Below are 72,089 nucleotides of genomic sequence, written 5' to 3'. Positions count from 1 at the left end.
GAAAATTAAGAGATGGACAGAAGCCTGAAAGCAACCTCAGAGCTCCTGGGTCCAGCTGGTCTTTTTAGTTATAAGCAATTTATAAGCAACTTTCTTTCTTTCCTTCCTTCTTCCCTTCCTCCCTCCTTCCTTCCTTCCCTCCCTCCCTCCCTTTCTTCCTGTCTTCTTTCCTTCCTTCCTTTTCTATTGAATGAAATTTATAGGAGGTCATTGATTTGGGCTGAGCTCCTGCAGGAGGCCTCAGTGGACCAAACCAAGATGGAGTCACTCATGCTAAGTTCAATATCACCAAACTGAAACTAAGCCATCAGACCTTCCCAGAACTCAAGACAGAGAGAGATAATATGCAAATCCCCACACAGGCCAGTTGTAACCAGCAGGATAAGGAAGTCCCCTCTACTTTAATCTTCCTAAGGAAAGTAACCTGAAGTAACCCGAGCTTACCAATCTGCTTTTTGTTCCCTGTGTCTGCTTTCTTCACCATTTTCTGCCTAAAAAGCCAAGCTTCTCTGTTCAGCTCACCAGAACACTTTTCCTAAAGTTTTAGAGGAGATGCTGCCCCAATTCATGAATTACAAATAAAAACTAATTCAATCATTTAACTAAATTTGTTGTAATTTTGCCTTTTAACATTTCTCCCTTTTTCTTTCCTTTTCTTTTTCTTTCTTCCCCCCGTCCCCACTTCTCTCTTTCCTACTTATTTTGGCTCAGGTCAGTTTGAATTTGGCTTTTGTGTCTTGCACTAACATTTTTCCAAAAAATACCCTAATGGCATTGTCACCTCACATGCCTGTCTGTCCTCCAACATTGGTTGAGAAAGGCTTAAGGTCTCCATTTTTGAGTTGTCACAAGGAGACTGAACCGTCCAACCCACAACTTCTTTTGTCCCATAAAGTGTAAAATAAGAATATCTTTTTAAGATTGAATACATGTATTTTTCTATTATACAAGTCATACAAATATTTAATTTTAAATGACAGAAAGGGGAAAAATCAGTCACAGTCCAGCAACTGTGATTTTAGTTTATTTTATTAATTGCTTATTTCCTTACAAATATTTCCCTACACGTTTATATAGCCACAGGTTTCATGCATACAAAATGTACACTGCTATGATCATCAGAACCATCAGCAAGCAGGCATTGTCATCAGCACTTCTTTCTTTCTGTGGTTTCTCAGTCTCTTTTCTTTCTTTTTCTTAAAATAAAAAAACAAACAAACTTTTTTTTTTCCTGGTCAACAGGGCCTGGGCAACATGGTGACACTCTGTCTCTTTAAAACAAAGAAGAAAAAAATTAGCCAGGTGTGGTGGTGCATGCCTGTGCTCCCAGATACTTGAGAAGTTGAGATAGGAGGATTGCTTGAGCGTGGGAGGTCAAGGCCGCGGTGAGCTGTGTAAAATAAAAATAAAAACTAAAAAAGAGGAAAGAATAAACTTAGTTTTTTGAAGAGACACTATGTTGCTCAGGCTGACCTCAAATTCCTGGCCTGAAGCGATCCTCCCACCTCAGCCTCCCAAAGCACTAATGATTACAGGGATGAGCCACACTCAGCCCAACGTCTCAATTTTCCATGACTTTTGTTAGTGGAGGTAGAGTTGTGAGATGGGAAACTACGTCAGTCACCTACAACAATGTCAACACACCTGTTAGGTGGGAGCTGTTCCGTCACCTGGAGTTTTTATGCTGAGGCCTGGGTCCCGCCCCCAGAGATTCTGCCTCAGTCGGTCCAGGGTGGTTTCCGATGAACCTTTCCGAGTGGCTCTTGGTTGACACCCACGCTGGCAGGCCTCAATGTGTAGGAATGCTTTTGCTATCTAGATGATAAGCATATTCAAGTTTGAGAAGCCAAGATATAGATAAGTCCTGACTTCAGTTTAGTAGTCATTTACTAAACACTGATTCATGCACCTGTGGTTTTCAGAAGCATACATTTCTCTTGGGGACCAAGTTTCCAAAGGGTATGACCTACAGCTTCATGCCTAAAGCCCTTGGGAACTGCCAACTTCACATAACCTAAATGGGGAAAACATTAGAGAAGCGTTTCTTTCACTATTGTCTCATAATCACCCTTCAAATGGGTCAAGGTTAAGGGCAGGCTGTAGGGGAGCTGGAGCCTTTGGTGCAGTGTCATAGTTCTCGAGTGTTGGGGACTATGCCAGGGATGCAGTGATGAATAACCCAAAACATGATCCCTGCCCTCTAAGAGCTGACGACCAATGAGAAGATGACCACAAAACAAATAACTGCTACACAACTGGGAAATAGCTGGGGCAGAGAAAGGCACAGCATGCCCTGGGAGCAAAGAAGAGGCACCTAGCCAGCCCTTGGGGACCTGGGGAGACACCCTGGAAGCAGAGCTGAGGGAGGGTTAGCCACATGAAGGAAGGTGGGAAGGGCATCCCTGGCAAAGGGAAGAGCAAAGGCAAAGCAAGGAGGTACAAAACATCATGGTGCCCTTGGGTGTGGAATAGTGAGCAATGGAGCGGGAAGGCGAGATGGGGCCAGGCCCAGACACCTGCAATTGGACGGGCAGGTGGAGCCTCTGAGGTCTCTAGTCCTCAGCCCAACATGGGGCCAGCTTTGAACCATTTGAGAATTTTCCACCAGTCCGCTAAGTGGAGTGACTCGGCTTCTCTGATTACTTGTGGTTTCACCTCAAAGGCACCACATTTTGTCAATAAATCCCCAAGCCTGGTCTAGGCCTGCACACACCTGCCTGTAACCACACATTTTTCTAAGGACAAGGACAATGTATTGGTTAAGTTGCTAATAGCAAACATATATAGTGGTGGCTTACATGAAATATGGGCATTTTTCCCTGGGAAACAGAACAGGATGCATACAGTGGTCCCATGGTCAAGGTTAAGCATGTCCAGCATTCTAATCCACCACCCTTAACTCCCTTGCTACCAAAAGTGGGACCATAGTCCAGCAGCAAGTGCCTCACTGGGTGCTTGTTAGAAACACAGAATGAACTCTACTCCAGACCTACTGAACCATGGTCTGCCTTTTAACAGATCCCCAAGTGATTTATTTGTGAACTGGTAGTTGAACAAGTTGGCCTTATTACTGGTTGCAACGAGGAAGACACCATGGGAGAACCATTTCAGTAAAAAGGTGTTTGAAAGGACTTACAGGCTTTGGGCTTTGGTTAGGTGAATTTGGGGAGGGTCTAGAAGGGGAGGGCTTGCTCTGCATTGTCTGCTGTCTGGAAGTGGGACAATTCTGTGGCTGGGTATGTTAGTAAATCTTATCTTTAAGGACAGCAGACAAGATCAAGCCTATAGTTGTAGTTGATAAGGAGGCCCTTGTCACTTAATGAGCCAGGAGGGCGTGTGTTTAGTGTTTTCTGGGGTCTTTTGTTTGTGCTTAGACAGAGTTCTGAAGGGGTCTCTTTTGACCTCTTCATCACAGTTGCAGAGTGGCAACTGACAACAGTGTTTGTGAAAATAGCCAGGCAAGCTTTTAATAAGATTAAGCCCTAGTTCAAAGTGTCAGGCCATTTCCCGGATGTCAGGGGATACTTTTTCTTTTCTCAGCATTAAAGGTTGAGAATCAATGTTTTAGTTTGTGGCTTCCTTTTTCAAGGTTGCCTCATGGCCCAGTATGGTTGCTAGAACTCCAGCCATTACATTAGTGTTTTACAGTTAAGAAAGAGGATGGGGAGAGTGAACAGCACATTTCTTAGATCCCTTTAAGAAGCTTTTAAGGCCCGGTGCAGTGGCTCCAGCCTGTAATCCCAACACTTTGGGAGGCTGAGGTGGGAGTGTCAGAGGCATTTGAACCAGAGGGACTCCATCTTGAGTAGGCGCTGGGTCAAATAAGGCTGAGACCCATTAGGCAGCATTCCCAGAAGGTTAGGCATTCTAAGTCATGGGATGAGATAGGAGGTCAGCACAAGACGCAGGTCACAAAGACCTTGCTGATAAAACAGGCTGCTGTAAAGAAGCCAGCTAAAACCCTCGGGATCTGGATCAGGACCCCTTTCCTGTAACAGGAGCATAACTTGAGCCTAGGAATTCAAAACCAGCCTGGGCAACATGGCAAGACCCCATGTCTACCAAAAAAAAAAAAAAAAGGCCAGGCATGGTGGCACGCACCTGTGGTCACAACTACTCAAGAGGCTGAGATGGGAGGATCACTTGAGCCCAGGAGGTGAAGGCTGCACTGAGCCACGTAAGCCAAAAATAAAATCCTAAGTCCCCTCAACCATCTGAATGGACCCTTCCTCTTAGTCAAGGGCATTCCAAAGTTAACCTGAAAAACTTGTTCAGGCCATGATGGGAAGGGGGAGTCAGACATGCCTCATTCTACCCTCCTCCCTTCAAAACCCCTCATCATAACCCCGACATTCTTTTCTATGGATAATAACTCTTTCAACCAATTGCCAATCAGAAAATCTTTGAATCCACCTAAGACTTGGAAGTCCCAGTTTTCAGTTGTCCCACCTTTCCAGACCAAACCAATGTACATCTTATACATATTGATTGATGCCTTAAGCTCCCTAAAATGTATAAAACCAAGTTGGGCACCAACCACCTTGGGTACATGCTGTCAGGATCACCTGAGGTTAAGGGTGTGCCCTTAGCAAATAAGCTTTCTAAATTGATTGAGACCTGTCTTTGACACTTTTGATTTTACAGCCGAGATGCTGCCGCTGCACTCCAGCCTGGATGACAAAGTGAGACTCTGTCTCAAAAAAAAAAGAGAAGCTTTTAGGACCCCAGCCCCAATAATTTTCATTTATACCTCATTGGCTGTCCCTAGTTTCAAGAGATTTGGGAAGTATAGTCTTTTACTTGGATGTATTGCTGCCTGCCACCCCCACCCCCATCCCAAATCAAGTACTTTTGGTAAAGCAGAAAGAGAAATTGGGAATTGGTAGGTGACTGACAGTCTCTATCTCAGACAGGGAAGCCAGGGCTCAGGAATGGGGAAATGCCAGGCCCTGGAGTGTGAAGATTTTATCTTCTCTTCTTTATCAGTGCTTAACATTCCTGCAACCAGAACTGCCCTGAGCTTCCTTGGTAAAAGAGAAACAACCTGTCTGCACTGTGTGTAAGAAATGTTTATAAGGCAGAATTCCCTTCTCAGGTTTTCTCTCCTGCTGGCTGGGAAAGTAGGAGTGATATATAAATGTAAGAGTCAAAGCAGCCCCTAAAGCCATGGCCACGCTGGGAGAACTGTAGGGATAAAGAAGATCGGTCTGCTCTACAGGAAGGCTTTATCCCATCCTTAGGGAAGGTGAAGGATCCTTAAAACAAGGCAGGCAGAGCTAGTAAGAAGGAAGCCTGGCTTCCCTTTTCATTCCACAAACCAGCACAACTCCGAAAAATGAGTTTCAGGCACCATGTGACCGGCTACAGTGACTGAGGCGCCCTCAGAAAGGGTGGTCATGACACCTTCCACTTACCCACCCCATCCTCTGCTCCCGGTTCTGGATCCCCTTTCGTCCCCACGGTAATCCCTTTCTGCAGGAAGGGAAACTGAGGCTTAGCAAGGGTTAAGCAACTTGCTCAAGATCATACAGCTTCTAAACAGCAGAGCCCAGCTTTTCACCCAGTCTGACCTGTCTCAGCCCCTGCTCCTTCCGCTCCCTTTCACAGGAGGCAGGCGCTGGCCTAGACTTTTAGGGCCCAGCTCTGAGCCAGGCAATCACTCCTTTTCCTGCAACCTCAGCTTCATCGCCTTCCAAGCCATCCTCCCACTTTCCAGGTGAGGGTCTTAGGGTGGGGCAGGAAGAGACTAAAGGATGAAATAGAATTGTAAAAAGGTGTCCAGCAGACAAAACGGCCTTTTGCAGCCATTTATACCCATTTCCCCTAATTTGGGCAATCAGAATGTGAGAAAAGCATTCAGCTGTTGCAAGAGTGTTATTTTACTCATTACAGAGAACAATTATTTTGAATCTATGAGAACTGTCTAGAAGTCACATGTCATTTTCACTTTCACCTATTAACGCTGAAGCTTACATTCAGCTGTTTAAAAAGCTTCCCAGTGCAAGGGTTTAAAATTTAAAACATTCAGCTGTTTAAAAAGCTTCCCAGCTAGCAGCCCGCAGGCAGGCTGGGTCTCAGGCCTGTGCCCCAAGTCACACTGCTCTATGGAAACATAGACCCAATCAGCAAGCTGCAGTGCTAGGCTCAAACCTGAATATATTTTGAAAGAAAGAAAGGCCTGCCAAAAGGACACAGTGAACCAATAGGAAAGAATCAACATCTGTCATTATCTGGACTCTCCCCCTGCTTGGGAGCTGCGTTCAGCACGGTCAGGGAGCCTGGAAAGGCAGGAATGCAGCTGAGAGAAAATGGAGTTCCTGGGCCTGGGCAAGACCCCCTCGCCTCTCTGCCTGCCTCACTCCCAGGCTCTGCAGTGGGCCCGGAGCTGGAGCTAGGACTTGCCTACAAGGGACATCTGTGAAGTTCTTTGAGCCAAAGGCCAAGGCTGCTGGCCCTATGATCAGGGATTCCGACAGCAGAGTCCCCAATGTCCTGGCTACTATGTTAGTAGAGTCATGTTTCAGTTTACTGGGTACAGAGGAGACCCACCGCATGGGACCAAGCAGAGGGGACGTGTGTGTGTGTGTGTGTGTGTGTTTGTACACACCTGCAGTTTTGGGGAGTCAGGGTATTTGCATAACACAGATATCTTTGCAGATACCAGACAAACAGGAAGTTTCAGAACCTAGTCCGTTTCCTTTCACTGTGAATCAGTAGCCGCTTTTTTCTCACATAGAAATGATGACAATCACAGGGTAGGCCACGGATGCGGAGTTCAGGCGAACAGCACAAGTGCCTCCGAAGTCTCCTCTGGTCAAGGGACTCCCTATATTCCCCACCCTTGCACTTACTCCTGCGGCCATGGCCCCCCTGCTGTCTTCCTAGAGCGCTTCAAGACACTTCTGAAAATCCCAGTCACACACCAGGAGCACAACAGACTCCCGCACACAACATCTGTTACACTAACGCTTGGAATGGGGTCCAGCCACGAGGCTTGGGGGAGCCCTCACCCCCGAGTTCCCGGCAAGGCTCTTGTCACAGAGAGGGACTGCAGAGTAACAAGCACAGCCTGGACTTGGCCCTGGAATGCCTGAGCCCAGAATCCCATTCTACCCAGCAAGGCCTTGGGCACGCAGCCTCCCGAGACTGAGACTGGGCTTCCCTGTCAGTTAAATGAGGCTGATAATGGCTACCCTGCAGGTTTGGGGTTAACATTACACACAAAAGGGAGGAAGATTAGGCAGCAAATCAAAGCACGGGCTTTGGCCGGGCACAGTGGCTCACACCTGTAATCCCAGCAATTTGGGAGGCTAAGGCAGGAGGATCATTTGAGCCTAGGAGTTCCAGACCAGCCTGAGCAACACAGTAAGACCCTGTCTACAAAAAATTACAAAATTATCCAGGCATAGTAGTGTGTACCTGTAGTCCCAGATACTCAGGAGGCTGAGGAAGGAGGATCACTTGAGCCCAGGAGTTTGAGGTTACAGTGAGTTATGACCACGCCACTGCACTCCAGCCTGGGTGACAGAGTGAGACCCTGTCTCAAAAAAAAAAAAAAAAAAAAAAAAAGAGCGCGCAAGAGAGAGAAAGTGAAAAACACAGGCTTTGGAGTCAGATACTTGAGTTCAAATCTCAGCTTTACCATGTATTGGCTATAAGATTTCGGGTAGATTACCTAAGTTTCCTAAGTCTTAATTTCCCCATCTATAAATGGAAAAAAGTGGAAATAAGAGTGTCTACCTGAGAGTCTATTGGGAGGGCTAAATGATATAATCACTTAGCACCAAGCGGAGTGCCTGGCTCACAGGAAACTCTGAATAATATGAAGCAGACTTCTCACCACCTCCTCCCCTCCTCCTTCTTCCCACCCACTCACTGCCGCAAGAGGCATGGGTTAGGGACCGCAGCAGCTCTCCTTCCCCAGTGTGTGCCCAGAACCTGGGCTGGCCCCTAAAAAGGCTTAATAAATCAGTTAAATAACAAATGGATGCTCCTGGTTCATAGCATGTGCCAAGGAAATATATCTATAAAAACATAAATTTAAACAAAAGCCAAACACCAAATCCCACCCTCTCTGTTTTTGAACTTCCTATGAGGGGACAGTATAGAGGAATGACGACAAACATCACAAGCTTTAACAGCAGTCAGGTCTGGTTTGCATCCTAGCTCTGCCACTCACAAGTGGTGTGCCCTTGAAGTTCTCTCAGCCTCCCTTTCCTCATCTGTAACATGGACATCATATAGTCACTCAGTCACACCGGGTTGCTTTTGGTTTAAATGAGATAATGCACGCAAAGCACTTAACACAATGCTCATCTTGCAATAAGCATGTGGAAGAACGTGTCAGATAAATCCCACCCTCAGGACCTTAGAAGAAGATGATATTCTTTTTTCAGGACAAGCCTTAGGGCCGATCTCGCTTGTGCCTCATTTCTCTTGGTCCTCTCCTTCCCAAAAAACTCCCTCTCCCTCCTGAAGCCTAATGGTCTTCTCTTGTTGAAGAGCTAGTGCTCCTACCCACTGTGGGACTCCTGAAGAAGACAGTGAGCTACAACCCATGCCCTTCTACCCGCCACCTCACCCCAGCCACAGTAGGAAAGTAGGGGTTGCAAGAGGCCCGTCTCTGTGCAAGGAAGACAGCACACTCACCCACGCATTTCTCCAGGGCATGTTTGTTTCACTGGCCAGTGCTCCAGGGGGAAGTCCGGGGTGCCGTGGAGGTGTAGGCCAGCTGTGAAGATCTGGGATCAGACAGCCTGGCTTGGAATCCAAGGCTCAGCCACACACGAGACTGTGTGATCTCAGGCAAGTCGGCTACCCTCTCTTAACCTCAATTTCCTAATCAGTAAAATGGGAACCAATCCTAGGACCCAAGGCCGATGGTGAAAATATTCAATAACCAACTGAGGCACTAACCTATTGAATGGCAGGCAGCCAGTACAAGGGTGCACCTGCTAAATATTAGCCCTGCTCACCTCTCCTGCAGAGGTTGCTGTGGCACCTGATATGTTGCGAACACTCCTAAACATTTGCCACTATTTTTACTATTTTGATGTTGAGTTCATGTCCTGCAGTTCCTAGCACAGCCTCCAGTGGAGGGCAGTTCAGTGAGGGTGGTGACCCTAAACAGACCTGGCTTGGTTCTCCCCAAGGCTAACTAAGGCTTATTTCCCTTCTTGCCTCCCTATGTTCAGTAAAAAGTCACAGAACTGCTGGGGATGGGATGAGATCTTAGTCTTACCTGTCCAAGTAAATCTTGGACAACATTCCTTGCTGCCCATAGATGGGAGCTGTTTTCCCCGTGAATATTCTTTGTAAATTTCATCACAGCAACATAGGAGCCAAATATCGAATGGCCCCATGACTGGGTACATATTTGCAGTACAGACCAAACCAGTGTGTAGCTAACATATCTCACCTGGGGGCCTCTTGCCTTGTCCGGAAGGAATGCCTGGAGATGTTGCTTGTGCACGTACCGCTGGACAGGTTTCCCTATCAGGGGCCAGAGGTGCTGCCCCTCATGTTATCACTCCTTGGACCTGTGTTTTTAAATGGGCTCCCAGGGCTTTCAGGGCAAGCAGGCAGCCCTCCATAGCAGCAGGAGTTTAAGCTCAGCTATCCCCAGCTCTGCATCCTGTGCCCCAACAATGCAGAGCCACAAATATCAAGGACACCAAGCCTAGCTGCCCAGAGATCAAGATCATCTCTGCCCCCAGGGAAAGCCGGCTGGAGTCCAAATCTGGTAGCAGCCAGGACAGCTGGTCACCCAGGGAGGCCTGTGATTCCCTGCCTGGGCTGTGACAGCCCACTGGGCCCTCCTGTTGTGAGGATTAATAGCAACCATCCCTCTCCTGCAGTCCCGGCAGTACCAGCAGCCCAGGCTGCACAGCTATGAAGTCCCCTCCAGTCATCTCATAAAAGATGCTCCCACTGCAGACAGCATGGAAGCCAGCCAGGGAGGGGGATGACTAAGCCTCAGAGCTCTAGCTTGGGAAATGCAACTGACAGGATTGCTGCCCACCAAAGCCAAAGAACAACATGCAAAACCAAACGGGATTTTCTGGTAGCTGTTTTATCCACGGATTTAAAAAAATTAGAATCACAACCTTCGTGAACAGAGCCTAACAGGAATCCATACATGGGTTACGGGAGCGCCTATATCAGTCCTTGGCTATGTCATGACTGTGCACAATACAACATAGCAGCGTGCTCACCAAGCTGCCGCTTCTTGCATGTAAGCTAGGTTTTCGCTCCGTCAGGTTTTTGTATATATTTTCTCACCTATGATTTATCCCTTCCCAAAAACCCATGAGGAAGACATTATATATTAAGAACAATGAATTGGTAACATTTATTAAACTTTTTCAGTGTGCCAGAGACTGTGCTCCAAGAACCTCCAATGAAGTAAGTACTATTGTTGCCCATTTCAAGGATGAGGAAGGAGAGAACTGGGACCCCATCCCAGATCTGCTGCCCCTGGAGCCAGTGAGCTTCCTGGTGACTTCCTCCTGCCTCCTGTGTGAGTCCTGCTTCTCTCTCATTCACCTCCTGCTTATGCAGGCAAAGGCCAGGGGGCTGCAGACCCATGGCCAGAACTTGGGCAGCTGAATTGGTCAAGCTCCAGGACGCAGACCTGCCTGGCTGCTGGCAGGTCAGAATTCTTGGGCCGTGCCCACAACCTCCCTGCCCAGGAGGCATCAATACAGACCATGTCAGCTCTCCTATTCACACAAATAAAATAACTTTCATTTGTGCGTCAGCATGGAACATTATTACTGACTAATGTCCCTGGCTTGCACTAAGGTTCACTCTTGGTATTGTACATTCTATGGGCTTGTAATGACGTGTGTAGGGGCCAAGGAAAACTTCCCCTTCACCCTTTGAAGTTTCGCTGAAAATTAACTGACAAAAAGCAGACGAATAGGAGAAAAGGCACACACATCTATTTGGTCATAGTTTTACACGACAGGGGAGCCTTCAGAATGAAGACCCAGAGATGCAGGGGACACCGCCCACTTCTATGCTTAGGCACAATAAAATATGTAGAAATGTGATTGGACAAAAAAGGGAATGATCTAACCCCCATAGAGGGAGTAGGGCCCCCCACAAGCCCTGTCTAGATTCCTCGTGGCCTCTCTGGGCAGCACTGCTTCCTGCTGGGTACGGGGCAGGGCCCTCTCTGGAATGGGGGTCTTAGGACCTACCACCAAACAAGGCGGGTCAGATGATTTCTTTATGACACATTTGAACACGGATGGGTGGTCGGGGGGGGGAAGTTAGAGTAACATTTTTAGGTTTCATGACTGGCTTTGGGGAAAAGAGGTTTGAAAGTTTCTATGATCCACCTTGGGAAAAAGGACTTCTGATTTCTATGACTGACCTCGGGGGAGAATGAGGTCAGGGATGGGAGGGCAGGAGAAACTTTTGCTTCTGAGGCATTCATTTGGGGGTATTGTTTTCTGAACCCCAGCTCACATAGCCACCATTCTAGTATGATATGGAATTGTTTCACCGACCTTAAAATCCTCTGTCCTCTGCCTTTTCATCCTTCCCTCTTAACCCCTGGCAATCACTGATGTTTTCACTGTTTCTATAGTTTTGCTTTTTCTAGAATATCATACAGTCATGTCGAGATGTAGCTTTGCAGGTGGGCTTCTTTCACTTAACAATATGTATTTAAGGTCTTTCTGTGGCTTCATAGCTCATTAGAAAAAAAAAAGAAATTCAAGATTTTAACTCATTTCTTTTTTTTAATCACCAAATAATATTGCATTGTCTGAATGTACCACAATTTATTTACCCATTCACCTATTGAAGGACATCTTGGTTGCTTCCAGGTTTTGGCAAGTATGAATAAAGCTACCGTGAACATTTGTGTGCAGGTTTTTTGTTGTTGAGACGGAGTCTCGCTCTGTCGCCAGGCTGGAGTGCGGTGGTGCGATCTCGGCTCACCACAACCTCCGATTCTCTGGTTCAAGCGATTCTCCTGTCTCAGCCTCCTGAATAGCTGGTGCGTACCACCACGCCCAGTAAATTTTGTATTTTTAGTAGAGATGGGGTTTCACCATCTTGGCCAAGATGGTCTCGATCTCTCGACCTCGTGATCCACCCCACCCGCCTCGGCCTCCCAAAGTGCTGGGATTACAGGGTGAGCCACCCCGCCTGGCCTGTGTGCAGGTTTATTTTTATTTATTTATTTATTTATTTTATGAGATGGAGTTTCGCTCTTGTTGCCCAGGCTGCAGTGCAATGGCACAATCTCAGCTCACCGCAACCTCTGCCTCCTGGGTTCAAGTGATTCTCCTGCTTCAGCCTCCCAAGTAGCTGGTATTACAGGCCTGTACCACCACGCCCAGTTAATTTTGTATTTTTAGCAGAGATAGGGTTTCTCCATGTTGGTCAGCCTGGTCTCGAACTCCCAACCTCAGGTGATCAGCCCACCTCAGCCTCCCCAAAGTGCTGGGATTACACGTGTGAGCCACCGTGCCTGGCCTGTGTGCAGGTTTTTACATGGAAGTTTCCAACCCATTTCAGTAAATACCAAAGAGTGTGATGCCTGGATCCTATGGTAAGACCATGTTTGACTTTGCAAATAGTATTTTAAACTTAATTTTACTCTGGATGTTTCATGTTTTAACGGGATTACTTGGTTTAGGGATTTGCAACCCTTCCAGCAAGAGCAAGAGCCTTCTTAGTCCCCGAGGTGTGACAGCCCAGGGTCCACTCCCTCTGTTCCTCAGCCTCCCTGTCATTCTCCATTCCGCTGAAGCTGCTCTCAAACCCACCTGGATTCTACATAAGTGGCCTGGTTCATACCTTCTCCAAGGCAGGAAAGTGATTGTTGAGATTTAAAACCAGCTAAGATGCAGCTCCTGCTGAGGGTGCACAAAGATCTCATTTATATCAAGCTAAATAGTTTAGAACGTCAATCAAATTTGAAAGGAATATTTTGGGAAATTTCTGAAATATAGTCAAACTCATTGTAATATACATTATTCTAATATGACCTGAATTTTTATATGTTTTCCTTCTTTCTCTTCCCTGAATGCTGTTTTTCTTATTGAATCACCCCTTCCTTTTCTCGACATGCATACCTCTAACAGGCGGGGCAAGTCTTATTTGTCTTTGTAAAGCCTAAGTAAATATTTATTGAATGAGTATTTTGGAGAAAAGTATCTTGTTTTCCTTCCGGTTTGGCAACGTCTTTCCACTGAGTTCATCTTTGCAGGGGTGACCCCACGAGCAGCATCGGAATGTCATTCACATGCTGACTTCACACGTGTTGAAATGTACTATTGACTTCCCCAGGTCACAGAATCTTGGAGGAGATGATCAGGGTAGGAGTTGAACCTCAGGGGCGAGTCTTGGGATTCCAGGCCTTTCTCATCAGCTCCTAGAGGAGTCTGTTGCTGCCATCAGAGTCCTTGCACACTGTCCCTTGGGGTCTCGCCACTCCCTATACCATGGAGGGTCTCTGCTGTCCCATCACCAGGGGTACCGTCACCTCAGCTTTGCCCCAGCAGTTCCTGCCAGTTTCCAGAGGAGCTCCTGGTGCCTTGGGCCCCTGATACTGTGCTGCTCGGTAAGCGCTGTAAGCCCCTCAGCCCCGGGTTTTCCATTCTTAGCAAGCTCCTCAAAGGACGCCTGTTGATGGCTGGTTTGTCTGATTAACCTGTGCTGCCCTCCACTGAAGAAACAAACTCAAGTTTCCAGACAGCACTTCGAATGACACATCACACTCAGCATCTCTCCTCCTCATGACCCAGGTGTGGCTCAAGAAGAGCCCTGCTCACGGGGACTCTCCTCCCACCTCACAAGAGGATAACTCACCCTCCCTGCTATGTTTAGGGGCCCTAATTTTGGCATCCTGGGTCTTGACTGGCAGCTCCGGTGTCCTCACCTTTTCTCCCCTAGGGTGTGAGCTCTCTGAAAAGCAGAGTTTCGGTGGACCCTGCTCCCATTCCAGAATTGCTGAGTGGGGCGTGCTGAGTGGGCCCTGCTTTAGTTAGGGTAGGCTGAACCACCATTAAAAAAAGATCCCGAGGCATGCTGACTGAAATATGGAAGTGTATTTCTAGACCACCTTCTTGCGTAGAGGCTCCAGGGCAGAAGCTGGCTCTGTGCTGTGTGGTGACTCAGGGACCCAGGCTTTTTCCAGCTATGATTCCATCAACATCCAAGGGCTTTGAGCTACTGCAAGGGGAACAGGAGTGTGGAAGGGGCAGCCTGCTGTCTAAGAAGCCCCTCACTCCACTGGCCAGAATTCAGTTTGTGGCCACCCCAAATGCAAGAGGGGCTGGTAAATACTGCCTAGCTCTTGCCCAGCAAAAAGGGGAGAATGGGTCTTAGTGGAAAGCCAACAGTCCCTGCCACAGATCCCATTACTCTTCCTCCAATTGCTCCTTCTCTTACCTGCCTACTTGCCCCATGTGTCACTCTTGCAATGCAAAGGATTGAGGTTTTTCTAACTCCAGGACTAATACAATCAAGAGGCAGCCACCTACTGCTCCTAAGAAGCAGATAATAGAATCTGCTCACCAAGGAGTAATCATTGCTCTCTTGTAACACACATCATATCCTAGCACTGGTCTACATTAATGTTCTTTGAGTTTTTATTTTGTTTGTTTTAAAATTTATTGTCCATGCTGTTATTCATTATCTCCAGGCCTCACTGACGTGTACAAGTTCCAGGGGAAATAAAAGCCAAACATTAGCAAATATCTTTCCTGAGCACAAATACATTTCAGCGCTTCCAGCTCACTATCAGTCTTGTGATATTAACCTTTGAATAGGTTATGTGAATCCCATTCAGGCACATTCAATGTGTTTACAATTATATTGTTCGCAGAAAACAGGACCAGACTTGGGATTACAACCTTCGATACAAGTGTGTAGCTTCCACCCCAACTCCAGTGAAGGCTGGTCCTCGAATCTGCCAAGGAACAACAGAAGTCAAGTTGATTTAGGGGCAGATAGACATCTGAATAATGTGCACTTTGGGTGTGCAGATGGGGGAGGAGCAAAGGGAGAAGAGGGGATCAAAGGTGGCATCTCCAGAAATTGCATGGTGGTCCATGGAAATTTGTCCAACTGGAGGTAGCCGTCTACCTTGTGATAACAGACTCCCCCAGTTTTGTGTCACCCCAGGTTCCCTTTTCTTTTCCTAATTCTTCTTATTATGAGTGCCCTGCTAAGGGGCTCTGTTCTTGTTTTTCTCCCTCTTTGTGCCTCAGAGAAATTATTCTATTGTGTGATTTCTTGGGATTACTTTTATACCCAAGCCTCTCAAATGAACATCTCCCACCTGAGACTTCACCTGAGGCTCCAGGTGGGCGAAGCCAGCAAGGCACTTCCCTGAGATGTTCCATGTCGCATCAGACTCTGTCAAAGGCAGAACAGAGCTCAGCTGTCACGTGGGATTTCCAGCCCTTTCTGTTGAAGGCATCTATCTCCACATTGCTAGAAAGGGGGTTGTGGCTGGGCCAAGTCTTGCTGTGGGCAGGATCCATGGGTTGATGACACTAACCCAAACATGCTGGAGACATCTTTTCTTCTTATCAGTTTACAGCTGCTCACATGTAGTCACCAAAGTCTGTGTTTTCTGTCACGCTGCCCCCTGAATTCATTTCTTCCTCCTCACTTCCATTCCTACCACTGCATCCCCACACAGAATGCCATCATCTTTGACCCCACACTCCACACTCCAACCTGGCTACACATCACCTTCTTTGCAAGTTTAGTTCCATCCAACCCCATGATGGTTCTTTCTTAAGGAATGTTCCCAGGAAAGAGATGACAGCTTTCTGGCTGAGACATATTGGAGCCCTAGCAGTAGGGATTGCTGAAGGAGGCAGAAAACCAGGAAAAGCTGGGCTCAGGGCTATGGGGACAACCATGTTGACAGGGCCTATATGGAGGAGAAGACCTGGCGATACTCACATTAATCATACTGGTCACAGTGGCCTTGGAAACCCAATCTTAATTCCAGCTGGCATCACTGTCCAAGAGCATCCCATCAGTTGGGAGGACAACAGGAGCTTCTGGGCAGCAGGAACGCTCAGTCAAGTAACAGGCAGCATCATGGTGCAGATGGCTTTTCCATTGGAGCTCCCCTTTCTCTTGGGGTGTGATCCAGTATCCTCAATTTAGCAGACAAAGCCTTTTGCAAACCGCCACATCCATCCTACTTCCCAGCATGAATCTGGTATCCCAGGTACCAATGGAATCATCTCCCACCTGTCACAGCTGTGTGCCCACCTGGTTTCTGAGCTGATCTGAGCACTGTGGTGAGGTAATAGGACTCACTCTCCCCACTTCAAGGTCCAGAGTTCATTTGCTGCCACAGACTCCCTGAGCTGCCTGAGCTGCAGGCTTCCTTTCTCTCATCCTCTGGGGGATGGACTTTAGCTTTGGTCTTCCCCAGTGGAAATTCACTTTGACTCTAAAACCAGGCCCACAGACTGACGGCTGACCTCCTGCCTGCTCTGGATAGCCTCTCAGGAGCTGGATTCAGCAGAGTTACAGCCTTAGAGGCAGAATCTTGGACCTTCAATGGGGACTACTACACCCCGGTAATGCACTGCCCACAAAAAAGCTACAAGCATCCCTAATTCACCTCTGAGTCCTCTTCAAATTCTTCCTAGGTCTTCTGCTGGATTCCCCATCCCAGATGGAGTTTGTGCCATTTGGAGCTGGGTATTCTGCTGCTAACACACTCACTGACCTCAGTTTGTCCTGATGCCATCCATCACTGTTCCAGGGCTTAAGATCTTGCTGATACTCTTCAATGTGTGACTTGGAAAGCTTCCATTTCCAGGTTCAGTCCTCTCCACCTTGATGGCCCCCTGCCTGGGCCTCTGCTCCAAATTCCTTGTGAGAACCCCCTGCTGTCTCCCCTTCTCCCAGTTTTAACTCTCCCAGGTACCAGTGCCTGGACTGCATCCTGCATGCCAAGGCCTGGACACCATTAGGCACTGCCCTCTTCCTCCCTGGCATTGCCTCCATCAGCAGTCTGCAGTGGCTGCTGGTCCTTCCAGCTCAGGACCCCTTCTACTGCTCCTTTCTCTCCCTACCAGAAGGGAAGACTTCTGTGTGCTTCCTGATGCCAGAGCCCACACAGGAACTGAGGGCCACTTCCACCTGCCCCCCTTCCTTCCTGCTGGTTTCCCTGCCTGAAATCCCTGATCCATTGCATTTTGTCTAGGCTTACCTGCACCTTGTTCAAGGTCCATGATCTTCCATGGAGCTTCCTCTGATAAGTCTGCAGCGGATTTAAGTTCTATCTCATTGAGTTAACCCATTCTCACACTGCTAATAAAGAGACATCTGAGACTGGGTAATTTCTAAAGGAAAGAGGTTTAATTGACTCTCAGTTCTGCATGGCTTGGGAGGCCTCAGGAAACTTACAATCATGGCACAAGGGGAAGCAAACATGTCCTTCTTTACATGGTGACAGCAAGAAGTGCCAAGCAAAAGGGGGAAAACCCCTTATAAAACCGTCAGATCTTGTGAGAACTCACTCACTATCATGAGAACAACATGAGGGTAACCACCTCCATGATTCAATTACCTCCCACCAGGTCCCTCCTGCAGCATGTGGGGATTATAGGAACTACAATTCATGATGAGATTTGGAGGTAGGGAGGGGAACAGTCAAACCATATTACTTGTTCAGGACCATTGGTTTGGGGTAGCTTTTACCAGACCCAGGTGGGTAGTACTTAAGCAGAGTCCTCCACTCTGGGATTCAAAGGGAACAAAAACTCCGCTATATTGCTTCATAGGGCTAGAAGTAAATAAACCATCCCTCAATAGAAGCTTTTAACCACAAAGCAATTGTGGGGTAAGGCACACTTTGTCCTTGGACAGAAGACAGTGTAGAAACCCCAGGCGAATCCCATCTCTAGGGACTGTGGCCAAAAGTTACTGCTTCCTTTGTTGGGGGGAATATATTGTGACCTTAGGAGGTTTGGGTGAAATTTTTACCCCAGCTGCCCCTAGAGGTGGAAGTTTCTCCAGGTGTGGTCCTTGGACCACCTGCATCAGAACCATCAGTGGTGCTTGTTAAAATGAAGATTCCTGGCATTCCCCAGACCTACTGAACAAGAACTTTGGAAGGCAGGGCCCAGGCATCTGCATCCTTATCAGGTACTGTCTCTAGTGGCTCAGATGTGGTCAGGTGTTAGGCACAAGACGCTGTCATCAAGGGCCTTGCAGCATACCTTGGGGTCCTGGGGCCTCCCGCCTCAGTTCAGAGACCTGTTGGACCCACTTCATGGCTCCAGGCTGAGTCAACCCTGATTTTGGCAATGTACCCTATGCCATTTTGCCTAAGTGGGCATTCTATGGATATTTGTTGAACTAAACCAGTACCCTTGCAGGCCAGGCATTGTCTGCTCTATTTTGGGGGGCCACCCACTGGGACACAAAAAGTCCACAATCTATTCCTGACAGTAGATTGATGAAGGCGTGGGTCCAGGCTGTATCAACAAAAGTAAAGAGAAGAGGAGACAGACACTTTAGTTATCACCCAGCCACATGGCTCCTCCAGTGGTTTCTGAAGGCAGAAGAAGCTGTTTCATTCATGTTCACTGTTCATAGATTCTCGGCTAGGCAGGGACACCCTTGGCATGACTCAGGAAAGGCAGACATCAGCACAGATGAGTTTTCTGAGAAAGAGCGTACACTGGTAAGCGAATGAAGTCAACCTTGAGGGCCTTTAATAATGACATGGCCAGACAGAACTTCTGTGGGCAGTTTTGGCTATTGTTCTCTAGCATTAGAGTTATATCAGTTGTCCTTGGTGTACTTCTGGTGTGGCTGGTAAACTCCCACAAGGACTCTGGTCCTCATAAATGTCACGGGGAGAGGCTATCCCATGGCAAAGGTCATGGCCAGGTCTTACTCAACAAACAGCCTGTTTGGCAATGCCCTGTGGGCCTGCTTGGAGGCATCATGTATGGCTTCTGTCTACAGCTGTCCCTCAAGTCCTCCCAGTTTCCAGCAGAATGATGTGGGAGTCAGTGACTGGGATGGCCTCTCTCACTTACTCAAGGTGAGGGAGAGGTGCCTAACCAAGGAACTTGCTGGAAATGAGCTGACCTTGCTTCTCTGGACTCCTGGATTTTTGAGCCTCTTGCAGGGTCTGACTGGGGCCTGGGATCGCTCAGTTTAAAAGAAGAGTAGGTATTTGAATGTGGCCTGGAGAAAACTTAAATCCTCTGGATACAATTTTCTCATAAGTCAAAGTCCAAAAGGAAATCAGAAAAGGCTGAAATAGCCCTCGGTCAACGCTCTAACAACCAAAAATGAAGGGTCTCTTGCTGGATCTGGGAAATGCACATAACACAAGCATGGGAAGAAGTGCAAATGATTGGCCCATGAGGATCATGCTCATTCATGCTCATGAAAAGCAAATCACCTTCATTCATGTCTCAATCAATCAACAAGCATTTACCAAGCATTCACATATACAAAAGCTATGCAGAACAGCCGCCGGCCTCAAAGGCTCAGATTCTGAGCCTTACTTTGAATCCTAAATATTCAATTTTTCAGTATCTTCCATACTTCTATAGTTGAAATCTACTTGTCATAGAGTACTCAGTTGCAAGCGACTTTACATGACTTGAAATGAAAAGAAATTTAGTAGTAAATATGTAACTGAAAGGTTGAGGAACTAGGCTCAGAAAAAGGCAGAAACTATGAGAGGCTGTACAGCAGGAAGCACCACTGGGTAACACTGCAGGAATAAGTACATGAATAAGGAATAACCCCACTGTCATCACAGCAAGATCCAGGACTCCAGGGTTTGCACCACCCACACCCTGGCACTGGACTCTGCACACCACAACCGCAGCCTCTGCCCCGGCTGCCACTGAAACTTGAGCAGATTCTCTACAATCCCTGTCTTTTTAATCATTAGTTGTCAACTCTAAGTCTGGGACCAGAGTCCTGAGCCACATGCCCACATCCTAGCTGCAAGGGAAGCTGGAAATAGAGTATCTGGAAGTTTCTGGTTTTTAGGAGGAGGTGGGCACCCATGCATGAGGCACAGAATTTCACAAACATAGGAAGGGGTTCAGATGCAGGGCAGCCAAAATCAATCACAAATGTTCACCACACCTCCCATATCTTGCACAGGAACAGGAAGTATGAATGTGAAAGAATAGCAATTAGTTTTTTTTTTTTTTTTTTTTGAGACAGAGTCTCACTCTGTTGCCCAGACTGGAGTGTAGTAGTACAATCTCGGTTCACTGCAACCTCTGCCTCTCGGATTCAAGCAATTCTCATGTCTCAGCTTCCCAAGTAGCTGAGATTACAGGTGTATGCCACCACACCTGGCTAATTTTTTTGTATTTTTAGTAGAGATGGGGTTTCACCATGTTGGCCAGCTGGTCTTGAACTCCTGGCCTTAAGCTATCCATCCGCCTCGGCTTCCCAAAGTGCTAGAATTACAGGTGTGAGCCACTCCACCTGGCCAATTTATATGTTTTTTTAAAGGAATTATTCAGACTAGGCATTGTGCTGGTTATCAATTCAATAAGCTTCTGCCCAGTGGGAGTTGGGGGATTCTTAATGAAAAGGGAGCCCTTGAAGAGTGTGAAGGTTTGGGAGAGGTGGGGAGGAGTGGAGAGGGACCTCAGCCTGGGGAAACTACACAGTGGTGGGGAGTTAGCTTGACAGTGTCGGGGCAGTGAGGTCACAAGGCCTTCTCTACCTCTGTGGTCAAATCTTCCTCTGCCTCCCTCTTCTAAGGACCCCAGTGATACATGCAGGGCTGCCCAGATAATCCAGGACAAACTCTTACCTCAAAACCCTTAATTCAGTCACATCTGCAATGTTCTGTATGCCGCATATGGTGACATTGATAGGTTCCAGTGATTAGGATGCAGATGTTTTGGAGATTACCACACTCACCAAGCTGGTAACTCCCTATCTGCCTTCCAGGTTCTGCTCAGACTTCATCATTCTCCTCTGAGTGGCCTCCCCAATCCCCAAGGTTGTGTTCGGGGCTGCACCTTTGCTCTCCACAGCCCCCGGCTCCCTGCTGAAGCTCCCTGAAGTGCCCTGGATTGCAACTGCCTTTTCGCCTCTCTTCTCGCAACCATTAGCAGCTTGAGGGCTGGATCTCATCTGCTTTCTTCCTCTCAGTATCGTAAAGATCCGGCACAGCATACATGCTTGAGATATGTTTGCAGGAAGGAAGGGGTCCCTTCTGGCTGACAACCCCAGGATGAAAAGGCCTGATGACGTGGGCACAGAGGTCCCCTATTTAAAGTGATAACGGGGCCCGAAGAAAGCAGGGCTATGGCTGGGAGTGCTGGTGGACCAGGCCACATTATGCCTTGTGGGTGTGCCCCTTACATCTGGACTCCGGAGCTTTGCACAAGGTGTGCAGCAGCCCACCACTAAGAGAGCCCCCAGGTCCCTCTGTTCATATCTGTTGCTCACTGCAACTTTCCTGTCACTCTGACCCCAGGGACATGACCTTCGGGAAAAAGTGCTGGGAGTCCAACCTCACTGTACTTCTGAGGTGGTCTGTGACTGGCTCACTTAGACATTGATTAACTTTTCAAGGAAACACAATCATTAGGCAAATTCCATCCACCTATCAGGTAAGGTAAAAACATTAGCAAACATTAACCCAGACCCATGGGTTTACAGCTCACAGCTGCCCCAGGGCACACTGGCGGTGGCAGCTTGCCTCGGGTCCAGGTAGCTGCTTGGTTAAAGGGGATAAAATTCACAGTCCTGTGCAACAGATACAGGAATGTGACCCTTGGAATGGTGGCCTGCGCATCACCAACGTTTATGAATCAGCAAGAAACACAAAACCCACATGCCCTCCAAGGCTGAATGATAGCTCATGCTGCATCTGTTCATCTCTGACAAGGCTAACCTAGTTTTAATTATTTATGCTAAAACTTATAAGCCACTAAAAATGTCCGGCAGAATGAGGATACGAGGGAAAGAAGTCTGGGTAATCTGAGACCCTGCTGCGCTCTGCTCTTCAGCCTCACTGGCAACAAGCTCGGGCTGTTTCTGGGGAGTCCTTTGCTGTGTGGTCAAGGCAGAAAGGGTGGGAGAGGTTTCTGTGGGTTTCTGTTGGAAGGGTAGGGGTGGAAACAGAGCTAGGGAGTCTAATCTACCCTCAAAAACCATAAACCTCTCTGAGACTGCTAAGGCCAGGGCAATATAGGACGGAGAAACCCCCTCCATGAAGCCCACCAGGCCACTCTGCTATCACAACCCCCTCAAGTGTCTGGATGCTGGTGGCTGGACATTCTGGAACTCACAAAGCACTGGTCGTATTGGCAGCACCAACAGCTTTGCTCCAAGATGATCCCTCAGCTGATGGTCTTTGACCCTTTTTATGCAGTTCAGAGGCCTTCACTCCCTGAATTTCCCCAAGAATCACCCTTCTACCCTCTACATTCCCCTTCCCTTCCCACCACTCTGCATCTTTAAGCTACACCTTCACTCTGTTACCTCCTCCAGCTGGAGTCCTGTGCCCTCCAGCATCCTGGGAAAGGGAGACAGATGACCCCAAGAGAGGGATCTCGGGATGAATAAGAACTATTCATGTGAGCCTCTCATGTCACGTAACTCATATGAGTTATATAAAACTTGGGCTTGTTTTCTCTATCATTAACCCTGACTTGACAGGCACCCTAGGGCCATAATTAAGAACATGAATTTGGGGATCAGACAGACCTGGGTTAGTGGTGGCTCTGTTATTTATAAACTGTGTGCTCTTGAGGAAGCTAACACACCATACTCTTCCTCAGTTTCCCTATCCATTCCCACTAAAATAACAGTGATACCCAGCTCACAGGGCAGTTATGAGAAGGAAATGAGATCTTGCATGAAAAAGGTTTAATGATTCTTTGTATGCATAGTGAGTGTAATTGATGTAATAGGATTGTGGGTAATATAAAAACCATGTAAAGAAACTTTGGTTAGAAAATGCTGGTGAATCAACCACTGTGACCTCTATCTTATATTCAGGGTGGATGAAGTTGAGTGGGAAACTTTCCCAAAAGCACATGGGAGGTAAGTTTCTATAGGGATGTGATTGTGCAAGCCGCTTCCAAATACCACCTGGATCTCCAAGCAAACGAGCGTCATATCCGAATCCTGCATTGCTTTTGTGGAGAATCTGGCCCACAGAAAAGCATCTCAACAGACAGGATCACGCGAAGTTTTTGTGTTGGGGAGGGGCTGGGCCATCCAGCTTCAGAGTGTAGGTCTGAAAAAAAAAGAGCAAATGGTTCAGGGATCGCTTTATCTCACCTAGTCAGCAGCCTGATGGGGCCCAAAACTACTTTATCAGGTCAGAACCTTTAAAGAAGGAGCTGCTCAGGGCTGAAGTAACCACAAACAGATCCAACTGGTTTTTGTGTTGGGTAATATTTGTTTGACATTATGTCCAGATGTCTAGGTTGTGAGACACACATCCTTAGCATCAAAAAGTGTTTGTAAAATTCTTAGTTGAGCTCCATAGTGAGTTAGATCCTGGCATGAATCAAACTGAAACCAAATTAGAGGTGCCATCCGTGTAAGGAACGGGCTGGAGCCAGTCCCTGGTTTCAAAAAAGTGGTAAGAACCAAACTAAAGGAATTATCTGGGAGCAAAAAGGACTTGCTCAATGTTCTCAGCTGTTTTCCAACTCCAGGAAAAATGCTACATCATGGACATGGCAAAATAATCAAGAGCTTTGTTAAGATCTATTTTCCCAGGGGAGTTCGGGACAGGGAGAGGGCCCCCTTCCTGGGAACACTTGGCTGATTTCCATTGCCGGGCATTTCATAAGATGCCCTGCTTAGCAACCTCTTAGAAGTGTGAGAAGTCAGCACTCCACACCACCCCACCCCCACACCTCCACCCCAAAAAAAACCTTCCCCCTGCTGTGCTGGGTTACTCTTTCTTGGCCTTTCTTTGAAACCTAAGCATCCATATCCTCTATTTGGGGATGACTTTCTCTTCTAGCAAACAAGTGGAAATGGTTTTATTGGTTCTTGGTTTTTTTTAATATCCTGGTGCTGGCTATAATTTCAGATTTGTATTTTTAGGTTTGACTTTGGGTAGCAGAAAGGAACACAAGCAGACCAAGTCAAGAACTTCCATACAGAATCAGCTAGGGACAACATTTGCTCCCCTCCTGGGAGACGCTCTCAGCGTAGCATCCTAAGAAGGAAACTGTCCCTAAGTGTCATTCTTGTGAAAAAAGATGGAAGTAAAAATAAGAGCCTTCATCAGCTGACTTAATCTCAACAAAGCCCCGCTTATACCTGGGCCTTAGACAATGACAACAAACTTCTCCACAAACATACTAATATGTTTGTAGCATCTGAAAAATTATTTGTATTCACAGTTAATTTTAAAAGAGCTCTATGACTGAGATGCTGTTATCTTTAAAATAGTCTGAAAATTACATCGTGTATTTGTCCATTTTCACGCTGCTAATAAAGACATAGCAGAGAATGGGCAATTTACAAAGGAAAGACTCTGTGTGGCTGGGGAAGCCTCACCATCATGGCAGAAGGGCAAGGAGGAGCAAGTCACATCTTACATGGATGGCAGCAGGCAAAAAGAGAGCTTGTACAAAGAAACTCCCATTTTTAAAACCATCAGTTCTTGTGAGACCCATTCTCTATCACCAGAACAGTATGGAAAGACCTGCCCCCATGACTCAGTCATCTTCCACCCGGTCCCTCCTACAACACGTGGGAATGATGGGAGTTACAAGATGAGATTTGGGTGGGGATGCAGAGCCAAATCATATCATATCCTTACTTTGATGGATAAGAGGTGAAGGAATCGGAAAATAGAGGAAGAAACACACTTCATCCCCCACGCCACTCCATTTCCCACGAACGTTTAAACTACTCACGCACACTTTTTTTTTTTTTTCTGTTTGAGGCAGGATTTTGCTCTGTCACCCAGGCTGGAGTGCAGTGGTGCAATCACAGCTCACTGCAACCTCAACCTCCTAGGCTCAAGTGATCCTCCTGCTTCCACCTCCCGAGTAGCTGAGACCACAGATTCGTGCCACCCACCGCAGATAATTTTCATTTTTTTGTAGAGGCAGGGTCTCACTATGTTGTTCAGGCTGGTCTCAAACTCCTAGGCTCAAGCAATCCTCCTGCCTCAGCCTCCCAAAGTGCTGGGATTATGGGAATGAGCCACCGTGCCCAGCCGAGGCAAACTTTCTTAAGCAAATTGAAGATCAATTTGAAATATTGGAGTAACTGGTGATAAAGTATTTCCTGCTGACAATTTAAAGCAAATAATGTTGCTGTCAAACCTTTACCACTGAGGTCACTTGGCAATTCAGAGCAACTCTGGCATCAAAGAAATTCTGAAAGTGGATTCAATGTGCTTAGAGCAAGGTTAGAAGACATAGAACATTTGAGCTAAAAACTAAGATGGGAAATTGGGCCTTTGTATTCTGTTGAGTGAGCACACAGAGAATTTTCTAGACATACTTGATTTGATTTTAGTTTTTGAGACATGGTCTCACTATGTTGTCCAGGCTAGTCTCAAACTCCTGGGCTCCAGTGATCCTCCCGCCTCAGCCTTCCAAGCAGCTAGGATTACAGGTGTGAGCCACCACACCCAACTGTGAAGTATTGGTTTTAAAAAGTTGCATTTGTGTGGATGGGGCATGCTAGAGTGTAAGACTAGAGAATAACATCCTAGAAGCAATGACTATTGCCTGGGCTAAGTTATCATCGTGCCTCTAGTAGATGCTGTGAGATTTACAGTAGGAGCTAAATATTTGGGGATGACAATCATCTTTGAGCATTTTCTAGTGTACATAGACACTAGAGGGGCCCCAGAAGCCCTCTGGTCTACCAGTTTCAGAACTCTCGATGGTCAGGTCCACAGGCTCTGGTGTCAGCTGAACTGGATTGGAATCTTGGCTCCACCATTCACTAGTAAGTAATTCAACCTCTCTATGTACCACTTTCTTTATCTGTCAAATGGAAATTATTATATGACTTGTATCTTTCAAGGTCCTTGAAGGATAACCGAGGTGATGCATGCAAAAGCTTCAACATGCTTGTCAACCACAGACTAAAAATGCATTTGATGTGAGACTCTCCACTATCTCCCAAAGGCCACAGCAAGAGGGTGATGTCATCAGGAAGCTTGTATTAAATTTATATAGACATTAAAGACCAGTTTCAAGCAGGCCTAAAACTAAAAATGTCAATATACACCGTTGCCCCCCCCTTTTTTTTTTTTTTTTTGAGACAGAGTCTTGCTCTGTCGTCCAGGCTGGAGTGCAGTGGCCGGATCTCAGCTCACTGCAAGCTCTGCCTCCCAGGTTCACACCATTCTCCTGCCTCAGCCTCCCGAGTAGCTGGGACTACAGGTGCCCGCCACCACGCTCAGCTAGTTTTTTATATTTTTTAGTAGAGACAGGATTTCACCGGGTTAGCCAGGATGGTCTTGATCTCCTGACCTTGTGATCCGCCCGTCTCAGCCTCCCAAAGTGCTGGGATTACAGGCTTGAGCCACTGCGCTCGGCCATGTTGCCCCCTTTTTTAAAAAGAAGAAGGAGAAGGAGAAGACGACGACAAGGTACTTTGCAAATAGTAGAGATTTTGCAGGGCTTTCTAGAATAAAAATGTGTCAAATGCCAATAAATTTTTTTTCAGTGGTGCTAATACAATTTTATTACAGGATTTGGAATATGAATAAATGGTTTCAAGCTCAGGACTTGCCCAGTACAAGCTGCCAACTTCTTTGAACTTCAGACTTCACGTGTCTAAGACTGATATCTTAGTACCTAGTACCTGGCAGGGCTGCTGCCAGGATTAAGTGAGACCATTCAGATGGGAGTGCTTGGTTTACAATGAACTACCAGTCAAGTGCTAGTTATTTCTATTATTTTGTATTCCTCCAGAAAGTATCTTGTTACATCGAAATGGCAGAGCAGCTCACAAACCAACTCTTCTTCTTTTGTCTTATTTTTATTTATTTATTTATTTATTTCTTATACTTTAAGTTCTAGGGTATATGTGCACAATGTGCAGGTTTATTACATATGTATACATGTGCCATGTTGGTGTGCACCCATTAACTGGTCATTTACATTAGGTATATCTCCTAATGCTATCCCTCCCCCCTCCCCCCACCCCACAACAAGCCCCAGTGTGTGATGTTCCCCTTCCTGTGTCCAAGTGTTCTCATTGTTCAATTCCCACCTATGAGTGAGAACATGAGGTGTTTGGTTTTCTATTCTTGCGATAGTTTGCTGAGAATGATGGTTTCCAGCTTCAGTGATGTACCTACAAAGGACATGAACTCATCCTTTTTTATGGCTGCATAGTACTCCATGGGTATATGTGCCACATTTTCTTAATCCAGTCTGTCATTGATGGACATTTGGGTTGGTTCCAAGTCTTTGCTATTGTGAACAGTGCTGCAATAAACATATGTGTGCATGTGTCTTTATAGCAGCATGATTTATAATCCTTTGGGTATATGCCCAGTAATGGGATGGCTGGGTCAAATGGTATTTCTAGTTCTAGATCCTTGAGGAATCGCCACACTGTCTTCCACAATGGTTGAACTAGTTTACAGTCCCACCAACAGTGTAAAAGTGTTCCTGTTTCTCCACATCCTCTCCAGCACCTGTTGTTTCCTGACTTTTTAATGATCACCATTCTAACTGGTGTGAGATGGTATCTCATTGTTATTTTAATTTGCATTTCTCTGATGGCTAGTGATGATGAGCATTTTTTCATGTGTCTGTTGGCTCCATCAATGTCTTCTTTTGAGAAGTGTCTGTTCATTTCCTTTGCCCACTTTTTGATGGGGTTGTTTGTTTTTTCTTGTAAATTTGTTTGACTTCTTTGTAGGTTCTGGATATTAGCCCTTTGTTAGATGAGTAGATTGCAAAAATGTTCTCCCATTCTGTAGATTGCCTGTTCTACTCTTATGGTAGTTTCTTTTGCTGTGCAGAAGCTCTTTAGTTTAATTAGATCCCATCTGTCAATTTTGGCTTTTGTTGCCATTGCTTTTGGTGTTTTAGACATGAAGTCCTTGCCCATGCCTATCTCCTGAATGGTATTGCCTAGGTTTTCTTCTAGGGTTTTTATGGTTTTAGGTCTAACATTTAAGTCTCTAATCCATCTTGAATTTATTTTTGTATAAGGTGTAAAGAAGGGATCCAGTTTCAACTTTCTACATATGGCTAGCCACTTTTCCTAGAACCATTTATTAAATAGGGAACCCTTTTCCCATTTCTTTTTTTGGTCAGGTTTGTCAAATATCAGATGGCTGTAGATGTGTGGTATTATTTCTGAGGGCTCTGTTCTGTTCCATTGGTCTATATATCTGTTTTGGTACCAGTACCATGCTGTTTTGGTTACTGTGGCCTTGTAGTATAGTTTGAAGTCAGGTAGCGTGATGCCTCCAGCTTTGTTCTTTTGGCTTAGGATTGACTTGGCAATGTGGGCTCTTTTTTTAGTTCCATTTGAATTTTAAAGTAATTTTTTCTAATCTGTGAAGAAAGTCATTGGTAGTTTAATGGGGATGGCATTGAATCTATAAATTACCTTGGGCAGTATGGCCATTTTCACGATGTTGATTCTTCCTATCCATGAGCATGGAATGTTCTTCCATTTGTTTGTGTCCTCTTTTATTTCATTGAGCGATGGTTTGTAGTTCTCTTTGAAAAGGTCCTTCACATTCCTTGTAATTTGGATTCCTAGGTATTTTATTCTATTTGAAGCAATTGTGAATGGGAGTTCACTCATGATTTGGCTCTCTGTTTCTCTGTTATTGGTGTATAAGAATGCTTATACACCTGTTTATCTGTTATTGGTATATAAGAATGTGAGTTTTGCACATTGATTTTGTATCCTGAGATTTTGCTAAAGTTGCTTATCAGCTTAAGGAGATTTTGGGCTGAGACGATGGGGTTTTCTAAATATGCAATCATGTCATCTGCAAAGAGGGACAATTTGACTTCCTCTTTTCCTAATTGAATACCCTTTATTTCTTTCTCCCGCCTGATTGCACTAGCCAGAACTTCCAACACTATGTTGAATAGGAGTGGTGAGAGAGGGCATCCCTGTCTTGTGCCGGTTTTCAAAGGGAATGCTTCCAGTTTTTGCTCATTTAGTATGATATTGGCTGTGGGTTTGTCATAAATAGCTCTTATTATTTTGAGATACGTTCCATCAATACCAAATTTATTGGGAGTTTTTAGCATGAAAGGCTGTTGAATTTTGTCAAAGGCCTTTTCTGCATCTATTGAGATAATCATGTGGTTTTTGTCTTTGGTTCTGTTTATATGCTGGATTACGTTTATTGATTTGCATATGTTGAACCAGCCTTGCATCCCAGGGATGAAGTCCTCACTTGATCATGGTGGATAAGTTTTTTGATGTGCTGCTGGATTCGGTTTGCCAGTATTTTGTTGAGGATTTTCGCATCGATGTTCATCAGGGATATTGGTCTAAAATTCTCTTTTTTTGTTGTGTTTCTGCCAGGCTTTGGTATCAGGATGATGTTGGCCTCCTAAAATGAGTTAGGGAGGATTCCCTCTTTTTCTATTGATTGGAAGAGTTTCAGAAAGAATGGTACCAGCTCCTCCTTACACCTCTGGTAGAATTCGGCTATGAATCCATCTGGTCCTGGACTTTTTGTGGTTGGTAGGCTATTAATTATTGCCTCAATTTCAGAGCCTGTTTTTGGTCTATTCGGGGATTCAACTTCTTCCTGGTTTAGTCTTGGGAGAGTGTGTGTGTCCAGGAATTTATCCATTTCTTCTAGGTTTTCTAGTTTATTTGTGTAGAGGGGTTTATAGTATTCTCTGATGGTAGTTTGTATTTCTGTGGGGTCGGTGGTGATATCCCCTTTATCATTTTTTATTGCATCTATTTGATTCTTCTCTCTTTTCTTCTTTATTAGTCTTGCTAGCAGTTTATCAATTTTGTCGATCTTTAAAAAAAAAAAAAAAAAAAAAAAAAAAAAACCAGCTCCTGGATTCATTGGTTTTTAAGGGTTTTTTGTGTCTATCTCCTTCAGTTCTGCTCTGATCTGTTATTTCTTGCCTTCTGCTAGCTTTTGAATGTGTTTGCTCTTGCTTCTCTAGTTCTTTTAATTGTGATGTTAGGGTGTCAATTTTAGATCTTTCCTGCTTTCTCTTGTGGGCATGATTTAGTGCTATAAAATTCCCTCTACACACTGCTTTAAATGTGTCCCAGAGATTCTGGTATGTTGTGTCTTTGTTCTCACTGGTTTCAAAGAACATCTTTATTTCTGCCTTCATTTCGTTATGTACACAGTAGTTATTCAGGAACAGGCTGTTCAGTTTCCATGTAGTTGAGCGGTTTTGATTGAATTTCTTAATCCTGAGTTCTAGTTTGATTGCACTGTGGTCTGAGAGACAGTTTGTTATAATTTCTGTTCTTTTACATTTGCTGAGGAGTGCTTTACTTCCAACTGTGTGGTCAATTTTGGAATAAGTGTGATGTGGTGCTGAGAAGAATGTATATTCTATTGATTTGGGGTGAAGAGTTCTGTAGATGTCTATTAGGTCCACTTGGTGCAGAGCTGAGTTCAAGGCCTGGATATCCTTGTTAACTTTCTGTCTCATTGATCTGTCTAACGTTGACAGTGGAGTGGTAAAGTCTCCCATTATTATTGTGGTGGGAGTCTAAGTCTCTTTGTAAGTCTCTAAGGACTTACTTTATGAATCTGGGTGCTCCTGTATTGGGTGCATATATATTTAGGATAGTTAGCTCTTCTTATTGAATTGATCCCTTTACCATTATGTAATGGCCTTCTTTGTCTCTTTTGAGATTTGTATTTGGTGCTTCAACAGTAAGCCACAAAGGCCAGCTCTGGTAATAAAAAATAAAGGAGTTTATGGAAAGGGAATTGGCTAATGCACAGACTTAGCGGGAGCCTGGAGAAGCAATTTCATAGAACGATGTCCAAATCCATGCTACAGCCCTGTCCTGATGAGGAAGCTGCTGCCACCAGGGCAAGGGCTCCCATCGAGGTAACTCTACTGATGCCATCTTAACCACATTTCTTCGCAAAGAAACCTCTTTTACCTGCCTTGCCAGCAAAGTGGGTTCTGTAAGGTCCTCACTTCCAAGTCCAGGTCCCCCACAGGTAACTTGATTGGGAGAACCCAGCTCATCTTACTTGTGCTCTAATGGCAGAGGAGTTTGTAAACTGAATTTTCTGAGTTGTTCCAGGTGAAAGTAGGACTTACAAAGCAGGACATTTCCCAAGTAGAGCAAAGGTGAGTTTAAAAAGTTGCTGGACAGCCAGGAAACATGGCAGGTGTCTGTTTCATTCAATTGCTTAATGGGCCCCAAGGCCAACATCCACCATCCACCAATGTTAAGCACAACATCAACTACAACAAAATTCTCCTGCCTAACACAGTTCAGCTCTCCCTCATGCAGGCTAAAAAGACTCCTCTTCTGCCTGAAGTAGGGGTAGTTCAAACTCAAATTCAAACAGTAATGGGCCCTCCAAAGTCAAACAAACAAAAGAGAAGCTATCTCATCTTTTATTGGAGAAAACTAGCAAGAGTATTTATTGTATAAAACTTTTGGGGAGCGATTGCTTGATTAAAGAATTATCAAGAACCCAATGGGGCCAGGCGTGGTGGCTCACATCTGTAATCCCAACGTTTTGGGAGGCCAAGGTGGAAGGATCACTCGCACCCAGGAGTTCAAACCAGCCTAGGTAACATAGGGAGACCCCCGCCTCTACAAAAAATTTAAAAATTAGCTCAGCTTGGTGGTGCATGTCCCATCCCAGCCGAGACTACAGGCTACTTGGAAGGCAGGAGGATCGCTTGAGCCCAGAAGTTCAAGGCTGCCATGAGCTATGCTTGTACCACTGCACTCCAGCCTGGGCGACAGAGGACCTGTCTTAAACAAACAAAAACTGATGAGGACCTCTCCTTTTGTTTTTATTTATTTATTTATTTATTTATTTATTTATTTATTTGTTGGAGACAGAGTTTCTCTCGCCCAGGCTGGAGTACTGTGGCACGATCTCGGCTCACTGCAACCTCCACCTCCCGGTTCAAGAGATACTTGTGTCTCAGGCTACCAAAAGTAGCTGGGATTATAGGTGTGCAGCATCATGCCTGGCTAACTTTTGTATTTTTCGTAGAGATGGGGTTTCACCATGTTGGCTAGGCTGGTCTCAAACTCCTGACCTCAAGTGACCCACCCGCCTCGGCTTCCCAAAGTGCTGGGATTACAGGTGTGAGTCACTGCACCTAGCTGGGCACCTTTCCTTTTAAGAGCTCACTTATTCCTTGCCTCACGCAGGAGAGAGGAGCTATTCCAGAATCATCTCTCCAGCTTCCTCTGAAGTGACAGACGCTTTGGACTCTGGGTGACACACATCTGGGAATGGAGCTGCCCCCTCATAAGGGCTCGAGATGTCGCTGTCCAGACCAGCAGCACTGGTGGGCTCTGAGCCGTGAGCACTGCCTTTCCTGTGTTGTGCAGCCCTGAGCCAGGTTCCCAATTACTCTCCACATCCCTTTTCCCCTAAGCTGCTCTCCAGAAAAGGACCACAGTCAAGTGTGAGGGGTCATTCATTCTTCTCTGGTTATGTTAGAATCCTAGCAGCACTGTCAGGTCCCCCAGAGGTAGTGTCCTGTGACCCACAGGCTGTGGCTCCAAGTGTGAGAATGCTGCCCACAGTTACCCAGGAGCCGACAGCAGAATTGGCACTAGCATCCAGTTCTCTACTCTCCCACTATAGCACCTCTTGTTCAGGGATATTTGCATTTTAATAGAGGATGTAGACTGAAGCCAAAGGACTGAGTCTCCTGTTGCGAAACATCAGTCACCTTTGAGCCCTCATGCTAAGGATTGCTGAGGATCAGCTCAGCCTTTTCTAGGAAGCCACCAGCAGGTCACGATAGAGTGAACAGAAATGCAGCCCTGTGACACCAGCACCCAATGGACCCCTGGTGCCCTCCACTCACAGGCAATTCAGACCATCAGCCTAGAGGAAGGGAGCCCGTTTTCCAGGCCATCCCAGCCCACGGCTGTGAAGTCTCAGCACCCCCAGGCCCCAGTGAGCATGTTTCTCTTTCACTCCTAACACCCAGGGAAATGCTAGCCCCTTGGTCTTGCTGGCCAAGTTCAGCTTCTGTTACCATCTCAGTTAGCAAAGCATGTGTTAGAGGAGAATCCACAGGAATTCAAGTGCCCTCCTCTCTCAGACAAAGGAGTTGGGCTATATGACCTTTAAAATCCTTCTGGGCCCAAATTCATGAGAATCCCAGTGGAGGAGAACCTTTCTCCAGGACCTGTGTGCAAGTGGCTCTTGCACACAGGTCCTGGAGAAAGGTTCAGTTAGGGTTTCAACGCCTGTAAACTGTGAACTTATCTGCATTCTAACTAGAACCTGAAATGGGATGACAGTCACGGCTCTGGTGCCAACAGCCAAGATATTCTGATGGCAGCGCTGGTTCACTCATGGCGTTAGGAGGTGAATGCCCGAGACTCTGTGGGATCAGGGATGTCTGTCTCATGCTGTCTGTGCTGGTCTTTGCCTGTTCAATATTCAGAGAGCTAGAAGCAAGGTTGGGGCTGCCACCTCCTCTGGGAACGTGCCAGCTTTTCTCACTGCTCTGCCACACTTGTTGCCGCCGATGGAACCCCTCAATCCTGTCACTCAGCTGAACAAATGCTGTGGTGTTCATTTAATTTCTCAAATAAGGTTTATCATCTGCATATAGGATGGATGAATATCAATCTGTGTAAAAAGTGTTATGACCCTATTTAAGCTGTGGCTTCACAGTCCAGTCTCAGAGTAAGACCACAATACATGAAAGACAGTCTAGCCACCAAAAAGCGATTAGAAATCACATAAGGCCTTTATTTGTACTTCTCGGCCATCCTAAAGAAGATGGATGTCAGGCAATACAGTTCTCAGCCCTCCTTCTCTTTTCCTCTGCTTCCTTCTTAACCCACAAATGCCCTAGCTTCTCTTGCCTCTTAAATCTTGGGGAAACCCTCTCTAATACTAGTCTGGGTGCTTCTTATCCTTCTACTCACTTGACTTTCTGCATTACCAAAGCTCCCAAGATCTGAGCTGGAAACACAGAACCCTGATGGGAGGCAGGGAGGGCAGCGCTGACCCATCAGGACAGCTGTTCCTGAGCAGTACCATATATTTACCAAAGCAGGTAAGCGTTCATCCAGCACATGCTTGGGGCCACTTCCTTGGGATCCACCCTACTTTCTCATTCTGAAAAAAAATACTTATACGTTTCAAATTTGTTGTGGCACCTCAGAATAGAAGGTCAGTGGTGACCATGGGACAGAGCTAGAAGAAACATCAGTACCCGTGAAAGAAAACTGTTGTGCGTTACAGGTGGGAGTTACTGACATGAACAGAAGAAAGGAGGAGAGAAGAGTGGCGACGATGCTGATTGGTTGCAGTCAATCTGCATATCTATTATGCTGAAGCTGGCTCGGTAGTTAAGAGCTATAACAATATTAATATTTACTGTGTTGATTATGTGCCAGGTACTTTACACTCTTTTGTTTATGCTGCATGACAACTCTGCAAGGTACTCTCCCTCTGTTAGGGAGAGAATTTAAAGCTAAGAGAAGTTAAGTCATTTGCTCAAGGCCTCACATGTCCGTAAGTGGTGGAGTCAGGATTTGAACCTAAGCAATCTGATCAGAAACCATGCTTGTAACTTCTGCCCACACTCTACTGCCTTCTCACAAAGCAAAGTTCCATTCGGGAGGGTGGAGAGAGAGGTATACAGAGACTCAAACAAGGCCACAGGGCACGTGGGCGGCACTGGTGCTCTCTGCACAAAGATAGGAGCAGGGGGAAATCCCACTGTTATGAGATGCGCTGCTTAGGAAATGCTGCATGGGCATTATCTTAGTCAACACAGCAAACCGCTGCAAGAAAAAACCCACGATATTAACAGCTGAACACAAAAGTGTATTTCCGACTCGCACAAACTCTAATCAGACAATCCTGGTCAGGCAGCAGTCCTGGGCTCTTCCTCCACCCAGTGACTCAGGGCTCCAGGCCCCTGTCCCTTAGTGATACAGGCTGGGGAAGAGAGTGAGGAAAGTCACACTGGACACTTAACCACCTCAGCCAGAAAGTGACACATCTCTCAGGCTCTTATTTCACCGGCCAGAATGAAGGACACGGAATGGGTTGAGAGGCTGGGAAATGGAGTCCCTGGTTAGTCACCTACTTCTCAACAGCAAGTTCATACTATGCAGATCAAGGAGTCAAGGAGATCATGACTTTTCAGGGGTCAGCTAGCCATATCTATCACACTTGAGAGAGGGGAGGGTGATATGATGATCTGGCAGAGGTTAGTAAATGGCACATGAATTTCAGCATTATTTGGGCTGTGTTAGAAGTGGGACAACCCAGGGATGTAGGCTGGGTGCTTCTCTTAAGGAGTGACTCTGGGGGGTCAAGCTCATTCCCCAGGCATCTGTGGCCCGCTGAATCTTGGCCTAGGCACACTGATTGGCTCTGCCCCAATCTGTATGTCTGCCCCAGACTGTATGTCTGCCCTGGCATACAGTCCAATGTCACTGAATCTGAACCCAAAGGCAGCCTTGCCAGAGATTTGGTTTCTGAGAGCAAGGCCATCCTTCCTGTGGCCTGAGTTAGAATCAGTTCTCTCTGGTCACATGACATACTGAGGTTTTTAATAAGCCTCTGTTGACTGGCGACTCTGAGAGTTCAGGCAAGAAGTATTGAATCCCAGTACCTAAATTTGCAGACTACAGACATGTAGATAAAGAATTTGAATTAATGTGGCTGTCAGAAGGGAAAGGGGCCAAAAAAAAGGGTGGACAGATTCTGAGCAAGAAAAAACACACCAGGCTGTTCTCAGAATCATATTTCAAATTCCAAGGTTTATGTCTTTTTTTCCCCCCAAATAGTCATTAATTATGGATTGTGTGTCTCTTGGAAGTTTGTTAATATTATTAGTTTTGGAAAGGCGTTTCCAGCTTCTTTTCCATACGCAACTATTTATTTAGTCAGCTGGTTCTCATTTCTGAATGTAGGTTCAGTGGCTCAGCTGAAGGATAATGGGCTGAAATGTCTCAAACAAAACTCAAATAAAGAACTTTGATTATTGTTTTTCAGGAGTGCATGAACACAGTATTGAATCCATTGGAACTAGCCTGGCCTTTTTTTAAAAAAAGTGCTCCTAGATGGAAATAATAATGGATTTGAAAACACTTGAGCTCCACATTTGCTGAAATGCCAGCTCTCTTTCTGCATATCTGAGGCTTTGTATTTGGAGGATGGTCTACAACTACCCGTGAAAATACCCCTCAGAGGAAAACCGTAAAATTTCCCTTGGTTTCCAGATGAGGAAACAGATTCTTAAAAAGACAAACGTCTCTCCAAGGTCACAGGGCGAGCACAGAACTTGGAGACTGATTCCCAATTTCTGACCCCCTGGTCAATTTCTATCAAAGGACACAGGATAGACTTATAGGGATCTAGTGGGTTGTTATGAGAACGTTTAGGATAATTGTAGGAATTTCCATTTGAAATTAGTGCTCAGTGCCTTAGTTCGCATTAGAAAGTCACATTAAAAAGCCTCCAAAGGGTCGTTTGAGCCCAGGAGGTTGAGGCGACAGTGAGCTGTGATGATACCACTGCACTCCAGCCCGGGCCACAGAGCAAAATCCTGTCTCCAAAACAAACAACAACAACAAAAAACCACCTCAAAAGAGGAAAGTTTGCCTTTATTTGAAATCCTTGTGTACCTATCAGCCTCATTCCACCTGCCTGACTCCACTCCATGCCTCCACTATGACACCTTGACACTTCTCTCATTTCAACACTGCAGCGTTCTCAGTTGCCTTCTTGATGCCCCCTTCCTGCCACTCAGGTGACCCTCTTCCCTCTCTGCACAAGAACAGCCAGTTTGAATGGGCAGGGCTCAGGCTGAGAGTGGTCTTGGGGGCCCAAACTCTTGTGTGTTCCAGTGCCCAGATGTGGGCTGTGGTGGACAGCACCAGGCTCAGCTGCCGCAATAGGTTGGTGGGACAGAGCTGAGATAGCGCGGCAGGAGGTCACATCCTTGGCCGCAGGGGCAGGTGGGACTCTGAACCAGAGATGGTACCAGAGGCAGCTGTAGAGTAGACAGCTGTGGTGTCATGGAAAAGGGAACTTTGGACATGAAGTCAGAAACCCTGACTTAAAATCCTGCCTCTGACCCGCTACCAGTTGTGTGGCTTTGGACAAATGGTTGACGTCTCTGAATTCGACTTCCTCATCTATAAAGTGGAGGCTACCACAACATTAGCTAACATGTGTGCAGCTCTGAATATATCCCTGATATCTCTCTCTGCATTTTACATATATTAACTCATTTAGACCTCACACCAACACTGTGGAGTGTGTACTGTCATTAGGCTCAGTGTACAGTTAGGGAAACAGACACAGAGAGGTTCACTAACTTGCCCCAGATCTCATGGCTTGCAGTGGCTGAGCTGGGGTTTGAAGCCAGGTGGTCTGACATCATTATCTCGTAGGGCTGCTAGGAGGCAATGGTTGCTTCTAGCTCAGTGCACAGAGTCAACACTCAACAAAGATTTAGAAGTAAAAGAGGCTTGATATGGGGTGTGGACAGGGATGGAAATCAGCAGAGGAAAGAGGCAGAGGAACACATATGGATAGAAGGACAAGAAATGGGCTATACAGACAGACCAAGTGGGAGTCCAGGGTTTAAACCAAGCCCAAGGCCTCAGCTTCACCGTTGCTTCTTCCAGGAATTCGTCCCTGTCTTGTGTGACTGAGTTGGGAGCCCATTCTCCAATGTATCCCACAGCATGTGGGCCAGGCTCTCATCTCAGCGCCTACCACACTGGACTGTCATTGCTTAAACTCACTTTGTCTCTTCACGGTGGGCTCAGCAGTAACTTTGGCTTACTTACCTTTCTGTCTCCAGGGCCTGGCATCCAACCTGACACATAGTAGGCCTCAGCAGCTCTACTCAAATGAATGAATGAACAAATAGGCTCAAAGGGTATCTGGGCACCAATATTCCTGCCTCTAATCCACGTGTTTCCATTCTCACAACAGGTAAGTCCTACTGCGAAAGCCGACCTGGTCTTCCTTCCCACTCCAAATGTGAATGGATCAGGGTAAGGGTGTCGCCTTGGGTCTGTGGGGCTTGTGGCTGGGATGGCAGCCAGGTGGCCAATGGGTACCAAGAGCTAGTCAGGGCCTGAAGGAGAACCTGTGGCAGAGCTGCGCCTACCTTGCCGCTTCACAGCCACCTTCAGCCCAGACCCTGGCGGTCCTGAAGGGTGTGGCTGGAGCAGAAGCAGCTGGGACCAGCAGGGGAAATCACACTTTCAGAGCACACCCTACCCCTCTCAGGATCCCCCAGGCCGTCCCAGGGAAACTGACAGGATGTCTGGAGAGAGGGTACCACAGAAACACCCCTTTCAGCAGGAGTAACACTTTTTCTTGAGGTCAGTCCCCAACAAGGCAGGCACGGGGGTCACCTGCCCGGGCTCCCATGCTGCCATCCCTAAGATCTTCTCTCCTCCTTTACCAAGCTCTGCCTGTTCCTTCCACGCCTGGGGCTGCTGGGAGCAGCTCTCTCCGGGGAGTCTCCATGGGAACCTGTAGGGGAATTCCGAGCCCCATAAACCGCCTGCCGCCTGGACTTGGCTTCTCTAACAGTTGCTCAAGAACGCTGGCACACAGATTGAGAGGCTCAGCACAAAACGCCTTGCTTTTCTTCATTTTCTTTCCCCAACACTGTTGCCCCAGCCAACCCCTAGTACTGAGGAATGCACCCAATTGTGTAAGCTGGAGACAGGCAGGCCAAGATCTGACAGGTTTTGACACAAAGTACAAAATCAATGTATTATCACCTAACAGGCCCTAGGTCAATTTTTATGTTTTTGTTTTTGTTTCTTTTAACAAAGTCTTGCTCCATCGCCCAGGCTGGAGTGCTGTGGCGTGATCTCAGCTCACTGCAACTTCTGCCTCCCAGGTTCAAGCAATTCTCCTGCCTCAGCCTCCCGAGTAGCTGGGATTAGGCACCACACCTGGCTAATTTTTGTATTTTTAGTAGAGACGGGGTTTCACCATGTTGGCCAGGCTGGTCTCGAACTCCGGGCTTCCAGTGATCCACCTGCCTCGGCCGCCAAAAATGCTGGGATGACAGGCGTGAGACACCACACCTGGCTCAATTTTTATGGTTTTAATTTGCAGCTTCTGTCAGATCAAACTACTTCTACAAAGCAAAGGCAGGCAACGTTATAGTGGCCACCAGGGCGCTGGGCATGACTTCCAGGTTTGGGCCTTCCCAGCTGGGAAAAATCCAGGCTTGGGATTTGTACTTCCAACCCGTACTCTTTGCATTTCTTTTTCTGGATGCAAGATACAGCAGGAAACAGATCACGAGAGTCATTGTGCCGGAGAGATTCAGGCGGCTCTTGCTGGCAGAAATAAAAGACTTCCTGCTAATCCCTACTCTGGAAAATAAAGTGCTCAGGACATTTCAGGCAGCCCTCAGATATCCAGCAATAAGAAAAGTTATCTGTAAATGAAATTGATGTTGTAGGATACAAGAAAAAGATGCAACCAGGGGTTGGGTAAGACTGTGTAGGCTGGGTTTGCTAAAAGCATGGCACAGCCCCACAATATTCTTGACAGAGGGAGGGGATCAGGCCAGGCTGTGCATCAGCTGAGTGGGCAGCTGCCTCCTTGGCGTGATCTGAGGGGTGATGAAACATCAGGACACTCAGAAGACTCGAAGCCCAGCTCCAGATCTCCTCCCAAGACCTCAGCAAGTCTCCGAGCTGAGTCATGGGGATGACAGTACCTGCTCTACTTCTCGGGATTGTCATGAGGTTCAAACTAAGTGACAGAGCCTATGTGACTATGCTGGCTGTTAAGCTATTGTTTCTCAGCACTAATCCGCCTCCGCTCTGGGATGCTGGAGCTGGGACTCTGCAAACCACGCTCCCCCTGCCAGCTGCTCCTTGTTATGATTGCCAACAGCGGGGAGTAGTCGCAGGGCACGTCGCAGGACAAGCAGAGGCAAGCAAGCAGGGCACCTGGGACGCAGCATGTCAGGAGGCACTGACTCTCAGTGTGGACCCTGCAGTGGAAATGCTAAACTCTGTCCTTTTGCCATCTCCAATTTAAGAACCCGGACCCTGGTGTCACTTACAGAAAGCCAACCTCCCCAAACTTCAGGGATCGATGTTTTAATGATTTAGGTCTCTTTTTTCCCTCCTGTGACAATGGGCAAGTTGCTTTTCATCAGCAAGAGATCTGTCAGGGCTTCAGTATGGCTGCAGAAAGGTCCGAAGGTAGTGAGGATGGGGAAGTCCTTGTTCCCCGTCCCTAGCATTGGTGAACCCAGGATGAATGAAAGCAGGACAAAAGGATTCAAGTGGCCTGGATTCCGGGGCTGTCAGGGTTGTCCTTGTGTCCACACCTTGCCTAGATGGGAAAGCAAGCAGCACAAAGGGCAGATGAGCAGCCCCACGGATAGGTTTGGAAGTAGGAAAGAGAAAGAATGCAAATTACCAGGGAGAAGGAAAGAGTCACATGGAGTTAGGGGAGTTATTCACCAAGAGCAATCAATGATTCATGTGGACATTATTATCCTCGATTCTAGTGAAATCAGGATTCCATCTGGTTTAAGGAAAATAAAATAAAATCTATAGAGTTTAATGATTTTGTTCCCATAATAACGCTAAATGAACAAACATCTTTAGCTCTGCTTGGAGAAAAGCAGAAATGGTTCTAACCGAGTAGTGTTTAAATATGAGCTCACTCTGTTTTACCTCTGATGTGCTTATCCCAGGCTAGCTACTCTAACCAGCATGGTATTGATATAACAAATGCTAAATCATTACACTGTTGATTTCATGCCCTGGAGCATCTTGGTTACCATGACGGCGGCCTGATCTTTGTGTCTGTATTCCATCTACAGCCTAACTCAGGCTGGCCGAACCCCACAGATGGCAGCTTAGGGCCAGAGAACAGAACATGCAGTTGGTTTTATTTCTCCATGCAAGAAAATTATACAAACAGAACAAATACAGGAACTTTCAGAAACATCCTTATCTCACACTGTTTAACATGTAATTTAGAAATAGACCCTTCATCAGTATCAATTTTTTAGGGTTGCCGTAACAGAGTACCACAGAGCAGGTAGCTTCACCAACAGAAATTTGTTTTTCACAATGCTAGAGGCTAGAAGTCCAAGATCGAGGTGGCAGCAGGGTTGGTGTCTTTTGAAGCCTCTGTCCATGGCTTGTGGATGACTGGCCTCTCCCTGCATCTTCATATGGTCTTTCCTCTGTGTGTATCTGCGTCCTTATCCCCTCATCTTATGAGGATGCCAGTCACATGGGATTAGGGTCTACCTCTGGGACTGCATTTTACTTTAATTATCTCTTTAAGAGTCCATCTCCAAATGCAGTCACGTTCTGAGGTACTGGGAGATAGGACTTCAACATACGAATTTTGAGGGTGACACAATTCAGCCTCTGCCAAGTGTGAGGGACGAGAAGAGCCAACCTTTCCCAAAAGCCTATGAAGTGTTGAAAACTGTAGTGAATGCTCAACTTGAATTTAACCCTTAAAAATAGTCCCATATGGTGGGCATCATCGTTCTTCTCGTTTTACACATTGGTGATGAAGGCTTGAGGTTAACTGCCTTGCCCGAGGTCACACATGATGAAGCACAGGGTGGGAAGTGAAGTGCATATAACATAAAGTGAGCCCAGGCCTGTCCAACTGCAAAGGGATTCAGGTTTTAAAGAATTCTACAACCATTTCCCTTCCTGGGAACTAACCAAAACAACTTCCTGTAATCCTAGCATTTTGGGAGACTGAGGCAGGTGGATTGCCTGAGCTCAGGAGTTCAAGATCAGCCTGGGCAACATGGTGAAACCCTGTCTCTACTAAAATGCAGAAAAATTAGCTGGCTGTAGTGGTGCACGCCTGTAATCCCAGCTACTAGGGAGGCTGAGGCAGGAGAATTGCTTGAACCCAGGAGGTAGAGGTTGCAGCGAGCTGAGATTGTGCCACTGTACTCCAGCCAGAGCAAGACTCTGTCTCCAAAAAAAACCAAAAAAAAAAACCAACAAAAAAAACCTTTACTAACACTTAGCACATATACATTGATGAGAATGAATGAAATATCTTTGAAAGAGACATAATGCCTGATATTATTGAAATTTTGAAGGAGATGCATGGCATGTGCTATTTCTGTGTGATAATCAGTTTCACAATTGAGAAGCATTTTTAAGACCAAGCTAAAGAAAAAGCAAAACAATAAATAATTAAACTTACATTATTGATGGTCTTGGCATTGCATTAGAAAACCAATAATGATTATCCATTTTGGAGAGAATCCCAGATCTCAAGAATACACTTTGTACTGTGAAATTTGAACCTTACACAAAAACAGAAACAAAAGCTACACTGAGCAGGTAAGAAACATCAATGTTTATTTTTCTCCTACTTTAAATATAAAATTATATAATTTTGTTGATAGTCTGGATTATCTCAAGATTATCTGGTCTAAGTCCTCAATGTTCCTTACCTCTTTTGAGATTCCTATTCATTGTAATTTATTCAAAATAGCTTATCAGTAATCCAGCTGTGTCACTCAAACATAATATCTATGTTGCCAGTCCTTTCCGCTCCGCCCTTGCCACTCCAAGCACACTAGCTAGATATGAGACTGATAATCCTAACAGGAAATAAAATGAGCAACTATGATTTGAAACTGTTCTTGAACTGAATATTCCAAACTTTCCAGATAAACATGAACTGCTGGCTTCCTCTAAAATGTTAGAAATCCCCAGCAAATGTTGCTGGTGTTCGAATAACTAGTTAATGTTAGCCATAGTTCTGCAATCAGCAACAATGAATATGTCATTCTCATTCCAAAAAGTATATGTCCAATGTCTCTCATACATGGTTTTGTCAAAGTTACTATAAAAAGTAAGTTGGGGCCGGGCATGGTGGCTCACGCCTGTAATCCCAGCACTTTGGGAGGCCAAGGTCAATGGATTACCTGAAGTCAGGAGTTCGAGACCAGCCTGGCTAACATGGCGAAACCCCGTCTCTACTAAAAATACGAAAAATTAGCCGGGTGTGGTGGCATGTGTTTGTAGTCCTAGCTACTCGGGAGGCTGAGGCAGGAGAATTGCTTGAACCCAGGAGGTGGAGGTTCCAGTGAGCCAAGATCTTGCCTATTGTACTCCAGCCTGGGAAGAGCGAAACTCTGTCTCAAAACAAAACAAAACAAAACAAAACAAAACAAACAAAAACCAAAAAAGTAGTTGGAAAGATTGAGATTATGCCCTTAAAGAGGTAATACAGGCAATATTTAAAGATCAATGATCTACTTTGCATATATTCTTGTAAAGACTCAAGCTGGCATAAATTGATATTAACATGCTAATCTTTAATTTAACCATGAAGAATGTCTAAAGACTGACATAGAAAAAATTACACTTATTTTTTAACCCAAGCCTTCAATCTGATCTGACAATAAATCTACTTGCCATTGAGTTCCTGAACACATAAAATGTACAGTCGTTAATAAAAACATTTGATAGAAAGATTAAGTGACAAAAATCAGTAGTGGCTACTTTGAGACTTTAACTGAAACAAACATAAATTAGCAAATCCTCCGAGGAAAAATAGTTTCTTTATAATAAAATCAATACTGCTTTTATAAATCATAAATATTGTAAAACAGGGCCTATATCAATAGCAATTGCCCCACAAAGATACACAGGTCCACCACTGTACCCCACAAAAATACCATCACCTGCTCATCTTCTAGTGGTAGGAAAGGAGGCATGTTGCAGTAGAGCTCTGTTTTCAGGAGTACCTGTAGGGGTGTACTGCATGCGCCATCATCACTGTCCAGCATGGAGAATGTCCTCAAGCACAGTCTCATCTTCAGACTCTTTCTCCTTGACCTTAACTTCTCCCTCTGCATACTGTGGTTCCCAAAAACTCATTGTCTTTTTTCCCACAACATTTGTGATTATTTATTTTTATTTATTAATTTTTTTGAGATGGGGTCTTGCTGTGTCACCAGGCTGGAGTGCAGTGGCACAATCTCTGCTCACTGCAACCTCCACCTCCCAGGTTCAAGCGATTCTCCTGCCTCAGCCTCCCAAGTAGCTTGGACTACAGGCACATGTCACCATGCCCAGCTAATTTTTGTATTTTTAGTAGAGATGGGGGTTCACCACCCAAATAGCTGGGATTATAGGCATGTGCTACCACGCCAGCTAATTTTTGTATTTTTAGTAGAGATGGGGTTTCACCATGTTGGCCAGGCTGGTCTAGAGCTCCTGGCCTCAAGTAATCCACCTGCCTCAGCCTCCCAAGGTGCTGGGATTACAGGCATGAGCCACCGTGCCTGGCCTCTGTCTTAGTTTTTAACAACAACAAAAAAAATTTTAAAGAAAAAAGAATAAAGTAATTTAAAAATATAACAAAGCTAGTAGCATAAGGATGTAAAGAGAGAAATATTTTTGTCCAGTTGTGTATTTTAAGCTAAGTGTTATTATAAAAGATAATATGTTTTTTAAAAGTTTATAAAATAAAAATTACAGTAAGCTAGGTTTAATTTATCACCGAAGAGAGAAAAAAAATAATAAATATAGTATAGCCTATGAATACAGTGTTTATAAGGTCTGCAGTAGTGTACAGTAATGCCCTAGACCAAGCTTGTACAACCCATGGCCCACGGGCTGCATGTGGCCAAGGACGCCTTTGAATATGGCTCAAGCTTTGAATGCAGCCCAACGCAAATTCATAAACTTTCTTAAAACATTATGAGATTTATGCACATATCTTTTTTTCTTTCTCTTTCTTTTACTTTCTTTATTTTTCTTTTTCTTTCTTTCTTTTCTTTCTTTCTTCTTTCTTTTTTCTTTTTCTTTCTTTCTCTCTCTCTTTCTTTCTTTCCTTCTTTCTTTCTTTCTCTCCCCCTCCCTCCCTCCTTTCTTTTCCTTCCTTCCTTCCTTCTTTCCCTCCTTCCCTCTCTCTCTTTCTCCTTTTTCTTTCTTTCTTTTCTTTTCTTTTTCTTTCTCTCCCTTTCCCTTATTTCCTTCCTTCTTTCCTTCCTTCCTTCCCTATTCCCTTCTTTCTCTTTCTTTCTTTCTTTCTTTCTTTCTTTCTTTCTTTCTTTCTTTCTTTCTTTCTTTCTCTTTCTTTCTCTTTCTTCTTTCTTTCTTTCCTTCTCTCTCTCTCTCTCTCTCTCTTTCTTTCATCAACTATCATTAGTGTCAATGTATTTTATGTGTAGCCCAAGACAATTCTTCTTCCAATGTTGCTCAGGGAAGCTAAAAGATTGAACACCCCTGCCCTAGGCGTTCACATTCACTCGCCACTCACTGACTCTCTCAGAGCAACTTCCAGTCCTGCAAACTTCATTCATGGTAAGTGTCCTATGCAGGTGTATCATTTTTTTATCTTTCATACCACATTTTTACCCTAACTTTTTCATATTTAGATACACAAATACTTACCATTGTGTTGCATCTGCCTACAGTATTCAGCACAGTAACACGCTGTACAGGTTTGCAGCCTAAGAGCAACAGGCTATACTGTATAGCCTGGGTGTGTAGTAGGCTATGCCATGTAGGTTGATGTAAGTACACTCTGTGATGGTTGCACAATAACAAAATCATCTAATGACAAATTTCTCAGAATGTATGCATGTCAGTAAGTGACACATCTATATAATGGTCAGTCCATAAATGTTTGTTTATTAAAGAGATGTTATAAATTTGTCTTTTTGTTTGTTTTTCTATCATGTCCAACTCCTTCAATCTGTCGCTTAGTAGAATGTGTCTTTATGCATATATAGGATTTCTTTCCTTGGTAGCAACATTTTTAACCACAAAGTATCTTTTCAAACTGCATGTGGTACTATGCGTCTTTGTTGATAAAATGCGCATTGTATACATTCAGTTACTTTGCTGAATGTTAAACCGGCTAGTCATAATAAGATTCAGTTACAGACTATGCTCTTAATACCATATTAAATAAAATATTAAAGGAATTGGAGAGAAAAAGGTCCAGTTAAACTAAGATTAGATATTCTCAATAACTCAACCAACAAATACTCTTTTCAACTTTCAAAGAAGAAAGGGAGATGCTGAACAATTAATCTTGTGTCTTTCTATGTGACTCAGATTTTAGAAGTGATGTGATGGAGTGAGAGTAGGACTGTCATCTGGAAATCCCCCAAAATGGGTACTTGTGGTCCAGTCCATTCTGAAACTCTGTGGTGTGGCGTAGACCGGTTGCTAGGCAACCCTGAAGATGGGACCATGACTCTCTGCTTCAATAAAGCTGTGCTCCAGCCCAAGTAAACAACCCTGCTCTACACAGGCAAAGGGTTGTCAGCACAATATTTTCACTCCTCGCTGAAAACCTATCATTTCCAGCCGTGGAGGGTACACAGTGCCCTTTTGCTAAGAGGAATCGTCTCCTGAAAATAAGAGGAGACATATTTCAAAGCTAAGACACCACAGACCAGACCACATGACATTCAGGACCAAATGTTCAGAAAACAGGATCACCATTTTGTGCTTAAGCAGTTGTTTTTCTCTTGGGCTGAGTGTGGAATACTGAAAGCAGGTGTCCACGTTTGCATATGTACTTCCCACATGGCAATTCTGTTTGCTTGTGGCATTGGCTTGTCGGGTTATTTCTGTTAACCAATGAAACTCTTTACATTGACTTAACCTAACTAGGATGTTCTGCTCAAATAACCTTGTTTTCACTTAGAGCCATCCCCAGGACTTAAAATCCCAAACCTGTGGCATAGCCTTCTAGTGGAAGACAGAAGTGAAGAGGATATCATCAGAGCCATTTCACGCCTTCCTCTGCCATATTCTAAGAGATAGATTTTATTTTATTTATTATTAGTATTTTTCTGAGAAAGAGCCTCTCTCTGCCACCCAGGCAGGAGTGCAGTGGCGCCATCTCAGCTCACTGCAACCTCCACCTCCTGGGTTCAAGCGATTTTCCTGCCTCAGCTTCCTGAGTAACCGGGACTACAGGCACCCACCACTATACCCACCTAATTTTTGTATTTTTAGTAGAGATGGGGTTTCGCCATGTTGGTCAGGCTGGTCTAGAATTCCTGACCTCAGGTGATCCACCCAAGTTGGCCTCCAAACGTGCTGGGATTACAGGTGTGAGCCACTGCCGCCTGGCAGAAACAGATTTTAGATGGAGCACTCCTTGAGACAGTGAGCTGTTAAATTGTTGGAGTTAAGCTGTTTTTGAGTAATTCTCTAGGAAACTAGGAGAATTGACTGAGAAGATGAAAATCTTTCTTCGTCTTCCATCACACACACATATTCTCTATCTTTGACTCTGAACTTTTTAAAAAAGGCTTCATGCAGCCAACTCTGTATTTTTTTTAAATAAAAGAAGACGAATTTTTGTTGCTCAGGTTGTGTGAAGGTCCTCTGGGTGTTCTGAAGTAGGTCAGTAAACACCTGTCACAGTATTATGTGGTGTTATTAAAATATGTCTACAAATTCTTTGGCATGCCTTCCTTCAAGAAGTAGAACCTAATTCCTTCCTTCTTGAGTGTGGCTGGATTTACTGATTGATTGCAAATGAAGAGACTGTGGCAGAAATGTGAGGTTAAGTCATAAAAACGGTAACTCCTGCCTGGTTCACTCTTGTATTGCTTGTCTTGGAGGAAGCCAACTGCTGGGTAGTAGGGACACTGAGCAGCCCTCGGGAGAGGCCCAGGTGTTGAAGGGCTGCACCTCACACCAGGAGTTAGCATTTACTCGCCAGTCATGTGAGTGAACCCTCTTAGAAGTGAATCTTCCACTCCGATCAAGAATTCAGATGATTGTAATCCCAGCCAACATCTTTTGTTTCGTTTCATTTTTTTCTTTTCTTACTGCAGCCTTAACCTCCTCCTAGGCTCAAGCAATTCTCTCACCTCAGCCTCCCAAGGAGCTGAGACTACAGGTACATGCCACCACGTCCAGCTAATTTTTTTTTTAATGTTAAGGAAATTTATTTTTTATATTTATTTTTGTTATTTTATTTTATTTTAAATTCAGACAATACATATGCAGGTTTTTTACATGGATATATTATGTAATAGTGAGGTTTGAGCTTCCAGTGAACCCGTCATCCAAATAGTCAACATTATACCCAACAGGTAAGTTTTCAGCCCTCACGTTCCTCCCACTCTGCCCCTTTATGAAGTCCCCAGTGTCTATTATTTGCATCTTTGGAAATTTGTTCATGTGTTTAGCCATTAATAAATCTAGTTTTTAGCTTTCACTTATAAGTGAGAACATGGGGCATTTGATTTTCTGTTTCTGAGTTTGTTCACTTAGGATAATGACCTCCAGCTCCACCCATATTGCTACAAAGGACATGATGGCATTCTTTTTCTTTTTATGGTTGCATAGCATTTCATGATGTATATGTACCACATTCTCTTTATCCAATCAACAATAGGTAGACAGTTAGGTTGATTCCATGACTATGCTATTGTAATAATGCTGCAATAAGCATACAAGTGCAGATGTCTTTTTGATAAAATGATTTATTTTCCTTTGGATAGACACCCAGTAGTGAAATTGCTGTCTCCCTACATTGCCCAGGCTGATCTCAAACTCCTGGGCTCAAGCAATCCTTCCACCTTGGCCTCCCAAAGTGCTGGGATTATGGGCATGAGCCACTGGACCCAGCCCCAGCCAATATCTTGACTGTAACTTCATAAGAGACCCTGAACCAAACTCACCCAATCCAACTACTCCCATATTCCTGACCCATAAAAATTGCGAGAGATATTGTTTTAAACTACTAAGTTTTGGGATAATTTGTTACAGAGCAATAGAAAAACATTGGCACTCTACTCTCCTGTGCCATAACCATTTGTTATGGAACTCTTATCTCCTGAACCTGAACACGGCTTCATAACCCATCACACATTGCATTAGGCAGCCACCACCATCACAGATGAAACCCATTTGCCAGCACAGATCTGGGGGACCAACTAGAAAAGTTGAACATTTAAGCAAACATTTTAGAAAGTGTCCCTTACTCTTAATTGTAAATGAAGACTAACTTTAGCAACCTTTCCACTACAATATAGATGCCACTTACACAGTATTTACAATTGTGCACAAGTAAAAGTGTGACCTGTGGAGATTGATTCTTTTGTTTGACTCTGGTCTGTTTCCCAAGGCCTTTTTAACTTACTCCACTAAATGCAAGTATCATCCATCAGGTTCAAGGATTTGATCAAAGTGGATTCATGTGTGTAATCCAGTTCCGCAGGCCACAGTAGTATACAGGTAAAAATAATGTCACTGTTAAACATATAGCTGGGGAATGATGTCAGCAAATGGCAGAGTGGGTAGCTCCAAGCTCTCATCTCCCTACAAACACATGAACAAACATGAACACACACGAACACACACACACACACACACACACACACACACATACACAAGCAGAAACTGTCAGAACCAACTTTGTCAGAACTCTCGAGAACAGCCAAAGGTTTACAGCAACCATAAGAATGCTGAATCGAGAAAAAGCAACTTGAAAATGGTAGGAAAGCTTTGTGGCACTTTTTCCTGTCCTTGCCCACCTCCTCCTCAGCATGGCAACAGTCCTGAAGAGGTAGCAGCCCATGTTTCCAGAGAGGAACTCTGGTCCCTGGTTCCAGAAGAAGCAGAGAAGATCTCACTCACAAATTATCCCATGTGTCTGTTATAACCTGTTTGGGGACTATGTGAAAGACTGACACAGACGCCTGTATTGGTTTCACCTAACTGAGGCTGGAAAAGTGGTGGCCATCGCTCAAAAATACAGCAAGGTGAACTGACCGTTCACAGAAACCTGGGGAAAGAGCTTATGATACAGATGTTCAATAGACTGTCTGAGGCTCAGGAAGAAAGGCTGGGGCAAATTCTTTGTAAAATAGGACATTTAAAACTGCCTGGGTGTATGGGGGAATCTAGAAAACCAGGCACATTCTCAGGGCAAGATGCACACTCAGAAAAGACATGGGAAGACTCTAAACTCTCGCCTCCAGCTGATAAAAGCTGAAGGAGTTTGTTTAGCCCTAAAGATTGCTAAAGGGAGTCCTCCAGGTTGAAATAAGAGGACACTAGGCTGTTGCCATAATGAAGCCATTATGAGGAAATAAAGAGCTCTGGTCACAGGAAATACATGGGCTAGTATAAAAGCCAGTATTTGTGTATTTTTGGTCTGTAACTGCATCTTTAATTTCCTACATGATTTAGAAGATGCATGCATAAAAGTAATTATAAATCTACAGTATTAGAAATACTATATGTAAAGAAATCTCATTTCTGACAACAATGACATACAAGGAGGGGAAAGAGCCATGTGGGAGCAGAGGTTTTACACACTGTTGAAGGCAAATTGGTATCAACTTAACTTAGATTATTATAAATTTAGGATGTTAAATGTAATCTCCAAGATAAACACAAAGAAAATATTTAGAGAATATAGATAAAAGGAAATGAAAAGAAATCAAAACCTTTCACTATGAAAAAAAATCAATTAGTCACAAAAGAAGGCAATAATAGACGAAAAATCTAATATCCTTTTATGATAAGAAAAAACTCTTAGAAAACGAGGAACAGAGGGGAACTTTCTCAATATAATAAAGGGTATTAATGAAAAAAACACACACACACAGATAACATTGGACTTAATGGTGAAAGACTAAAAGCTCTCCCGCTAAGATCAGAACCAAGGCAAGGATGCCTGCTTTCACTGCTGCTATTCAACATTGTACTGGAAGCTCTAGCTACCAGATTGAAAAGAAATTAAAGGCATCCAAATGGTAAAGGAAGATGTAAAACGATCTCTATTTGTAGATGCCATGATCCTATATATAGAAAATCCCAAAGAATCCACAAGAAATCTACTAGTGCTAATAAACAAAGCCAGCAAAGTTGCAGGGCACAAGATGAACACACAAAAAAGTTAGACTCTTACCTTATATGTACCATTTACAAAAATTAACTCAAAATGGATCAAAGACCTAAGCTTAAAAGCTAAAACTATAAAACTTTTAGGAGAAAACACTGGGGGAATCCCTTGTGACATTGGATTTGGCAGTGGTTTTGTGGATGAGACACCAAAAACAGGCAATAAAAAAAAAATAGATAAATTGGGCTTCATCTAAATTAAGAATTTTTGTGCCACAAAGGACACTGTTGAGAAAATCAAAAGAGCCTACAGAGGGGAAAAAATATCCACATGTCATATATCTGATAAGAGATTAGTATACAGAATAAATAAAGAACTCCTACAATGCAACAACAGAAAAAAAAATTTAAAAATGGAAAAAGATTAAATAGACATTTTTCCAAAGAAGATACATAAGTGGCCAATAAACACATGAAAAATGCTCAACATCAGTAGTCATTAAGGAAATACAAATCAAAACCCCAACAAGATACCACTTCATATGTACTAGGACGGTTATAATTTTTTAAAAATAGAAAATAACAAGTGTTGGCAAGAATATGGAGAAGTTGGAACCTTCACACATTGCTAGTGGGAATGTAAAATGGTGCAGCCAGTGTGGAAAACGTTTAGTGGTTCCTCAAAAAGTCACACATAGAATTACCATCCGATTCAACAACTTCATTCCTCAGTATATGCCCAAAAGAGCTGAAAGGAAGGACTCAAAAAACGGATACTTGTAGGTCAATATTCATTGCAGCATTATTCACGTAAGCCAAAAGGTAGAAACAACACCAGTGTCCATAAATGGATGAACATAACAGATATCCATAAACAAAATGCGCTGTATATGTACAGTGGAATATTATTCAGCTGTATAAAAGAGTGAAGTCCTAATACATGCTACAACATGGATGACCTTGAATACATTGTGCTAATGAAATAAAACACAAAAGAACAAATATTATATGATTCCACCTATATGAAGTATCCAAAATAGGTAAATTCTCAGCAGCAGAAAGTAGATTCGAGATCACCAGGAACTAGAGGAGGGGAGAATGAGGAGTTATTCTTTGATGGTTACAGAGATTCTGCTTGGAGCAATGAAAAAGTTTTGAAAATACAACAGTGATGGTTGTACAACATTGTCAATGTAATTAATGCCAATGAATTGCACATTGAAAAAATGGTTAAAATGGCAAGTCTTATGTTATCGATATTTTACCACAATTTAAAAAAAAAGTATAGGTGGGATAAAGGAAGGGGATCTCTTACTTTTCCTGGGGCACTTTCTTCTTTGTCAACTCACTCCACTCTCTTTTCTTTCCTTTCTTTTTCCCTCCCCTCCCCTCCCCTCCCCTCCCTTTCTTTCCTTTCCTATGATATTGGGTCTTGCTCTATCACCCAGGCTAAAGTGCATTGTCTCAATCAGTGCTTACCGCAGCCTGAAACTCCTGGCTCAAACAATCCTCCTTGCTTCAGCAAGGCCTCCACCACTATGACCGGCTAGTCTTTTTTATATTTCATACTATGTTGCCCAGGCTGGTCTCCAGCTCCTGGCCTCAAACCATCTTCCTGCCTCCCAAAGTGCTGGGATTACAGGCTGGCCCTTGTCAGTATTTTTAAAGATATCTTGTTAACTCAGCCATTAGTAAGGCCATTAAGGAAAACCCAATAGAGGAAAACAAGACAGATTCACTTGTTTACCCACCAGCCAACAGAGCAGGCCCTCAGGAGAACCCACCCCTCCCTGGCCCAGGCCCCAGGCTTTCTCTGCCTCAGGTGACCATGCAGTTACACTCTGACTTCTCCAAAAAGATTTTCCTAAATAGATCTGGCAACCCTAGAGAGATGTCCCAGGTGTGCTTTGGAAATTCCCTTGAGTACCATGTGGCTGCTGTATTTTCTCCCAACAATAAAAGCTGTCTTGCAGGTTACTGTACTGAGACATCTGAGTTTCTGATTCCCATACTCCAGACTCCAACAGACACCTCCTGGCATCAGAGAAGAGATACACCCTCTGTCCCCCTACATGTATACTGTGTTAAAAGGTCATAAAATGGACAGCCTAAAGTCCTCAAAGTGTAGAAGAGCTTTTAAGAAATGACTTTTCAGCTTTGTTACTCCTCCCCTAGAGCTCAGGCAGGAGTCCATGGGGGCTAGAAGAGGGGGTAGAGTGAGGAATTAGGGGGACAAACACAGGGCTGTGCTCGGAAGTATTAATACCTGTGCCCTTCAGCTTTTATCCACTGCCTTCCATCAAACTTGGGAACTTTAATTATCTTCCTTTAGCACAAATTCTCTCCTAGGAGGAGCCTCAGACCATCATGCAAATATAGCCATGGAATGCTAGATTCTCCAGTTCCCCAGACTTGCTTCGACATGCCTGCATCGGGGGGTGTCTTGCTCATTAATAGTTAAGGTTCGTGCTGGCTTGCTGTGTGCCAGAAATCAAAGCTTTAGATGCCCTAATCTCCTTTCTTTTTTCCTTAACTTAAAAAAAAAATTTTAAATAGATTTAGTGGGTACAACTGCAGTTGTGCCACATAAATATACTGTGCAGTGGTAAAGTTTGGGCTTTGAGTGTGCCCATCATCCCAATAGTACCCATTGTACCCAATAGGTAGTATTTCATTCTTCCTCCGCCTTCGCCTTCCCTGCTTTCTTTTTTTAATAAAAAAAAAAAAGTGGATGGTGTTTATGATACTTAACTGTTTTGGAAAATTTGTAATGTAGCAAAAATTACATATAGGGTCATTAAAACTTGCCCCCAACTTTGCTGCTTATTATTTCATGTCATCCTCACCACAATCCAGTGAGGAAGGTTTAATTGCTTCTAGTGTGCAGTCAAGGGAAGCTAAGCTCAAAGAGAAGTGAAGGGCCTTGTCTGAGGTCACACCTAGGAAATGGATTTGTGCAAGCACTTCCCGGTGGCCACACTGCCTCCTCAAGCTGAGGCTCCAACTACAGAAGCTGGTGCAGAGCCTCCTGTATGCTCAGAGGCCTCCTTCACAATATTCTATACCTAGCCCCTGCTGCACTGATGATCCCCCAAAGAAGGAAAGAGACCTAACTGCTGCCAGCCACAGAAACAACTTTGGCAACATGACTTCCTAATCTTAACAATGAGGGTTGAACTAGTCCAAAGACCATTAGAGATAACAGGCCTGAGGAAATACCTGGCACTAATACATTCACAGAAAAGCTGGTTGCATGAATAAATGGATGTCACTCCCACGTCAAACGTTCCATCCCTGTCCTGCCTGTTAGTGTTTGAACAGCAATTATGCCTGGACCACTAATATCACAGTCAAACTGAAATGGGAAGCCTCTCATACACAGAGTCAGACACCCTGAAAATTACAGGGAACACACCACCAGGGCTATAGTTAAGGTAGGAGTGTTAGCCCCAAGAAAAGACATTATTTTGCTTTTCTTAAATTCTACAGTGATTCTTGTTTTGGCTATTTTGACGTCTATCTCACCAAAGTCAATCTTAGGCTTTTTCCAACCATACTATACTCAAGAGGTTTGGGAGTTCTCTGCATCACAGGCATAAAAAGTTTCCCAGAAGTCCCTGAGTTATCTTTGGGATAAATTCCTTTCCCCAACACATTTCAAATCTTCTCTAGGCGGTCCTTAGTGATTGTATGAACAGCCTGCAAAAGGAGTGCTCTGTTTCTTCTGTTAGGGGGACATCCTGGCTTTGGGCATATCTGGCCAAAGACATTATAAGTTCTCTAAACTGTGTCTTTTTTCCACAACCCTCAAAGCCACCTGCAAGCATTACAGAAGGAGATGCTTCTCCACTTAAAACTCGCCCCCAAAAGCTGACTTGCCTTCTGTGGTTCGCTATGTCTCCGGGAGAGAAAAAATTTAGCCCTCACAGCTTCGGGTTGAGTACACACCCAGCCCACTATTTCCGTAATAATGCAGCTAACCTCTGACTAATCCTCAACTTACGAATGATTCACACATACAAATGAGCTCTGAGCATCCCCACCGCTGCCTCCACCACCACCAAAGTTCTCCCGAACTACTCCCTGCCACTGCCAGAGCCACTAGGTCCCTATCCCTTGTCCTGCGTCCTCCTGCCACCCTTCTCAGGGCTCAGAGGAGCTAAAGCATCAGAGACAGCCTCCCCAGCCCCTCTCAGCAAGAGGCACTGATGACGAAAGGCAGTAAAGTTTTCAGAACCAGGGCCTTGGAATCAGATAGGCCATGCATCGTGTCTGAATTCCTTCACTTATTGGCTATATGGAGCTAGACAAGTTCCTTAATTTCTCTAACCTTTGTTTTTCTCATCTGTAAAATGGGAAGACAACCATATTAATCCCCTGCGGGATCGTGAGGATTGAATAGCATAAGACATATAAAGCATGTAGCATATAGAAAGTGCCTTGTAAGAAGTAGTTATTATTCTCTTCCAAAGACATTATTAATGCTCAAACACTCAGCTCCACTACGAGGCAATGGTAGTCCCAGCCCACCATGGGCAGCCCAGACTTGTACCCAGTGATCTGCTTCTGTTGTCTCATACCCCATCCCTTTGCTCACTCTCTCCGGCAAGTTCCCAGAGCATGCCATCTTCCTTCTTGCCTTCATACCCTTCTTCCCTTTATTTTGCTTTTATTTTTTTATTTTTTTGAGATGGAGTCTCGCTCTGTCACCCAGGCTGGAGTGCAGTTGTGCAATCTTGGCTCACTGCAACCTCTGCCTCCTGGGTTGGAGTGGTTCTCTTGCCTCAGCCTCCCAAGTAGCTGGGACTGCAGGTTGTTAGAAATACCAGAATTGTTAGAAATAGATAATTGTTGCAATTTTGGTATTTCTAACACAGGTGCCCACCACCATGCCTGCCTAATTTTTGTATTTTTAGTAGAGACGGGGTTTCACCATGTTGACCAGGCTGGTCTCCAACTCCTGACCTCAGGTGACCCGCCCACCTCAGCCTCCCAAAGTGCTGGGATTACAAGCGTGAGCCACCATGCCTGGCCCCTTCTTCCCTTTTGTCTGGCTAAATTCTCATCCTTTAGGTCTCAGCTCTGATGTCATTCATCAGGGAAGCCTTGCAGAGCCCTCTTCCCACCAGACCTAATTAGATTCCCCCTTACTGTTGTTAAATACTGTCCATCTTTGAAGGGCTGTCTACAATTTTAGTTGTACCATTATAAATTTAACCATTGTTACATGTCTATTTCCCCTTCAGACTACAACTTCCATGAGTGTAGGTACTGTATTAATCATGGTATCATTATCACCTAGGAATTGGCTTGGCACATGGTGTGAATAAATGAGTGAAACAGAGAGAAGAAGGGAGGAAGGAAGTAGTAGGGAGGGAGAGAAGGAAAGAGGGAAGGAAGGGAGGAAGGGAGGAAGGAAGGAAGGAAGGAAGGAAGGAAGGAAGGAAGGAAGGAAGGAAGTTAGTTCTTGGGTACATATGAACCATCGAAATCATACTATTCTATTTAGACCCCTGCCATGCTGGCTCAGCTCAGAGTTCTAGGTTTCTGTATCAAGTTGCCTACACAGCTTTGAGTCTGTTCCTGGATCTCAGCCAGGTTTGTGGAGCCCAACACCATACCAAGCTCTTCCAGACCTTTCCTTAGAGGATTAGTTGCTGCTTCCAAACCCACTAGACAGTGCCTGAGACCCTACTGGGCAACAGTGAACTTTTTTGATTTGTGCCCCAGACACCTGCCTGCCTTTGTTTATTTCCTCCCACCTGGATTCTAACTATTGTGCCCAATCCCATGGATTAGCCACCTGGCCTTGATAGTTGCCAAAATGTAAGGAAGTTCTGTGCTCTGAAGATGTTAGACTCACCCCAGACCCCAGCCAGTGAAGCCTTAGGTCTCCCCTCCACTGCTGTGTGACTGAAGCCCAGCAGGCCTCACATCCCTGGTTCTGGACACCTGGAAATGCAGAGCTCAGGGTCCCAACTAGCACTTCTAGGATAGTCTAGGAGCCTAACTCAGTGTAGCCCCCACGGGATCCATCCCACCAACTTCTCATGGAATATTGTAGAAATGCAATGACTTTTTAAAATGACCCATTTGAGGCCGGGAGCAGAGACTCACATCTATAATCCAAGCACTTTGGGAGGCCAAGGTGGGCAGATCACCTGAGGTCAGGAATTCAAGACCAGCGTGGCCAACATGGTGAAAACCCATTTCTACTAAAAATACAGAAAATTAGCTGGGTGTGGTGGTGGGCGCCTGTAGTTCCGGCTACTCAGGAGGCTGACGCAGGAGAATCCCTTGAACCCAGGAGGTGGAGGTTGCAGGGAGCCAAGATTGTGCCATTGTACTCCAGCCTGGGTGACAAGAGCAAAACTCCATTTCAAAAAAAAAAAAAAAAAAAGAAAGAAAAGAAAAAAAGAAAGAAAAGAAAAGAAAAAGAAAGAAAGAAAAAAAAGAAAGCCCATTTGAAAAATATCAATTTTTCATGAAGCTTCTTACTTGCTTGAGGCCTACTTACCACAACTATGTTAAACTAATCAGCACACCACCACCCTCACCCTCACCTCCACCCTCAACATACACGTACTTCAGTCTCACTCCGCCTTTGCTAATCACTACGTACAACTTTGTTTCTGTGGGAAAATGCATGCCCAGAATCAATCAACCAATCTAAATAACAGTCTTTGGAGCCTCAATCCTCAGTAAATGCAGGGCGGGCTGCCTGGCTGTCCACTAGGCCATAGCCTTTCTAAAGTTAGGAAGGACAGAATTTGAAGGAGGGACGTAGTTCAAATCCCACTTTAAAGTAATGGGACTAGTTTAGGTATGTGCTTGGGGAAATCCATCACTTACCAGGTGGCCTTCCTTTCTGTTTCCCACCTTTTACCCCCAAGTCTTTGTTCACACAGATTCTGCTGAATGGAATGCCTGCTCCCCTGACCTCCACTTGGTTAGATTTGGCCCATCCTTCTCAACCTGTCCTTGTAGGTTCCTGAGACTTCTCCAGACTGCACCTACCTGCCCTCTTATGAACTCTTTGGGGACTTAGCACGTGGCACATCCTGCTTGCTCTAGAATTGCCTCATTTCTGTTTCCCCAATCATATTATAAGCTCCTTGAGGGCAATGACTGTGTCTGATGCATCTCCACAGGGGTGAGCTCACATCAGTTCTCATAAATCCTTGATCTTATGAGATTGGAACTGAAGTCCTGGACATCTCCCATTCTCTCCCCACCCCCAACCCTCTAACATCACTGGGACCAGCCTGGACCACTCTGGTGTCCTATATGTCAACAAAAGGTGTGGTTGTTTCTATCCACCAAAGGTTTCTGCTCGTGATGGGGAACCACATGCTTTATAGGAAGGAAGAGCATCTTCTCATTCAGCAAACTCAGCTGTTGGGTTGTGTGGGGTGATGGGTAGAGAGGAGAATCAGAGAAGCTAAAAGAAGGCAGAGTTACGCTCTGCAAGAAAAGCCAAAGGAGGTAACCAGCTAAAGGAATCTTATACAACAGAAGAGGCTGGAAAGAAGAGGGAGTTAGAAGGAGAGCCTGTGTGGCTACAAGTTCCTGAAGAGAGAAGAGGAGGATAAGGAAGCTGAGAATGAGGGGGAGTGATGGAGCAGACATTGTTAGGGGGTGAGACTTTAGGGTAAAAAGACATGTTTAAAGACAAGTTTAAAGAAGATCTGGGCATGGTGGCTCACAATTGTAATCTCAACACTTTGCAAGGCTGAGGTGGGAGGATTGCTTGAGCCCAGGAGTTTGAAACCAGCCTGGGCAAGATCTCAAAACTCTGTTTTTCTTAAAAAAAAAAAAAAAGCCTTGTGTCATGTGATGTAGTATATACCCCTCCTCAGTAAAAACCTACATTATTCCTTGATGTTTTCTGAATCAGCTGCATGGAGTTTTCAGTTCATTGTTTCAATAAGGCCACAGGTGCAGTAGTTCTCATGGTGGGTGTGGAGTGAGTGTGCACAGCCCCCAAGGAAGCCCAGCTCAGGTATAAATGGGTAATGTGACATTTGTTTGTTTAGAAGATGCCAGAGTCCTTCTTTATTGGTGTAACAATTAAATAAGGAAAATGCAATTTGTGAAAATGAAAAAAAAAGTTACCCTGAGTTCTATCAGGTTAACACCATTTTTTTCCTATTTTTTTCAAATCCTGATTGAAACTTTGAGGAAGGTATTCTTTATTTGGTCAGTTAGTTCATTTTTTGGCATGGGGTCTTGCTCTGTTGCCCAGGCTGGAGTGCAGTGGCACGATCATGGCTTACTGTAGCCTTGACCTCCCAAGGCTCAGGATATCCTTCCCATCTCAGCCTCCCAAGTAGGTGGAACTATAGGCATATGCCACAACACCCAGTCAATTTTTGTAGTTTTTGTAAAGATGGGGTTTTGTCATGTTGCCTAAGCTCGTCTCGAACTCCTGGGCCGAAGGAATCCTCCCGCCTCAGCCTCCCAAAGTGCTGGGATTACAGGCATAAGCCACTGCGCCCAGCTGAAGGTGTTCTTCAGCTGGGACCTGGAGAACTTCTGAGACATGAGAGAATCCTGGTCTTTGACAACCTATGTTGTACCTATGGACAGTCTACTGCTGCTTACTTGTGGCTCAACTAAGACCAAAAAAAAAAAAAAAAAAATTCCAGCAGTTCTGAAGAATGCTTTCCTGTCTCTTCTGGGGATGATCAAGGGGTCAGGGAGCTCTCGGCCTTCGTGGGAGAGCGTTCTCCCAGCAGCCACACCCTGCACGCTACATAGCATGCTCATACTTATAATTTAATTCAAGAAACTGGAGCTCTAAGCCAAGAGCAACAGCTTGTGATTTGTGGGTGTTAAATGCGCCAGAAAGCGGTCAGCGTGTAGGCGACAGATGGGAGGGGAAGGTATTCCTTAGCTGCGGTGGAGGAAGAAGGCTGAGCGCCTTTTCCATTTTGGAACATGTGGCTTTTCTCTGCTGAGGATGGCTGGCCACCCTGGGGTGGCCCTGACCAGGAAAGTCTGAGTCTGCAGCCTCTGAGCCTGAAGGTCAGGCATGGTTACTTTAAAAATAAACTCTTGTGACTGTAACCTTGGCTTGGCGCGTGCATTTGTGGCCGTGGACTGAAGACACTGGCCACAGCTATGATTTGCATTCACCAAAAATAGTCATTTCAGCATCTAAGAGTGAAATCGGGAAGGAAGAGCCAAGTTCCGTTTCTTCCTCTTCTGCTGCTGCTTTTCTCCATGGGACTAAGCAGATCAACTTTAGTCTGTGCTCTTCTCTCTTGCTTCAGTTACCCTGCTCAGGATTAGACACCTCCCTTCAACAAAGGCTTGTTGAGGACCATTTATGCGCCAGGCACTGGGGATTTAACAGTGAACACAACAGACGTGGGTCCCGCCCTCCAGGTCTTTAAGGTCTTACTGGGCGTGTGTTCATGATGTGGCTGCCATAACTAACTACCACAAACTGGATGGCTTCAAACACCACAAATTCTTTTTCTCACTGCGTTGGAGGCCAGAAGTCTGCAGTTAGGTGTCAGCAGGGCCATGCTCCCATGAAGGCTCTGGTCGGGGGTCCTTCCTGGCCTTGCTGCTGCTGGCGGCTGCTGTCAACCTCGGCCTTCCTTGGCTGATCGATGCCTCATCCCAGTCTTTGCCTCTGTCTTCACATGGCTTCTGCCCGTGTGTCTAAGTTTCTGTGTCCAGTCTTTCTTTTTCCTCCTCCTCATCTTCTTCTTCTACTTTTTTTTTTTTTTGAGACAGAGTCTCTCCCTGTCACTCAGCTGGAGTACAACGGAGTGATCTTGGCTCATTGCAACCTCTGCCTCCTAGGTCAAGCGATTCCCCTGCCTCAGCCTCCTGCGTAGCTGGGATTACAGGTGCCCGCTACCTCGCCTGGCTAATTTTTTAGTTTTTTAGTAGAGACGGGGTTTCACCATGTTGGCCAGGCTGATCTCGAACTCCTGACCTTAAGTGATCTACCTGCCTCAGCCTCCCAAAGTGCTGGGATTATAGGCGTGAGCCACCGCCGCCTGGCCAGATCTTTCTTTTCTTCTGAGTACACCAGTCGTATTGGATTTAGGGCTCACCCTAATTCAATATGACCTCATCTTAACTACTACATCTGCGAAGACTTCATTTCCAAAAGAGGTCCCATTCTGAGCTTCCAGGTGAACATGAGTTTGAGGGGGAGGGACGGACACTGTTCAACCTGGCACAGGGTGTCAAATGGGAAATAAACAAATACATAGATATGAGGCAGGATTATAAGGCAAGTATTAATATTAAGCAGGTGGCTGATGTGGTGGCTCACACCTGTAATCCCAGTAATTTGGGAAGGCCAGGCGGGCAGATCACTTGAGGTCAGGAGTTTGAGATCAGCCTGGCCAACATAGTGAAACCTCATCTCTACTAAAAATATAAAAATTAGCCAGGCATGGTGGTGCACGCCTGTAATCCCAGCTAGGGAGGCTGAGGCAGGAGAATTGCTTGGACCCAGGAGGCTGAGGTTACAGTAAGCCAAGATTGCACCACTGCACTCCAGCCCAAGTGACAAAGCAAGACTCCCTCTCAAAAAAAAAAAAAAAAAAAAAAATTTAACCAGATTGTTTTCTGTATATTTTTGTTTCTATCTTCCTTTTCACTGGTACACCAAGTCAATATACACCAGTAGGAAGCAGACTCCCCTCAGTGTCGCAGGAAGATTCTGGAATGCATGCAGCCTGTAGAGACTATTTTCCTCTCTCAGAGACCAGAGAAGGGCAGCCAGGCCTGAAGACAGGAGAGAGTGGGAAGACAATGTGGCAACAAGAACAGGGGAGGCAGGGGAGGAGGAAGGGGTGCCTCCTGTGGAGAGAACCGGGGAAGGGAGTGGATAGGCTGTCCTTGAGTGTGGGCCCCTCCCCTGACCCCACAGACACGGCAGGTTCACAGCTCCCCACCTCGTCATGTGTCCCAGGCACTTCTAAGTCCCTCTGAATGGAGGGCAGGGGACTTGAGCACCTCTGGAGATGGGGTTATGGGGTCACAGGTAGAACTGGACAGAACCAACTGGAACGTCCCTCTGAGCTAAAGCCTCATGAACCCCTCTTCCCCTACTGTGCTCTATAATGTCAGGTGGTGGCGAACAGAATGGGGCACTACACAGAGTAAGAGGGCGTGACTTTCGACTCAGGGCCAGGAAGGAGCTCCCTGAGGAGGTGACTGCCCAGATGCAACCTACAGGATGGGAGGATGTTCACAGGCAGCGGGGCAGGCAGGGAGGACTTTTCAAGCAGAGGCAGCGCCCTGTGTGCGGGTCTTGAGTGGGGACAGAACGTCTCAGTCTCTGAGCTGGGGCAGAGAGAGGCACCGCGTGGGCTGAAGAGGGAGGCAGGGGTGAGAGGCTCAGGCCTGGCGGGTCACAGTCAGGAATCTGGAGGCAAAATCAACAGGACTCAGTGACGATGGAAATCCATTCATTGTAAACATGTTGGAAATTCATACCATCAATAAGAGGCAAAAAGAGGAACGTTTGCGCAAAACAATGAACTGTAAACGTGTCTCCCTGACCGTATGTATCCTACAACAGAGTGTTTCCCAGCTGATGGAGTTTGATTTAAGTTGTTCCTGACACACCCTGTTATGAACAACACTGAGAAGAACAACTTTGTTTTCGTGTATACCCTTTCATTATTTCTACAAGACAAATGCCCAGAAAAGCAAGAGGTTTAATGTTTTCAATGGCTTTTGCTCATTGTCGCCACATTGCCCTTCAAAATGGCTGGGCCAAACTAAAAATAGAGCTGCCATCCAGCCATCCTACTGCTGGGTATATTCCCAAAAGAAAGGAAATCAGTATATTGTAGAGGTATCTGTACTCCCAGGTTTGTTGCAGCACTATTTACCATAGCCAAGACTTGGAAGCAACCTGAGTGCCCATCAGCAGATGAATGGATAAAGAAAATGTGGTACATACACACAACGGAGTACTATTCAGCCATAAAAAAAGAATGAGATCCTGTCATTTGCAACAACATGAATGGAACTGAAGATTATGTTAAGTGAAATAAGCCAAGCTCAGAAAGACAAACATCACATGTTTTCACGTATCCGTGGGACCTAAACGTCAAAATAATTGAACTCATGGCAATAGAGAGTAGAAGGATGGTCACCAGAGCCTGGGAAGGATAGTGGGGGTTTTGGGGGGAGAAGTGGGGATGGTTAACGGGCACAAAATAAGATAGAAAAAAGTTAATAAGACTTAGTATTTGATAGCACAACAGGGTGACTATAGTCAGCAATAAGTTGATTATACATTTTAAAATAACTAAAAGAGGACTGGGCGCCATGGCTCACGCCTGTAATCCCAGCACTTTGGGAGGCCAAGGCGGGCGGATCGCGAGGTCAGGAGATCGAGACCATCCTGGCTAACACGGTGAAACCCCGTCTCTACTGAAAATACAAAAAAAAAAAAAAAATCAGCCGGACGTGGTGACAGCCGCCTGTAGTCCCAGCTACTCGGGAGGCTGAGGTAGGAGAATGGCATGAACCTGGGAGGCAGAGGTTGCAGTGAGCCGAGATCACGCCACTACACTACAGCCTGGGTGACAGAGCAAGACTCCGTCTCAAAAAAAAAGAAAAAAAAAAACTCAAAGAGTATAATTGGATTGTTTGTAACACAAAAGATAAAAGCTTGAGGGGATGGATACCCTAATTTCCATAATATGATTATTACACATTTCATGACTCTATCAAAATATCTCATGTACCCCATAAATATATATAGCTACTGTGTACCCACAAAATTAAAAACGTAAAAGAAATGGTTGGGCCTATTTATGAAGCTATAGGTGTGGTTTGACCAAGAAGAGCACTCAGACAGGGGAGGCTCCCCTCCCCGCTGCAGCCACTACCCAAGGGGCTGGGCAATCCATGGGTGGGGATGGGGAGTGGGTTTGGGAAAGACTCCAGTGCACATGTCTGAATGAGGAGCTTTCGGGCACTGGAATGTTCCCGAAAAGGGTTATTCTCCTGAGTGCCAAGAGTGACTTCAGGAGCAGAGCTGCCCCTCTTACAAAGGTCAGGGTTCCCAGCTGAGTGGCACTTTCCTTATCCCAGGGGGGTGCGTGTTGGTTGTGGTGATGGGGCTAAGACATGCCAGCTGGAATCAGATGGCCAGGGTCAGAGAGAGCTATCTGGCTTTAACATGCCACCCTTATGCCACCATTCAGTCTCTCAGCCTCAACTGCTTCTTATTTCGGCCTCTTCCAGGGGCCTGGTGACCAGTACTGAGTGGGGGCCAACCCTGAGGCATCTAGATGCAATCTAACAGCACCTCCTCTGGGCTTCGAAGACACAGTCAGGGAGGGAGCTGGAACCTACTTGGTGCTTGGCAGGTGCAACCTGGAACCTGGAGGTAACACAGGCCTAAAGGTTTCCCCTTTCTCACCCCATCGTCTGTCCCCAGGCAATGAGCAGTTGGATGCGGCATCTTTGTAACTCTCTCTCTTTTCCTGCTTTGCTCCCCATTTCTCCCGCTCACTGGATCACACTCCCCAGTAGAGGACTCGACTTCACATTTTTGTGTTAGGTTCTGCTTTGGGCTAAGACCCAGGCTAAGACAGCCACTTCTAGTTGTGTGACTTTAGGAAAATGCCTAATTTCTCTAAACCTAAATGTTCTTATCTCCAGAATGGTGACGCACAGGAGCTATCATTGTGGTAGGCAGAATAATGGCCCCCTAAAGATGTTCACATTCTAATCCCTGGAACTTGTAAATATGTTAGGTACCACGGCAAAGGGAAATTAAAATTGCAGATGGAGTTAAGGATGTTAATCTGATCTGAAAATAGAAAGATTAATCTGAATAATCCAGGTGAGCCCAATGTAACCAAAGAGTCCTTAAGAGTGGAAGCGGGAGGCAGGCAGAGATGCGATGTTGCTGGCTTAGAAGATGGAGGAGGACACTGTGAACCAGGGAACAGGGCCAGCCTCCAGAAGCTGGAAAGGGCACAAAAATGGATTCTTCCCTAGAGAGCCTTCAGCCCTGTTGACACCCTAATTTTAGCCCAGTGAGACCTGTGCCAGGCTTCTAGCATTCAGAACTGTAGTAATACATTTGTGTTATTTTAAGCTACTGCATTGTAATTGTTATAGCAGCAAATAGAGAACTAATATACTTACCTCATGGGCTACTGTGACAATTTGATGAGATAATATCTGTAAAGTACTTCGCTTAAGCCCTGGCACATAGGAGATGGGTGGTGATCGCTGTTGCTGTTTGGTAGTAAATAACCTGAGAGTGCCTGGCTGACTTCTTAGTGTAGCCACCTGAGTCCCACCCCTGGCGATTCAGGAACCTGGGCAAGGGAAGGAAAACTGTAGCCTATAGGACTTACACTTGGCCCTGATACACAGCCAGGTGTGACCCTGGAGCCACACCATGGGGCCCCAAATTATAACCTTGTGGCCACCGGCACATCCCATCCTCTGGCCCCTTGGTACCACTGTCCTTGCCCCATCTCAGGCTGCCCCAGCCACCTGAAAAGCACGCCAGGACCTGAAATAACAGCCATATTCCTTGGTCTGCAAAATTCTTTTTTCTGCCAATTTGATATATTTGTCATTGAGAATCCTCATGTTCTGCATTTAAAATGTGAAGACACCTATTCAGGGATCATCAATGCACCAGGCAGGCTCTGTTCTCCAGGTGTGGGCCCTGGAAAGCAGCAGCAGCAGCAGCATCTGGAACTTACTAGAAATGCTCCTGCTCCCGCCAATCCCAGACCTATTGAATCCAAAACTCTAAGGGTGGGGCCCAGCCATTTGCTTTTTAACAAAGCCTTCAGGTGCACTGTCAAATTTGAGAACCACTGCACCACCACACAGGGCGTTGGACCAGATGTCAAATGCAGGTGGCTTGACACTTCTCACCAGGGCATAAGTTTAGAATCCTGTCTATTCTTACCACCCTCTGGGTCAGTCACACAGGATATAAGCCTTATTAATTAATTCAACAAATATTGAGTGCCTACTCTATGCCAGACACTGAAACAAAAAGTGGGGTACGGTGGGTAACAAGCCAGTTTGGGGCCTGACCTCATAGAGCTAACAGAGAAGAAGACAGACATTCAATAAATCATTGCCTACTAACACCTTACAAGATGCTTTGTAGGGTTTTAAAAATCAGTGCTTCTCAGTGCTTAATTTGGGTGCAAATCCCCTGGGATCTTGTTTGAATGCAGGCTCTGATTCAGTAGGTCTGCGGCAGGCCTGAGAGTCTAGTATGTCTTTTGAACAAGCTCTCAAATGAGGCTGCTGGCCTGAGGGCCACACTTTGAGTAGCAAAGTTTTAACCTCTTGAGGCAATTTCATACCTGTTATCCTATTCTAGCCTACAATTTAGCTGATGGGAAAAAGTGACAGGAATCGTTATTACTTTTCTTTCCTCTAGAAAAACCAGGAAAGAGTCAGGAACGGTTATCCTCCTCTCAGATGAGAAAACCAGGTCCTGGCGCTCCCAGTGTCACATCGAGGCTGGGCCCTGGGACCCCAGGAGCTCAGTGCACATTGCCTGCATTACCAGGAGGTTCAGGCAGCCGAGACAAAGGACAGACGAGGCTCGCTGATTAACTTCTGCATTCGAGTTTTATCACAGAGCCACAGAGCTCTCTCCCTGAGCCAGCCCTGATGTTGGGGAGACAACCGCTTGGTTCTCCCTCTGGCCCAGGACTTGGGTAAGAAATTAGATGTGGATTTGCAGTGCCTGTGAGTCAAGTGAGTTCTTTGGGCTGAATGATAAAAAAAGGCGCATTCCCCACCTTGCTGAAGGGAAGAAAATAACATAGGATGATGGCAGCCCCTCTCATTCCCCCCAGCCCCATAAAAATAAAGGCTTCCCAGTCCCCTACAGCGAACAGAAAATGGGAAGCAGGCTTTTCTTGGCTTGTTTCCAGGCAGGGCAGCTGGAATCTATTGGACACATTCAAACTGTCAGTCTCCCTGAGATAGGCTGGCTGGGTAAACACTTCCATTTCATTTAAGGAGGCTACTCCCCTCTTGAACCTCCCACCTCACCCAGGGCCACCCTTCCGCTCTCACACCCCAGCTATGTTTCTTGCCTACACTGAACTCGCAGGGTTTGTGAAGTGGATTTGTATGATTCCATGTGATTTCAAGAATTTGTTCAGAGGCTCCACTCCACATCAGCAAACATATTAAAAAGCATCTGGGGCTGGGCACAGTGGTTCATACTTTGTAATCCCAGCCCTTTGGGTTGAGGCTGGAGGATTGCTTGAGGCCAGGAATTTGAGACCAGCCTGGGCAACAAAGCAAGACCCCATCTCTTAAAAAAAACTTCTTTTTAAAAAAACCACTAGCTGGACATGGTGGTATGAGCCTGTAGTTTCAGCTACTCAGGAGGCTGAGGTAAGAGGCTGAGGCAGGAGGATCACCTGAGCCCAGGAGTTAGAGGCTGCAGTGAGCTATGACTGTGCCACTGCACTCCCACCTGGGAAACAGAGTGAGACCCTGTCTCTAAAAAAACCCCAACCAACCAATCAACAAACAAACAAAAAAACACCCCACACATCTTATGTGTTAAGTATTTGGCCAATGTGAGCAAGTTTTATTTGCTAGCATTTTGACTATAAAAAAAAATGATGCCTTTATAATTCTACTTTTAAAATAATTCGCCTACCAGGAATACATTCAGTCTATGATTGGCTGTGCTTTCTCAACCATCTGTATGCAAGCCAGAAAATCTTTTCAAAGAAAGAAAAGCAAGCTTTATTGTTTTTTAAGCATAATGAAGTTTTATGAATTCCCAATTTATTTACAAAATCAGCATGTAATTTTTGTAGGCATTTAATTCAACCTTTAATTTCAGTTTTGCAGTTCTTTTTCTGCTTTGGAGGTCCTTACTATTTTTTAGGGGTGGGGGTCTTAAGCGTCTCGGTTAGGCCCTTGATGGTACTTAATAGCTAAAATGGCCTTGAGTCGGGGAGGGTGCGGCAGGCGAGGATCTAGGCAATGGTGGATGCCGCTCGCCTCGCCGGGGGAAACCACTCCCCAGCTCTGAGAGTCTTCTCCGCACTTCACTTTTTTCTTGCATTTTCTTACCTCCAGGGATCCAGTTTCAGCCAAGAATTTGGTTGTCATGGTGACGGTAAAAACTAGGCAGAATCGTCAGTTTCTGGGCTTTGTTCAAACGGACTAAATTTTAATTACAGAAAGCTTGGTGAGCAGCGGGCAAGGAGGGTGGAATTCCGGCGCGCTGTGATCTGGATTGAAAAAGGCCACAGAGAGAGAGGGCGTGGCAAGAAGGTGGCAGAGTGAAGGGTCTGGGGGCCCAGGCAGCTACCCGAAGGTTATATACACAGGGTGTAGTCCTGTAGGCCTGGGGTCAGAGATGGCCTTTCAGATCTGGCTCTCCTGCTCCTCATCGTGCGATCCTGAGCAATAACTTGACATCTCTGTGCCTTCCTTCCATTCGTGTAACAGTATAATCACAATAACACCTGCCTCCTACAGCTGCTGTAAAGATTACATGAGCTACTGTGTTTAGCATAGTAGTTGGCACATATTAGATGATCCAATATTATTATATTAATATATGTATGTATTGATTTACATTTATTGAATTCAACCAAAATAATAACTATTATTATTGAAAGCAAACTTCACAGGTCCAAAGAAAGTATTCGAGTCACTCTCAATGTCTCTGCCCTCATAGAGTATGACGTGACTTCAGTCCTAAGGGAAAGGAAAATACTTTCTGTCCAGTGCCTCCAGTGCGTGTTAGGACCCTTAGACACCCATCTTTCTTATCTGCTCACAGGTACAGCCAATCGCCCACACTGGCAGAGAGAGTGTTTCCTCTAAGAAAAGTTAAAGGATGAAAATATCAGTCTGCATTTGTAAGCCACTCAAGAAACATCAAGCCAGCTGAACCTACTGTATGTGGCAAAGGCAGTAAGCAGTGGTTAAAACAAATGTATGGAGTCGGTGATTCTCAAACTGGGATGCACATTGGAATCCCCCCCGAGTCCTCCACTGGATGCTCGACTTCATCTAGGAGAGGGGAGGAAGGGAAGAAGGATTCAAGAGAGGTGTCATGGGCCAGGCCTGGGGGCGAGCAGCATTACTTCCATCCTCACTCTGTAGGCCAGCCGCAGGCACACACCACCTCCGAGTGTAAGGGACTGAGAAACTGGTCAACTGCATAGCCAGGAGGAAAATCAGCCTGCCGCTGCCACACGGATGATTTTAATGCACTGCTAAGTTCAAAAACTCTTCTCCTGGAGTAAAAGGGAAAGATTCTTGAGGTTTCAAAAGCTGAAGGAAGAGACAGAAGGAGGCAAACAAAATAACATCTTGCAGTGGAAGAGAAGCTTATATGGTTTACAGAGCACTATCACATATACCCATGAAAATGTTTCAGATAAGGTAGCACAGGCTCCAACATGCCCTCAAAGTCTTTCTACGGCACCCTGGCCAGACCTCCCCTTCCCCACCCAGCACACTCTAGTCTACTACGAGCCTGCTTATCTCAATTAGACTGCAGGCAAGGCTTCAACTTATTCATCCTTGAATCCCAAGTGCCTGGCAAGGTGCTTGGCACACAGTAGTGAGAGCTGGTTGAATTTAGTCTAGGAGATAAATGGAAAAGAAGAAAATAAGAGGCAGAGAAGACCCCCAGGGGTTAAGAGCCCTGATTTTGCCACTTAGTACCTTGGTGACCTTGGATAGGTGACTTTAGCCTCTCAGTGTCTTTGTTTCCTTGTTTGTAAATAGGGTCTATGATTGCCTCGACCTCAGATGGTTATTGTGAGGGTTAAATGAGCTAAGAGATCCAAATGTGCTTAGAAGAGCATCTGACTCACAGTAAGTCCCTGGTAAGTGTTGTTGCTATTTTTGTTAGTAAGATGATAAGAAGTCCTACCACTGAAAGGATGTGCGGGTAGAAATGAGCAATTGCAACTAGAAAGGCCTGTGTGCCCACAATCAGGGGTGAGGAGGAGTGTCATGGAGCAGGTAAGTTTCCCCACACACCATGGCCAAGAGACTTCAAAGCAAGTAAACATCAGAGGGTGACATTTGACTTTTTGCAGAGCAAATGGAACAATCACTGTGCTAGCCTTGTGCAGGCTGGGGCAGGAAATGGGTTAGCCGGAGTGAATGGTTGACATAGGTGACAAGGAGTCCATGGTGCCAAGCCAAGGCTGGGGTTTTGAAGGGAGAATAAAGATGTATGTGTTGGTGGGGGTGGGGGAATGTGATTTGGTGGGGAGGAAGAAGGGTAGAAGGGAGAAGAAATTTCTTGGGGCATCTGAGATCCACCTGATAATATTTGACACTGTCTTCAGGCAACAGGTAATTGCTTTATTGCATTAAAATTTCCAAAATTAAAAATATGTATTGCAGTAGCTGCCTGATAAGATTTCAAAGATTCAGAGGAGACAAAGTTGTATTAGAAAAATACCGAAAGCACTGCGTGATAAGACTAAGCGGGGAAATAATGCAATGGATGTCAGCTCAGTTATTCAAGGTTTACATTGATTTCTCATGAAAATGAAACACCACCTCTTATGACATCAAGATTAGGTGTCTAATTTGTAGATAACCTAGACCCCACTGGCTCTTTCTCCTCTTGTTAGCCCTTCTCAGATGAAAAACATTATGAGATGCCACTTATGCAAACCTGATAGAAGTGAAGAAAACCATTTTAGCCTGCCCTTCAGAAGAGCCTGGGTGACAGGTGGGCTGTGGCTCAAGGATCCTTTCTGTTGTTAAGACCCTAGGATTCTAATCCTGCCTTCTATATGTTGATGGTTCTGTTGTCCCATCATCAGGAAAACAGGCAAAAGGTGCTTTCTCAGCTTCCTTTGAGACTAATCTGAATCCCTTGTGAGGTATGTGATAAATTGGGAGAACAGCCCATAATTAAAGAACGTTCCACCAATTCTCTCCCGCCTCCTGGCCAACACCTGTAATTCTGTAGTCAGATAATCAACCCTTGTCGCTGAGGCTTTGACTGCCATTACAGTGCAAAATCCTGAAGATGTCTTCTGGCGTTTGCCTCTTAAGATTGAAAGTCATTTTAGAAATCTAGGATCTGAGGGCTGGGCACGGTAGCTCATGTCGGTAATCCCAGCGCTTTGGGAGGCTGAGGCAGGCAGATCACTTGAGGTCAGGAGTTCACGACCAGCCTGGCCAACATGGTGAAACCCTGTCTCTACCAAAAAATACAAAAATAAAAATAAAAATTAGCCAGCATGGTGGCATGTGCCTATAGTCTCAGCTACTTGGGAGGCTGAGGAAGGAGAATCACTTGAATCTACGAGGAAGAGTTGCAGTAAGCCGAGATCCCACCATTGCACTGCAGCCTGGGTGACAGAGTCCGTCTCAAAAAAAAAAAAAAAAAAATCTAGGATTTGAGGGCAGCTAAGAACATAGGGGGGCAGTGGTGAGATGGGTACCTGGAGGGGAGTGAAAGAGAGGCCAGGGTTGCCCAAGTCCAACCTCATGTCTCTGCTCTGCTTAAACCCCTTCTGCAGCTCTCTACCGCCCTGAGAATGACATCCCCACTGTTCACCATGGCCTTAAATCCCCTGCGAATTCCACCTCATCCTCTGCCACTTCCCTTCACTGCTCTGAAGATGCCCTGGTCTTGTTTCAGTCCCTTGGACATACCCAGCTCTTCTCCATCTTTGCATGTTTCATAGCCTCTTCCTGGAAAACCCTTCCTGCTGCTCACCCCAGAACTGACTATTCATGGATTTACTCTTGTTTTGAGAGAAGGGGGGCATTTCCACCACCAGAAGGGAACTTGCTATCTTGGTAGCCATTGTCCCCTGACACCTGGCGCACCTACTATATAGAGTCACCATTCAAGTGGATGTTGAATGAGTACACTTGTTTCACAGTTTGGTTGGGCAAGCCCCAAAGCTTGGTTCCCAGTAGGATCAGGCTTTGTGAGTGGGCTAAGTTTCTATAAAAGTCTCCCTACCAGTTTCCAATCTTGGTGAAACTATCTTTGTGGGCACAAATGAGAAAACTTGCCAATTGTATCACCAGTTACCAGCTATGGATCATGCGAGCCAGGTCCACAGAAGAGCCTGATC

The sequence above is a fragment of the Chlorocebus sabaeus genome, chromosome 8 (genome assembly GCF_047675955.1).
Source record: "Chlorocebus sabaeus isolate Y175 chromosome 8, mChlSab1.0.hap1, whole genome shotgun sequence".
In the NCBI taxonomy this organism is placed as follows: domain Eukaryota; kingdom Metazoa; phylum Chordata; class Mammalia; order Primates; family Cercopithecidae; genus Chlorocebus; species Chlorocebus sabaeus.
This window is presented reverse-complemented; position numbering follows the sequence as displayed.